Raw genomic sequence first — 50,975 nt, forward strand, 5'->3', positions numbered from 1 at the left:
CAGATAGAAAGTGAAACAGATAGAAAGAGAAACAGATAGAAAGAGAAACAGATAGAAAGAGAAACAGATAGAAAGAGAAACAGAGAGAAAGAGAAACAGAGAGAAAGAGAAACAGATAGAAATTGAAACAGATAGAATGAGAAACAGATAGAAATAGAAACAGACAGAAAGAGAAACAGATAGAAAGAGAAACATATATAAATAGAAACAGATATAAAGAGAAGCAGATAGAAAGAGAAACAGAGAGAAAGAGAAACAGAGAGAAAGAGAAACTGGAAGAAAGAGAGAAAGAAGTACGGACGGAAGGAACGAAGGAGCAACAACAAATACAAAGAGAAACAGAGAGAAAGACAAAGAAACATAGAGAGAAACAAAATAAAAATTGCAGAACTAAGTTGTAAGAAAAACAGTATGAAGAAGTATGAGCAAGTAACAGTTCAAATACATTTAGTAAGAAAAAGTGTAGAGACAGCTAGAGAAACAGATATTAAAAACCAGACAAAAGGGTAAAGTAGAAATAAATATGAAGAAACAGAGAAAAAAAGAAAAAAATAATAGAAATAAAAACAGAAGAATTTTAGCATTAAATTAAATTAGGTAGAAGAAACAGTGAGCAATAATACATTTGATACAGCATGAGAAACAGGAGATAGAAGGAGAAACAGCAGGTTGAAGGAGAAACAGCAGGTAGATGGAGAAACAGCAGGTAGAAGGAGACACAGCAGGTAGAAGAAGAAACAACAAGTAGAAGGAGAAACAGCAGGTAGAAGAAGAAACAACAGGTAGAAGGAGAAACAGCAGGTAGGTAGAAGAAGAAACAACAGTTTGAAGGAGAAACAGCAGGTAGAAGGAGAAACAGAAAGTAATAACAAGAAACAGAAGGAGAAAGAAAAACTAATAGAAAAAAACAGAAGAATAAAAAAAAACAGGGAAAAAAAGTATACAAAATTAATGGTTTGTGTGGATTGTGTTTGTACACTAGAATCATCAAGGGACCGAATAAACATTTTAGAAAAGAAAACATTTTTTCTGTTTTTATGAAAATAAGACAAATATCTTAAATTGTGTTCTGGACATTGCAGATCAGTGTCCAGCTAAAAATTTGGTTGAATATCTTGAACATTCTGTTGAAATATTTAATATGGCGAAGAAAATGATATAACTATTAAAAGTTTAAAGCTGGCTGGACCAATATGGCCGGAGATAACAAAAATTGTCAATTGAAAAGAAGAAAAAAATTTAAATAAAGGGAAATGTGCGAAATCTTGTTCTTGTTAAATTTTATGATGTATGAAGTAACTTATATGATGGCCCAAGTAGAAGGAAAAAATAAAAACCAAAACAAGCAACAATAAAGATAGGTGCGCGAAGCTCCCTAATATTTTTAATAAAATAGGAATTATTCCGAACATCATCATAACTAAAGGATTAATAGCAAAAAAGGGGAAATTGGGAGGGGGAGGGGGCGGGGGGTTATGTCACTTTTTTTCCTTAAGTTCTCTGCAACGAGCCCAATATAATCGTAAAAATGCTCATTATTAACCCTGTTTACCGTAGTGTATACTGTATAGGTACCATTACTAGTATAAAACCTGAAGTGACCTGATTCTGAAACAACTTATAAAACCTAAATTTCCAAATTCTTGATTTATTTTTCATAATTAAGATCCACGCATGATTATATAAACTGGTCAACAGCATTGTCAAAGTACGATGGATTGTAAATGAACAGGGCTTCCCAAAAAAACTTTACGTTGTAAATATTTTTCGTTTAATTCTTACAATCCATGTTATTTTGGAAAGTTTTTTATTTCAATAGTTGCAAGGTGTATTTTGTTTATTTCTGGAACTTATATTTTTTGTTACACCCACTTCTTTGATTATAAGTCAAAAATCAATTTTTCGAATTTTTCAAATGTTAGATTTATGCGTTTTTATATTTTGTATATTTTACAGTGTATCCGTTGTATATTTTACAGTGTATTCATTGTATAGTTTACAATGTATCAGTTGTATAGTTTACAGTGTCTTAGTTGTATAGTTTACAAGTGTATAGTTTACAATGTATTAGTTGTATAGTTTACAGTGTATAGTTTGTATAGTTTACAGTGCACGTGTATTGATTGTATAGTTTACAGTGTATCAGTTTTATAGTTTACAGTGTATAGATTGTATAGTTTACAGTGTATCAGTTTTATAGTTTACAGTGTATAGTTTGTATAGTTTACAGTGTATCAGTTGTATAGTTTACAGTGCACGTGTATTGATTATATAGTTTACAGTGTATCAGTTTTATAGTTTACAGTGTATCAGTTGTATAGTTTACAGTGCACGTGTATAGATTGTATAGTTTACAGTGTATCAGTTTTATAGTTTACAGTGTATAGATTGTATAGTTTAGTTTTACATTGTATCAGTTGTATAGTTTACATTGTATCAGTTGTATTGTTTGTATAGTTTGTATGTATGGTGTGTTTAAAAAACAATGATTTTATATCTGCTACCACCCACACCAGACGATTAACTGTTTCTTAACATTATTTTTAATTGTGCATAATGTTTAGAACTGCATACAATACAGCTACAAAACTAGATTAAACTCACTATCTACAGTCTTTAATTGTAAAAGTCTGTATCGAAGATGTATTCTGCTTGGAGCTTTTCTGAAAAATGTGTGAGAAAAAAATCTAGATTTTCTGTGAATTGACTTGAAATTTTAATTATTAAAAAAATGGGACAATCTTGCCCAACAATCTTTTCAAATATATAATTTGGTTAAAAACCTAGAAATTCATTAAAAAAGTCATTAGGTTCAGATAGGTTCAGAAATCATAAAGGACTGGACTTTTTTGCTGTTTTTTTTTGTTCCCTAATCAGGATTGAAAATTCCCTATAAACTAATAAGTTCACAACTTCAGAAGTTATGAAACAAATTTTATTCAAATCGGACTCTTAAATTTATGTTAAAAAACTATTTCCTAACTGAGCTGAAAACTTTAGAATTGTGGATATCGAGATCAATGCTTAATCTCCTCTTTTAGTTAATGTTCAGATTATTAATCCACAAAAGTGCCTAAAATTCTACCAACCAGAGTGTACCAAAAAGAGGATGAAGAAAACCATAAGTTTCCACGGTGGATATTTAGATTAAGCGATCGGGATTAAGTGTATTAGCTTTTCTAAAGTTTTCAGCTCTAAGCTGGGAACTGTAGAATGGGATATCTTTAATCCTGATCGGTTAATCTGGAGATTAATAACAAGAGGAGAACAAGCATTATTTAATCTAGAGATTAAGAAAAAGACAGGATCAATCATTAATCCCGACATCCACCATTCTAAAGTTTTCACCTCTGGTCTCTTTAGTTTTCTTGAGATTAAATCCGTTGTGCATATTTTGCTTGGACACCCTGTATTGAGCTGTTTTGTTTGGACACCCTGTAATGAGTTGTTTTGTTTGGACACCCTGTTTTGAAACGTTTTGCTTGGACACCCTGTATTGAATTGTTTTGTTAGGACACCCTGTATTGATTTATTCTAGCTCTAATCTTGTTCTAAACTAGAATTCATCTTTTATAATTGCACGTTATTAAAGTTTAACATGCAGCTAGGCAGTTAGGCAGGTTTTATATAAATCAAGAATTCACAATTCCCCACGCCACCCGCCTCAAGTCTATTTTAAACTATATAGTTTTAAAGTTAAACCATAATATCAGGAAGAAAAGTGAAATTTCCGTTTTTAACCAGAAAATTTAAACTCAGAACTCTCAACCATCCGGTTTCTAAAATCCGGATTTTGAAAACCTATTTCCTTTGCAATCCGGTATTTTTCAATACCGGATCATCCACCAAATACATTAGAACTCGGTAAGTCTACTACCCGGATCCTCTGCAACCTGGATACTCTCTTCTACCCGGATCCTCCTCTGCCATCCAGATACTTTATCACCCGGCTGCAACCCAAAACTATACCATCGGGAACCTCTGCAACCAAATTTTTTACTACCCTGGATACAATAAGGATACTCTCAAACCCGGCTCCCTTGCAATTCGTAACCTCTGCAATCCGAATTCTCTACAATCGTTATTCTCATCTGCCCGGATCCTCTGCAATGTATTTCAAAATACCCGGATCCTTTTCAAACCGGGTCATTTGCTACATGGATTCTCTTCAATCCGGATTGATAAAAAAGGAAGATATTTAACTGAATTTTGGAGGAAAATAAAATTTTAAGTTGATATTTTACACCGTCTGTATCCAGTCAATCCATCTGTATTCAGTGAATACATCTGCATCCATCTGTATCCAGTGTATCTATCTGTTTCCATCTGTGTCCAGTGAATCCATCTGTATCCATCTGTATCTATCTGTATCCAGTGTATCCATCTGTATCCAGTGTATCCATCTGTATCCATCTGTATCCAGTGTATCCATCTGTATCCATCTTTATCCATAGAAAATATCCACATTGGAATTTTCAATTCTGTTTTTTAAGAGTAGTAAACATGGATTCGGCCTTTCGATGCAACTTTCAGCGGTAAAATTTAGTCATTTTGATTTAAGATAACTATCAAATACTTAGTTACTTGGATATCAGACAGGCAGTGACTTAATGGGATATTAAACAGGCAGTGACTTAATGGGATATCAAGGAACATTTTTCAGACATCAACCGAAAGTCATATTTGGATATCAAGAAGTAAGTGACGGAAAAAAAGCATCCGATCCTGTGAACAAATATCCAGATTTCAGTGATTTAATTGATATATTAACTGTCCAAAATTGATCCCGCTGGATCTGCCAAAGCACATTTGATCTCCTAATGGGGTTGTATTCAATTAGTACAATACAGTACAGTACAGCAATACAGTTATTAGTTATCAGTACACCAAGGTTGGGTATATGTACAGGTAAACTATACAAAAAGCACAGCTCGCCCTAAACCTTTATCAGCCCTGACCGTGACATTATCTCCTTTATCCCGAAACTCTGAGTGATTAAATTAACGAAACGGTTGTAAAAACTTGAAAAATTTGAAATGAAAAGAAACACAGTTTGTACGATTTCTAAGCACAGTGAATGTACACAGCCACCCTCTAACTGACATTGATAACAGCTGTACAGTGTACATAAATGCTGTATAGAACAGCTGTACATTAAGGCTGTACATCTCCAGGTCCGTGTGTAAACTCTGATGTTGAGAATGAACAGCTCGATGGACGCCAGCTCTGACCCCTACCCTGAGCAGGAATGGTTGGGTAGGGAGGAGGTCATCATCTCAACTGTAGAGGTCATCTTCATCGTCTACCTCTGCATTGTTTTTATTCTAGGTAAACTTAAGGAAGCACATGAGTAGAAAATGAAAACTTTTTTAAAATTATATTTCCTTATTTTAAGATTTACCGCCTTTTGAAAAACATTACAGACCTATGATTCCCCTTAACAGAGAGAAGTTTAATTACTTTACGTCCCTTAGGACAATCAAATAAAATAAGCGAAGTTTTCACTAAAAAAATCGCGCATTTAATCTCAAAAGACGATACAATTGTGTACAACCACTTTTTCGGGAAATTAAAAGCAAAATTCCCTTAAACTAATTATAAACGGTAATGCTTAACAAGAACAAACATTATACTCTTTTTAATTCAAAATCATTTTCAGCCTGTATCTGTAATGTGAGTATTCTGCTTGCATTCTTTAGAAAATCATCTCTACGAACAACATCAAATAGGCAAGTATTATCATTATTTTTGGTATCATCAGTATTGCAATTATTTGAAAATTATTCTATTTTTGACTCACCCTGTATATATATTTAAAGAATCAGCTTAAAATTTGAACATTTTCATATGTTTTTGAGTCTCACTATACGTGGTGTTTCATGCCTTGCGGCAATGCACTTTAGATATGTATATGAATTATTATTATTATCTAGGTTTGTGATCCAGCTACTGATTGTAAACCTCCTATGTTGCTGTATGCTTCTACCATTAACTCTTCTAGAGCTCATCTTCACTATTCCGGGCCAATGCAGTCTTAGGAACCGGTTATAAATATATATATATACAAAATGTCGTCTTTACAGCCTCATTTTTATTGTTTGTTTCTGAAAGAATGTTTAATGGATGTCTTTAATTACAATGGTCAGGCAACAATATCATCCATTCCTCTTCTCTTGAATTTATAAATATTGATAGACATTTTCATATACATGTTTATATCTTTTAGATATGTATTCTGGTTGTATATATTTGATAAATATTTTGTTCATAATCAATAATGGGTCAAAGGAATTGATTCCTTGCAACAAATTCAATTTCTGATTCCTTTATCTTTACAACCTGATGGAGTAAACCTTTGATTTTTCTAGTCGTTTCGTGAGTACGATTAAACTCAAAATATTCTATTAAAGCATGGTCTGTAGATTGAGAGTGTGACGGTAGAGCACAGTGATCCTAAGGTTGCAAGGGGAATTTGGCTAATTACTTCTTAAAAACAAAAGCGTTGCGACACTTCAAGGTCGACCCAGTCTTGAAAACTGATCTGATTTTATGACAATCTGTATCTATATGTTAAAGAGATAAAGAGGGTTTGGGATTAGTTTTTCTCCTCCGGTATTTCATATCTTCTATACATAAAGTTGTAATCTCTGTTTGTCTGTCTGTTTGTTTGTCATATCATAACACAGGAACCCCTGGACTGATTTGCCTCAAATTTTGATTGGGGAACTCGGGAAACCCACGGGAATGATCCTAGCTTGGTTATGGTATTCTAATATGAGTGGTTAGACTTTACTAGCGAAAATTTAGTTTTCCGGTAAAATCGTTTGAGTGCGGGTAAACGGCGGGTGTGTTATTCTTTCATATTAGAGATTTAATTAAGCTTTACTTAAAAGATATTCTTCACTTTAACATTTATCTTGCTATGTAGGTTTATCAAGGGATTTGAATTTGAGCCGCGTCTCAAATCCACCAAAAACCAGTTTCAATTGAGCGCCGGCTACAAATTCAAGTGGAACCAATCATCTTTGAGCCGCGTCTCACAATTAATCCGCGGCTTAAATTCTTCAAATTCGGCCTCGGGGTCCTTTTTTGGGGTTGATACCAGAATCAAGATTAGGGTCAGGATCGTGATCAAGATCACTAATCACAATCAGAATTAGAATCACTGATCAGAATCAGTATCACTGACCGGGATCAGAATCATTAATTGAGAGAAACAGAATCAGTGATCGGGAGGAACAGAACCACTGATTAGGATCAGAATCACTGATTAGGATCAGAATCACTGATTAGGATCAGAATCACTGATTAGGATCAGAATCACTGATTAGGAACAGAATCACTGATTAGGATCAGAACCATTCATTGGGATAAGTATCATTGATCGGGAATAGGGTCAATGATCGGGATTAAGATCAGTGATCGTGATCAAAATCAGACTCACTAATTGGGATCAGTATCACAGTTCGGGATCAGTATTACAGATTGGGATCAGTATTACAGATCAGGAACAGGATCAATAATCGGAATCAGGATCAATGATCGGGATAAAGATCACTGATCAGAATCAGACTCATTAATTGGGATCAGCATCACTGATCGGGATTATTCAATGTTGATTAGAATCAGATTCGTGTTTTCTGACCAATAGTAAAATCCGTCCACTCTGAATATTTTAATTTAAACTTACCTCTCTCTCTCACTTGAAAATAAATATTTTATTGATATTTTGATTTTTATATTTCTATTTATATTTATTTCCGATACTCTAGTGAAACAGTGGCCTGCTGGATTTCATCTTTATCTGTTCTCTCAACTGTTCTAATAGGTAACCTTAGTAACCACACTAAACAGGATTGATAACTTATTTTAAAGGGACTGTGACGTTTTTTCAAGTGATACACAATCAAAAGATGGCAATGCCGAATAACAACGGTACCCTTGAACTTTTTCTGTTCCTTGTGGGTTCTCTGCTGAAGTGATTTGCGCATTTCTTGCTTATAAGAAAAACTGCAGAAATTGACAGAAACAAACACTTTTCGATACAGGTCTTTACATGCAAGGATTTGTATTCCTATTATTCCTATTATTCTTATATTAGTAATTAGATTTAAAAATTACAATCATAGAACCAGATTTGACATGTTTCAAGGTTTAATGATAATTCTCAGTAACACTAACCAATAACCATACAGTTAAATTCTATAGAATAAAGTTAAAATATACATTCATTACATTGTACATCATAAACAATCAAATCTAAATATTTTAAAAATTTAACTGACTAAATACGTTAAATAATGTGTTATAATATAGTATTTAATGCATACTATACATAAGGTTTTAGGTAACCAAAGTCAAGTTTTCAATCTTAGTAATAAAAAGATATGTTAATTAAAAAGTGTCCATGAGAACCTGTTTTTCTGGGTTCAAGAAACCGATAGTTTAGTTAAAAATAAGAAATATATATTGATAATGGAGGAAAAAGGGATTATAAATCTAGTTTTAGGCGACCCCTCAATAGCATGATTACTGTTACCATTTAAAAGTTTTAAAAGTGGTATGAAATAATGGAAATCTAAACCCTGAAAACTGATGTGAGTAAATCTACAGAGTATAGGAAATAATTAATTTACAAGTAAAAAATGAACAAATAAATTAATATTAATGAATCATGGAAAGCCAGATCTCTCTGACAGACTTTCATTTGCCTCGTACGACGAGTTAATCTTTCGTCTTCCGACCCTTGGTCATAACTGACTCCATGCACTTCGGTTTTAGTCCAGGCAGATCCTTTTCTCTCCTTTCAGGTCTTGACTCATGTCTATTGGCTTGAATTTAAAATAGAATTTGGGGCAATGGTGGCTTCGGTTTTCAACGCGTTCAAAGATGTGTTCAGAGCATGTTTTCTGGGTTGGCATTTTCTAACGAACAAATATTTCTCCACGCTATACATAAGGCGACTTATCATCCGCCCCAGTTTCCGTCCGACCTATAGCTATATACAAAAGAGCTAATACCTTGTCTTGTTCATAGGCCGGACTACGTGCAATCAGAGCTTAGCTCCGGGTCCGTATGAGGGCTGAAGGGGTTACATCAATAGAACTATCCAATCTGAGTTGTTCAGCTCCGGGTTGGTATAGGAACAGAACGGGTTACATCAATGGAACTATCCCTATTTCGAGCTATTGAGCTCACACTTGCTACATCTTAGCTCTGGGTCCGTATGAGGACTGAAGGGGTTACATCAATGGAACTATCCCTATTTCGAGCTATTGAGCTCACACTTGCTACATCTTAGCTGTGGGTCCGTATGAGGTCTGAAGGGGTTACATTACATTAACTGTTTAAAATGGCATGGCCATTTACCCATGAGTGCTGAGTGCTGAGTGCCATTACATTAACTGTTTAAAATGGCATGGCCATTTACCCATCTGAGTATGAATGCACAATTAGTTGCAAGCCATCACGCGAATAATTGGCAAAAACATTTTGCCAATTATCTCTTAAATATAAAGCTAAAAACAAGTGCTTTATAGTTCTAAAATGAACATGCCTAGGGCTACAAAAAAGTATATTGAGTAACTTAGGTAAAATCAAAGGTCATTGCGTTGCAACACTTTAAAGTCAACCCAGTCTTAAAAAATTATTCAACTTTTTCTTAGGACATAGGATCTATGTAAACAACACAAAACGTTCAGTTTCTTTTCAGGTTTAGACAAATTTTGACCATTTTCAGCCCTGTCTTGCCAAAAACAACGGCTTGTTTATTCATGGCTGGATAGGTGAATAAAAAACCAAAACAAGATAAAATAGAAGACATTGCATCTCGTCCTGGTTAGTCCAGGCCCAGGCTGTTGTGCGTCTCTATAATGTTGTGTATATTTATATTTCAAGTATTTTATATTTATGTAATGAAGTTTAATCTAAAATGTTGTAAACTGTTGGCAGCAGCAAACAGTTTCAAACAATACAAATTTTCCATTACATAAATTGAAAAAGTTTAACTTTAGTCATTGGATGGGGATCATAAATAATCAGGATCAGGATCAGGATCAGGATTAAGATCAGGATTTTGATCACAATTACAATCAATATCAGAATCTGGATTAAGATCAGGATCAGGATTAAGATCAGGATTAAGATCAGGATCAGCATTAAGATCAGGATTAAGATCAGGATCAGGATTAAGATCAGGATCAGGATTAGAATCAGGATTAAGATCACAATTACAATCAATATCAGAATCAGGATTAAGATCAGGATCAGGATTAGTATTAAGATCAGGATCAGTATTAAGATCAAGATCGAAAAGATCAGGAGGTTCAATTATCATGATCAAGATCAAGATCAAGATAAGAAACTAGCATCATGATAAGTTTAAGTTTCATTATCAGGATCAAGTTCAGAATTATGACAAGTTTAAGTTTCATGATCAGGATCAAGTTTAGAACTTTGATAGGTTGAAGTTTCATGATCAGTATCAAGTTTAGAACTATGATAATCAGGAAATCACGGTTCCAGTAATACTTTACTATCGATGTAAGTACAAATAGTATGATCATGATTAGGATCAAGTTTAGAATTATGGTAAGTACAAATAGAATGATCATGATTTGGATCAAGTTTAGAATTATGATAAGTACAAATAGTATGATCATGATCAGTATAAAGTTCAAAATTATGATAAGTGCAAATAGTATGATCATGATAAGGATCAAGAACCAGAATCATAGATTTCTGTATGATTCAGCAATAGAAAGATGAGTGTACAGTGTGCAGTGTACCCACCTACTAAATATATTCTAAAAACGGGGTTTAACACCTACATCTATCAATTTAATGTTTCATACAGTCCTTTAGTTTAATATCCATCAAATGTACAGGGAGCCCCATATTTATCAAGAGAAGCAGAAAAACAATTAACAAAATTAGTTTACTCTAGTTTTTAAATTAAACACAACATTCTGCATTTTTGTTTTCCCCACAATATCTGCCCTTGTTTGGTGGATGCCAATTAAAAATCAAAAAGACGTTTAAATGTCGTAACTTAAGTCCAACGTTTTTGGGACTCTCTGTAATTTTTATTATTCTTCTAGATATATATATTTTTGGTTTGTCTTTTTGTTGGTTTGTTTGTTTACTGTATAACAATAAAACTCAACAAGTCTGAACCAACCCGGACCACAGTTTTTTTGCGGGACCTGGCATGACCCCAGGGAAGGGGTCATGCCGATAAAAAGTATTCACGATAAGACATTTTAAAAACCTGTCAGTGAGAAATTGAAAATTCGCGAACATTTTTTAACGTTCGAAGCAAACTTAGAATATTTCTATAAAACCATAGTATAATTATATATAAACTGGATAGTTCTAGTTTTATACTGACTAAACTGGTTTATTTTAGTAATCTCGATAATTGAAATCCACCCGCCTAGTAAAAAAACCCAATACTTCCATCTTTTTAAATTGCTCTGTGTGGTCGTTTATAACTAACATCTTCAAATAAAAAAATCCCAAGCAAAAGAAAAATTCAATAAATTGTTCACCGCGCCTGCTCTACAGTTTTGGAGAGTAAAAAATGTGTGCATTTGAATTTCAAGACCCGCGGCGCGGGGGCGCGTGACTTAATTATCAAAACTTTACTCACGGACGCTATAGATCTACTGAGAAAAGGGAGGGGGGGGGGGGGAAAGGCTAGGAAAATGGAATCCCCCCCCCTCTTATAAAATCTTTCTCTCTAAATAACTAATAAAATTTAATCTGGTGTAAACACTTTCAGGTTTTAGTTTATATTAAACACTGTTCTAAATAAACTGTTATATTTCCATAGAGAAGAGTGGGCAGGGGGGGGCATGGTTTTAGAGTGCCCTAACCACCCCCCCCCCTTCCTGCACACCAAACCTAATGATATGCAAGTTTAAGTATAGATTAGGTGTGAAGCACGTAGGATAATAATTTAATATTGTAATGCTTTCAAGTTTTTAAATATCATTGTGTGAGTTCAACAGGAAGCTATTATTAAGTCAGAGTATCAGAGGTCATGCCAAAAAAAAAGGCAACGAATTTTCCATGGATAATACAAAAATGAACCCACAATTCTTTTTTATAAATATAAAGTCCATTGTAGTCTTTGCACTGAAAATAAACATCCAAATTAAAAAATATTTTTTAATGAACTGTCAACTAAAGCTGTCATCACCGTTGGCCTTGTTAATCTCCACTGACTTTTTGATTTTCACACTGTCAAAATAATTTAAATTCAGTAAATGTTGAGCTTTGTGCAAATCCTCGCTAAACCTCCCAATTTTTCTGAGTGCTGAGTGCTGAGTGCTGTGTGCTGTGTGCTGTGTGCTGTGTGCTGAGTGCTGAGTGCTGAGTGCTAAGTGCTAAGTGCTGAGTGCTGAGTGCTGAGTGCTGAGTGCTGAGTGCTGTGTGCTGTGTGCTGAGTGNGTGCTGAGTGCTGAGTGCAAAATACGGATTTGAGATTTAGTTACTGAACTTTCAACAAGATCGTCTTTATCATTTTTATCGATAAATATGCAAAACTTATAATAAAAAATATTTTAAAAATAATATTTTGTTTCTAAAACTTTTTTTATTTTCAGGAGGCGATCAATATTTGGCGGTAAAATTCCCTCTTCGTTACCGCCATCATGTCTCCAGGTATGCAGGGTTACCCACAAAATATGAGACTCTAAAGACGATCTGAAACTCTTAGATAAAACGATCGTAAGGTTGAGTTAAACCACCTTCCTTTAATTAGTCTTTTAATGATTTATTGATTGGGCAAAGCAAATAGATTCTAGTACAATAGATGTCAACGTAGATTGTACACTCTCAGTACAGCTGTATTCTGACGTCACACAAGTGTCAACAGTTTTGGTTTTATGTGTCCAAAAAAACATTAATAACAGTGATAATTAAGTGCTTATCATACAATGAAATAAGCGCAATTTTGAGTTCTTTATTTTCTGTTTTACACTTTTTTATTTAATCTTTGGTAACATGCGGAACCATGTCAACTAATGGGAGAAAGTTGTGTCTTCCTTGTTATATTTGACACTTGTGACGTCGATTTCTCTGTTGCCACCTATCGTACTTGATAATCTATTTTGGGCAACGCAGAAAGAAGTCTATTGCTGCAGGGAATCATAAAAATAAGGAATCAGACAGTTTCATTTTTTACAGTCGTCTCTGAAATGTCATCCTTTGTGGGTAACTCTGTATGTTATTATTAAAACTGTTCTCTGGGGGGTTTAAACGATCAATTTAATGATGAAATAATGAGAAGAAACTTTAATCCATGCTCTCAGAATTAAATTATTTTCTTGTTTTAAAAGAATTACAGTCCTCATGATAATATTTATTTATAAAGTATATATAAAGTCTAAATAAAGCTTTAGTAAGGGAATAATTGTATACATAAATATACAATGTAAGCACTGTAAGAAGTGCAGTTTAACCCTATTCCTGCTGGGGGGTGGGGGTCAATTTGACCCCCCCCTGTAGTTTTTTTTACATAACTCAAAAAGAATTGGTCTGAGGCTGTTGAAATTTTCTGACTTTTCTTACATTCCCAAAACCCTCCCTTTAGGCCTAAAATACTAACTGCCTGAGTCCTCAGGCACACTACCTGAATGACTGATTTTGCCTGTAACAAACTAAATCTTTGTTTTGACCCAATACGTAATATAGTATAAAACTCATTGAAAAATTGTCAAGACGACATTTGATAAATTCTTCCGATGTATTCGTTATTAAGGGTTTCACTGTAACTCGTGCCGGTAACATTGTAAACTCCGGTACCGGGTCGACTTTAAAACAGCTAGAGCACAGTCCGGTACACATACATGCTACATAAGGCAAAGCGGGACAGTGCAACAAATGAATCACCAACTTCTAGTGAAATTGTCACACAATGTCACACAAATAGATTATCAAGTACAATAGGTGGCAACAGAGAAATGAACCAATAATAAACGACATCATAAATGTCAAATATAACCAGAAAAATGAAATTTTCTCACGTTAGTCAACATGTTTATCAAGATTAAATAAAAAAGTTTAAAAACAGAAAATAATGAATACATTTAATTGCACTTATTTTACTGTAAGATACGCACATTATTAAAAAACTATCACTATTATTAATAATTTAGTCGGACAAAAACTGAGTTACACTTGTGACGTCAGAATACAACTGTACTGAGAGTGTACAAATTCTACGCTGCCATCTATTGTACTAGACTCTATTTGATGTCATATAACTTTAACCTTCTTCTGTTGAGTGAATTGGTAAATGTAAAACATGCCTAAAAAAGAATACTATTTTATGAAGCTACACCATTCAGATTGTCTTTTTATGCTCTTCCTAAAAATAAAATTATACAGGACCAGAGCGTACATAGCCCAGCTGTGTGTATGTACACTCAGTACATTACTTGCTATACTCTGGGCCCTCGCCCCTCCTCCAAACCCAGTCTGGAGATCGTGCCCACCAAACCAAACCAGGTAAATTATCAGCAGATTAGTCAGCTGATTTTAGTTAGCTGATTGAATTCGGCTGATTGGAGTAAGATGATTTGTGTCAACTGATTGGAGTCAGCTGATCGAAGTCAGCTGATTTAACAACTGATTGGAATTCAGCTGATAAAAGTCAACTGATTTTAGTCAGTTGATTCGAGCCAACTGATTGAAGTGAGCTGATTGAAGAAAGCTGATTTGAATCAGCTGATTTGTGTAAACTGATTGAAGTTAGGTCTGCTGATTTCTATTTCTATGGCTCCATGTATTTTGACATTAGTTGTTTAGAAGTTATTTTTAAACAATGTTGTAACTCTTGTAACTTGTAAAGTTGTACATTGATGTTGTTGATGATGAATTTTTAAAATGTAAAATGATCTTATTTTGTTTCTAGAATTGGTATTCTGACCGGCCTATGTAGCTGTCTTACTATCCTTCTATCATTCATCCTTCCTACCCTCACACTTACAGTTATATATTGCAAGATATTTACCGAGGTAAGCCTTAAAGGTAGTATTTGGAAATTATACAAACAGTTTAGAAAGGACTCACTATAAACTCCGGTTTACTTCAAGTACCTAACTGACTTTTAAGCAGTTAGAGCAAGATGTACAGTACAAATACAGACTATTTAAGGCAAAACGGGAGAGTACACCAAATGAATCAGTATCAGACTGTGCTACACACTAAACTAAGCTAGTGGGGTGGGTAAAATATGCCTTTGAAAGGCCAGGTACTGTAAAAAATCTGGCCGCCCCATCAAAGTTGAAACCCGGTCGACATTGGATAGGGGCTGGGCAGTACTTTACGCGCGTCACTAAGGCCAGTACAAGGGGTCGATCCGGTTCAAATTCAAATTGACCCTAGTCCACCGTAGCTTAGAATATGAATTAATTGGTGGTATGGGTATTTTTTAGAAATTCTTTGTCTGAGCTGCGTGATGGATGTTTTTCAAAAATAATCAGAATAAAAAATATCGATATCATCAAAAGAAACATAATTTATACCTATTTGAGGTAAAATGAAATTTTTAATTTTTCTTCCAATTCCCTTTCGGAATTGATATTCTGCATGCGTGTGAGTTGTTGAGATATATGGAGCACTTGAATTAGGAATATGCAGTATAATGCAACATCAAGCCCTGCATTTCCAGTACAAAATTTACAATTTAGAGGGTTGCAGATATACGAAATTTGCATTGTACAGTGTACAGTGTACAGTGTACCGTAAACACTTTATACATAAATATCCTATTCCTGTTTACATAAAAACGTACAACTGTCGTAAACGTCAAATTTTACTGTGCATAAATTTTGTTTATACTACAAAGATAAATGCCGCAAGTTAATTCTAAGATCAAAGACGACTTTGAAGTCATCAATCAATTTACATTATTTCGGAGTCCGAGTTTAATGAATTTGAGCCGCGTCTCCAATCTACCAAAAACCGATTTCAATTGAGCGCCGGTGTGATGCCTGGAGAGAACTCGTACACCGGCTTAAATCTTGAAACATTGAATTTAAGCCGCGGCTCAAATTCTTTAAGTTATACCTAAGATTATCACTGCAAAAGCTTTAAAACTATTCTCACATTTTCTCTACTATGAAGCAGACCATCTATCTTACCATAATTGCTAACTTGTAAAGTAGTAATTACTTTTTATCTGCTTTTTAATGGCCATGACTTATGAACCCCGAGTTGCCTCAACTTTTGATTAGGGAACTCGGTAAAACAACGGGAATGTTATTTTCTTGGTTTAAACATTATTAAGATCACTAGGCAAAAATAGGCTCCCAAGCATAGTATTATATAAATTTGATGTTGATATATCATCAGTTATCGAATGCTGCTTGTTAATTTGCCCATGTTTATTCTGCCGCTCTCTATCTAAAATCTGTTTTTTATCCAATTAATTAACAGCGAGTGAGTTCTTCAGATGGTTTATCATTCTTTTTAAAATAAAATAACAGTTTTTTAAAGTTTAGAAGTTTTGCAACCTTTCTTTAATTTTATCACATTTATATACTAATAGCTGAAGGAACCAGCGTTGCCCGTGAAATTAAAAAAATTTAAAAAAAATTTGTCAAAAAAAAGTTCGAAATTTGTTAGCCAATGAAAACCCCCGGACACCCATGAGTGTCCACAAAAAATTCAGCGTATTCGGTCCAGCCGTTTGGTCGGCCGAAAGGAACATATATATGAATGTCTTGTTTTATTATATAGAAGAAACATCTTTCTGATTGGTATTACGCCATTTTCATGTATTTTTCGTTGTATTTTATGATTCAAAATCCCAATTTTTTAAATTACTACCTTCAACCAGTTTTCTAACATTGAAAAGCTTCATGACCAAGAAAAGAAAAAATTTCGAAATTTGAAAAGGTAATATTGAGCACATTTAACTTTTTGAAAAATCACCGTCATATTTTTCTACAAATTACACACCTTCAACTTTATTTTCATTTCTACCGGTTTCGGTGGAAATTGCCATTTACTTGGAAAATATGTGTTCAATTAATGTCAAAACTAATTTCTTAAGAGAGAGGGAGGGAAGGGAAAAGAGCAATTTACTTTAGTTTGGCGTGACGGGACAACAACAATCTCTTGTGCGATTTACTTCGTCAGGCTTCGACATCCGTCTTGTGTTTACATTACCGCACAATGACAGTACACTGCAGAGCCCAAAACTTAAGACAGGGTATCGTTCTGAAAACTCGTTCTAAAACCCGAGTTTCACGAATGGGGTTAGGCAGTTTTAAGAATATTAATATTTTTGTTTTGTTCAACGATACTCTTTTAAATTTCGGGCTCAGTACTAAAGATGCGTACACTTTCCTTGCATTAAATCCTTGATCCATACAAGTTATATTCAATATTAATCATATAAAGCGAAAAAATGATTGGCTTTCTATAAACCGACAAAAGAATTAGAAAGTCTACATCTTTTGGGTATTACATATCTATTTAAAAGTTGGACTTTTGAAACTAGACAACTAAATATCACTGTCTCGGAAGAACTTTGTAATGTTTATTGTATATTGTACACTGTGCAGTACTAAATGCTCATATATCACAACTTACAATTGCTTATAGTTTTAAAACAATGAATTCTGCATTTGTTGACTTCATCTATGCAAAGGAATTGAGTTTTTGCCACAAACTCGGATTTTCTAATCCCTATATCTTTGCAACCCAAAATCGTAGATTATAGAAGTTCATTTATTGCTTCTAGATGTAAGTACATCATAAATAACGAGTATACAAAGGAGAGGAAGTAGAGTAGGTCTTCTCTGGTTCCAGGATTCGACACTACTGATTTGCGGATTTTATAATCCTCTTTCGGGGATTTATCCTCTACAATACCTTAGATATTTCAAACTATGAATTATGTTACTTCATAATTTAGGTACATAACACTTCTGTGATTAATGCGAATAATAATTCAGTTATTTTTGGACACATCAACTATGTAATTTAGGCACATAAAAACTCTATAATTTAGGCACATAAAAACTCTGTAATTTAGGCACATAACAACTCTATAATTTAGGCACATAAAAACTCTTTAATTTAGGCACATAAAAACTCTGTAATTTAGGCACATAAAAACTCTGTAATTTAGGCACATAACAACTCTGTGAGAACAAGAAGAAACAGTTTAAACCCGTCAGAAAACCTGTACAGTCTAACTTCAACCATGGTTGCCCCTTTAACCATCTCTCAATCTGACCTGAAGAAAATAAACAGGGTTCAATCCTTCTCACATTCTCCTATATCCAGGTATAGGAAAATACCATTAATTAATTCACACCAAAAAAAATATTAAAAATAATTTAGCAACATTTAACTTTTATTTCAATTGCAAAACTGGGCCCTTTAAGATTTTAATTTGAAAAATTATTTTCTGTCTATTTCATATTTTGATTCATTTTTGTATTCTGGAATAAAATTTTGACATAAAACGCTATTTTTAATATGGCGTTTTCGATGTTTTGTAACATCTCATTCAAATATTGATAAAAAAGAAAGTTTACCCATGACCATACTTTAATTTTAAATAAAAATTTTGAATTAAAAAACAGAAAAATTACGATTTTACTTTCTTAATTTGGGTGACATTTTTACTTTTAAAAAATACTCAAGTGTTGTTATTTATCTAAAAAAAACTAAATTTGATGCCTAAATACAAAATTTAATTAAATAATAAATTAAATAAAAACTAAAGTTTTGCTAATTATTTAAACAATTTCCTTTAAAATGATATATCCTGTGTGCAGGTCTGAGCCCCTTTTAGTGAGACAAGGATCTTTACATCATGTTCATCGTTCTCCGACACATCTCAAGGTACAAGCGTCGACTTAAAGGGACTGTACGCGTAATTTCAAATGACGCTACTTGTAAAGAGGGGAATGCCAGATTTACAACGACAACCTTAAAAGCTTTGACTGATAATCGACGTCAGATAACTCTGTGTGTATGTTTCTAAACTTATGTTCAAGTTGCCAAAAAATGCTTACAGTGTGTGTACAGGGTGTTAAAAAAATAACAATTCCCATTTTTTTCTCTCACAGGCTTAATTATTACCTAATTATAATGAAATTTTTATCCCAGTGTTTCCAGGATGTTTATAGGACTCCATGGTTAAAAAAATATTGGATATGGTAAACCCTGGTTTTAAATCTGACACACCAATTTATAAATGGAGGATCTGTTGAAATTTTATATCTCATCAAAATCAAAATCAAGTGTTAGCCATTAAAAATAAGTGCATTTGCATTTTTGTATGTATTTGAAAATTATACGTTGTAATTATGTCTCATCCTGGAAAGTAAAGTTCAGATTCAGGTGTCAAATTTGTTAACAAATGCTTTACATATATATTTACATGCATTATCCATCTTCCCGTAACAAGGGCAAAAGTAATTCAAAAAAGAAATTTTTAACATTTTTATTTTATAACGAGAGAAGACATTTTTTGTGACAAAATAGTGTTCTAAACATTCCTTCCCTGAGAAATGAGGTTGCGTGATTATTGGGAATTATATTAGGTTCAGGGCATACAGGGTGTCCCACCAAACATGATAGTTGATGAATAGTTTAGAATCTCATCTTCTAAATACTGAAGTAGATTTAAAGCCTTTTTGCAGTTTAGTTTAGAAAAATCTTTTACTCCAATATATCTTAATCAGCTGGATCGATTCTACTATAATAAAACTGCCATGTAATGTTTATTATTATTCTCTTTGGTATCAAACAAATCAAAAAAATTATGGTTGAATACATTTTAAAATATTCAGCAACTGTCATGTTTCCTAGGACACCCTGTACTAACTATAAAGATTTTGTTATGAAAAATTCGAATTCGAATTCTTATATCTCGGCAATCTGATGACCTTGCCCTTTAATATTTCAAGCCATAAATAATACTAGATCAAAAAGTCAAGGTTGAAAATAAGAAAGAAAGAATCTTTCGATGACGAGAATTTTTGCCATGAGAATTTTTTTTTGCTGTTTTAAAGGTTCACTTGGGGGGACACATAGACAGGATTAGATGATATAGATATGAATATGGATATGGGGAATGGGTATGAATTTGGATTAGATATATGAATTTATCTTTGGTTTAAGCCATTGTGTGTCATAATTTAATTAAAACGGTTTTTAAACTTTCATACTTTTGATGAGAACGATTTTTTTATTTTATTTTTTTCAGACAAATTTGAACCAGCTGAGGCATAGAATATCCAACGCTAGCCAGGGACACAATCTACAGATTTACATATTGTTTCCCTGCCACAATTAAACAACTTAAAAACTGTGCACAGGGTGAGTCAATACAAAAGTTTGATTTGTGCAATATCAAACCTTTCTTTTTGCACTTTACATTTTCGATAGATTGAAAATATTTTTTTGATTTTTTTCTCGAAGGTCGAGAAAAAAAAACCCTGAAAATCGTATTAAATATGAATGCAATTTATTGTACAGTCGGCCATAAAATAAGGTATTTGAAACTTAAATATTATCAAAAATCTCCTCCATTCTTTAAAGACATTTCACTGCTTTAATTCTATTAATCCATCTTCATTAATAGCCTTGCTGAAACAATAAAACCAGAACTAATCCATCTTCATTAATAGCCTTGCTGAAACAATAAAACCAATCCATCATCATTAATAGCCTTGCTGAAACAATAAAACCAATCCATCTTCATTAATAGCCTTGCTCAAACAATAAAACCAATCCATCTTCATTAATAGCCTTGCTCAAACAATAAAACCAATCCATCTTCATTAATAGCCTTGCTGAAACAATAAAACCAGAAATAAAATTTCGAATTTATAACCTTAATTTTGCGAATTTTTACATTTCTGCGCAGCCCATCTTTATGAAATAATATTTTTAATCATCCTTATTTTTCTTTACTTTTGGTTTCGAGAAGAATAAATTCTTGTAGATTATAAAATAAATATCTCTGAGTTGGTCCATCACACTTTTTTTTACTACCCCTGCTAATTAGATTTTTTTTGCGTACTGGCATTGTTGTTCTAAAAGTGAGTTTGCAAAATTATTTTTAACATTTTCTAAAGGAAGGAAATTCGTAGCGTAGCTTTTATTTTAAACTGACTTATGTTTTATCTATATCAAAAAAGCCCAGAGAGGCGACATTTTTGCACCTTCATTCAGTAGCTTTAGCGCGCTTAGGTGGTTTCGATCTCTCGGTTTAGCGCTGTCCTAAACAAAGTTTCCCACGCCCTGGTTTAGTGAAAAAGACTCAGATTTAGATCATCAAAAAATTTTCGTCTGAAATTGTCTGAAATCCAATATTTAAAAAAAAAATCCCAACCAAAATTAATTGAATTTAGTTTAAACATTCGATTTCAAAGATCTATCAAATAGTTTGATTTCATGATATTTTTCATTATTTGGCCAATATCGGTTTTTCTGTCTTTGAATAATTTAGTGTCTTTGATGGATCTTATGAGAGTTGAATCATTAATGGATTTAAACAACATATTTTGAAAAAGTTCTTGACAAAAATATTTATTCTTGCGTATTTTATGCTTCGTAAAAAAGTTCACTTTTCTGCCTTTTTTTAATTGAATTTTTTTAACTGAAAATCTTACATTAACGGTTTAAAATGAAAAGTTCAACAATATTTCTTTATTTCAATAATTAATTTTTTTAATTCTAAAAAGATAAAAGATTAATGACAACGGTTTCCAATTACTGGTAACTTTTGTTCTCATGATAATATGAATATTTCATGTTTCTCCTCCTCCCCCCCCCCGGTCTTATCAAGAATTCAAATGTCATAGTTTTTAAATTCTAATGAATACTTTATGCTATTTTCTACCAGGAGGTGATTTAAATTCAACTCCGCGCCGATCTAAAGGGAAAAAGTAATATAAAACTCAGTGCGGGCGAAGTTGCAAAAATAGCGCAAATCACAAAGAAGGTCAAAAGGATAAACATTATTTTTGGCGCTCTTCAGTTTTCTGAAGGGGACAATTATATTTGTAAGGGGAGGGAGGCACTGCCCCATGAATATTATAGTTTAACTTTAACTAGGCTATAACGGCACTCTTCGCGTCCATTCTCTATAAATTTTTTAATTTTGACTCTATCTGTGAGCATACATCGTACAATGTAAAACAAAAAATAAAAAAAGTTCGCAGATTTTCGAATATTTTTTCGCGCCTTTTTTTAATTTTACAAAAATCAAAAGCTTTTGGATATAACTTTTTGTAATTCTGAGCATCCATAAACCTTACTTGGGGTCATGCAGGTCCCACACAAAATTTGGGCCCGATCGGTTCAGCCGTTTTGACGTTTATTTGAAAGACAGACAAGCAAAGTATATATATAGAAGTGTAGATATGTCTGTAGATAATGCACAGAGAGGAGGGAAGAACTGCACGCCTCTACACCTTTACATTAGCCAGTATACTTATCTGCTGGTCTCCATACTTCATTTATTCAGCAGCCAGGTATATATTAGAAACTGCAGCTGTACTGCATACTAGTTGTTCATGTAAAGGTTAATCCCTGTAATTATGTTTATGTACAGGTTAATTCCTGTAATTATGTTTATGTACAGGTTAATTCATGTAATCATGTTTATGTATAGGTTGATTCCTGTATTCATTGTTTATGTACAGATTTATCTTTGTGTTTATTGTTAATGTACAGGTTTATGGCCATAGAGAATAGAATATATATAGAGAGGAATTTACTAGAAAAAAGTGTAAAACGGCCATTTTGTTGTACTGTTTCCATACTGCAGGTGTACTTCACATATTTGTGCTATATAACCTGTTGGGCCCTGGAATATCATTTTATTGAAAATCTAAAATTATTGTTAAAAGAAACCCAAATTATGAAATAGGCTGGTTTCATAATTGACCAATGATCATTTCACATAGACTCTATGCCTTCCACTTTACAAACGATGATTTTCCGTTATAATTATAAATCAAATGATGTTTTTATTCACCTCATTCATAATAAAGTTTATTTAACAGTTTAAAAAATTCGAAATTGAAATGAATAGTCTAGGGAACATACTGTATTAATGTACTCTACTGCATATAATTTGTGAACATTTACATGATTTGTACACTTTGAACTCCCTTTCAGGCTGAAAGGGACTGAAAAAATTCATACCAAGAGATTCTTTTAATTCCTCTCTATAAATTCTATTCTCTATGTTTATGGCGTCAAACCTTAAAGAAATCCAACGTATAGAAACTGCTACGTATAGCAACATGGCGTATTTTCCGGGAGAACATTTTTTTTATATTTTTGAGAAATTAAATAATCAGTGTAAAGTAGATTTAGTTTTGATAAAATCCTTTTATTTAAATGGTAAAACGGAATTTTATGAAATCATATTAGCACTATTAGAAAACTTTTTTATACTTTTAAGAATTTTTACCAAACCTCAAATGTACATATTAAACTATTTTGCTCCTTTAATGTCTAGGGTATGTTAAAAAAATAGAAATTATGATAATGATAATGATAAGCTACAATGTTTTACAAAAACGTTTACTTTCTCAAAAATATAAAAAATGTTCTCCCGGAAAATACCCCTTGTTGCTATACGAAGCAGTTTCTATACTTTGCATTTCTATAAGGTTTGACGCTATTGTTTATGTACAGGTTTATTTTTGTGTTCATTTTTATGTACAGGTTGATTCCTGTACTCCTTGTTTGTGAACAGGTTTATCCCTGTACTCATTGTTTATGTACAAGTTTATGTACAGGTTTATTCCTTTACTTATTGTTTATGTACAGGTTGATTCCTTTATTCATTGTTTATGTACAAGTTGATCCCTTTATTCATTGTTTATGTACAGGTTTATCCTTGAACTCATTGTTTATGTACAGGTTGATTCCTTTACTCATTGTTTATGTGCAGGTTTATCCTTAAACTCATTGTTTATGTACAGGTTTATCCTTGAATTCATTGTTTATGAATAGGTGGATTCCTTTACTCATTGTTTATGTACAGGTTTATCCTTGAACTCATTGTTTATGTACAGGTTGATTCCTTTACTCATTTTTTATGTACAGGTTTATCCTTGAACTTATTGTTTATTCACAGGTTTATCCTTGAACTCATTGTTTATGTACAGGTTGATTCTTGTACTTATTGTTTTAAACTGAATGATCTTTTTATTGTTTATACACAGAATGATTTCCGTGTGTATTGTTTACGAACAGGTTGATCCTTAAACTCATTTTTTATGTACAGGTCGATTCTTAAATCAGAAATTTAAGAGAGTATCGTTGAACGAAACTCTATACTGAATTCGTTACTATAAAATGTTGATCCGTTCTTGCCCCTTGATCCTTTTCTGTCCTTGATCATTTCCTGCCTCTTAATCCAGCTCTGCCATTGATCCGTTCCTGTCTACCTTTGATCCGTTACCCCCTATCTGTTCCTACACCTTATCTCATCTGTCCCTACACCCAATCTGTTCCTAGTCTTACACCCTATCTGTTCCTGTACCCTATCTGTTCTACACCCTATCTGTTCCTGCACATTATATGTACCTACACCTAATCTGTTCCTACACCTTATCTTATCTGTTCCTACACCCTATCTGTTCCTACACTTTATCTGTTTCTACACTTTATATGTACCTACACCCTATCTGTTCCTACACCTTATCTGTTCCTTCTACTTATCTGTTCCTACACTTTATATGTACCTCCACCCTATCTGTTCCTTCACCTTATCTGATCTGTTCCTACGCTATGTATGTTCCTACACCTTATCGGATATGTTCCTACACCCTATCTGTTCCTATACCTTATCTGTTCCTACACTTTGTATGTACCTACACCCTATCTGTTCCTACACCATATCTGTTCCTACACATTGTATGTACCTACACCTTATATGTTCCTACACTTTATATGTACGTACACCTTATCTGTTCCTACACTATGTTCCTACACCCAATCTGTTCCTACACCTTATCTGATCTGTTCCTACGCTATGTATGTTCCTACACGCTAACTGTTTCTACACCTTATCTGTTCCTACACCGAATATGTTCCTACACTTTATATGTACCTACACCCTATCTGTTATGTTCCTACACCCTATTTGTTCCTACACCCTCATGTGTTCCTACATCCTATCTGTTTCAACTCCTTATCATATGTCCCTATGCTTTATAACAAATGTGTTCCATATCACCCTAATATCAAAATCTACTTTCTAGATTGGAACTGTAGATGATGAAGCTGCAGGACTACCTCCTGCGAGGAAGAAGGTTGGAAGGAGTATATCTATGAAGGAAGGAGGTCGAGGAGGAAGGAGAGAGCTTTCAGGGGTCAGGGAGGTTCTGGAGGCAGAGATCGAGGGGGAGGAAATGCTGATGGGGGGCAGCGAGGGACTGGAGAGAAGAAGGGATCTCCGGGGTAATGGGAGAATGCTAGGAGGTGTGGGGGGTTTAAGAGGAGATCTAGGAGACGTGGGGAGTATGAGGGGTGAGCTAGGGGATGTGGGGAGTATGAGGGGTGAGCTAGGGGATGTGGGGAGTATGAGGGGTGAGCTAGGGGATGTAGGGAGTATGAGGGGAGTTCTAGGGAAAGGATGTATTGTGGGAAGAGAAGGACAAGTTCTGCTAATCACAAGATCTACAAGGTAAGCCTCTTAATTTTTGATTGTTTTATCAATTTTATCAAATCAGGGGCATTTCTATCATTTAGGAAAAGATTGCTGATGCCAACGAGGATTGCATAGTTTTTTAGTCTTTAATATTTTTGAATAATTAGACAAAAAAAAATTATTATATGTGTACTTAAAACCCATAAAATCTTTTCTTATATTGTATACAGATTTGTGAAAAAGTTATATTTTTAATTTCTGTATTTAGATCTTCTTTCTCGAGTACTACAACCAACTCATCCACTTCCACGCATGCAGGACTACCCTTAATTCTTCGATACCCTAGACTCGAAGCTACATGCTGAACTATACCCTTGACTCGAGGCTACATGCTATACTATAATCTAAACTCGAGGCTACATGCTGAAACATAGCCTATACAAACAAAGGCTACATGCTGAACTATGCCCTAGACTCGAGGATACATGCTGAATTATATTCTAGACTTGAGACTACATGTTAAACTATATCCTTGACTCGAGGCTACATGCTAAACTATATCTTTGAATCGAGGCTACGTGCTGAGCTATATTCTAAACAAGAGGCTACATGCTGAACTATATTCTAGACTAGAGGCTACATGCTGAACTATATCCTAGACTCGAGGCTACATGCTGAATTATATCCTAGACTCGAGGCTACAAGCTGAATTATATACTAGACTTGAGGCTACATGCTGAAAATTACATATTGTTTATCCTAGACTCGAGTCTAAGATCTGAACTATATTCTAGACTCGAGGCTAAATGTTGAAGTAACCAATTCCTAATCCTAGACTCAAGTTACATACTGAATTTTATCAAATCCAATTATGAAAACCAAATCCTGCAAGTTTAGATTATTTGTAAATTTGTTTACTTATTTTATACACACACATATATATATATATGCACTTTAGAACAGTTTACAATATCAATGTACAATACAAACATATACTCTAAATGTGAATTGTAAAAATATAGTTTTGACAACTAGTTAATGATTTTTAATAATGTGTACATTTATATAAGTATAGTTAATTCCGACAAATTGATGTCATTAATTAATTAAAATAACAGATATAGGACACTAGATGTCGTCTTTTCAAGATTTATAAGTATTTCATTCGCAATAACCCTAAGAAAAAAGACCAAAGGAGTTACGCGTAGTCGGCGTAGAATAGGCTCTTTCTCTGTCTTTTTAAAAATCACAATAATACAGTTACAGATAAACAATACTTGAGTAGAAAATTATAGAACATTATCAATGTGTCTCTTTAATTGATGGCTTTGTTTGTCTAAAATTTTCTCATGTTTTATTCTAACCCGACACATAGAATTCCTTCTGTTACTCCTGTTACTTTTGTCATACTGTACTGTACAGTGTACGTGCATTGTATATGTATTTATGTAAATGAGAATAGTTATATTACTCTTAGATATGATAATTTGATTTGTACATACATATATAATATATATGTGTTATCCAGGGTTACTTATAAAGAATGAGACTTAAAAGACGACTTTGCAGATTTTCTGTTAACATGGTTGAAAGCTAAGGTTTGCAGCAAAAAAGAAAAATCATATCGCGAAAATTTTCGCATTTTTTGCATATCGCTCGCGAAAAATGCGAAAATGCTCGTTTTTTTCGCAAAGTTTCGCTTCAATCTGTATGCGAAAAAATTATAAGAAATTACAAAAAAGGGGCTTCGTTTTTGCATTTTTCGCTTCATGTAATTTCGCGAAAAAATGCGAAATTTCGCGAAAAAATTTGCGAAATGCGAACGAAATTTTTTTCCATTTTTTTCCATTTTGTTCGCTGCAAACCCTACTGAAACCCCAAATAAAACTGTACACTTTTTACCCCGCATCAATTATTACAAATATTTCAGATTATGTTTAAATTAAATTAATTAATTATTTAACATTAAAGTCTCATTCTTTGTGGGTGACCCTGCAATGCAGTGTATACTCACCAAAAGAACCTTGCACTCGACAGCACTTTAGATAATTGTAAATTGTAACCATGTTTTAAATAAATGCATTTCTATTGAAATATATCAAAAATTTGATGTTTTCTATTCAGTTTTTTTCCAAAAATTTTAGAAATATTTTTCAAGTTACAATCTTGTAACTCTACGTAAAAAGAATATTTTGATAACAACATGTTTGAAAATACACAAAAAGAACAATTTTTATTGATAGTTTAGATACATACTGTAAAAATGTTTTTAAATATTTGGGACATTTTTTTCGAACATCAATTTTTACAATTTTTACAACGGAAATCATGAATAAGAAAACTGAATGAAGTATTATTTGCAAGAAAATATTAGCAAATACTTGATTGATGATCAATGGCAATAATAGTAAATATCTTATCCTGTGCAAAAGTGTCCTAAACATCAAGATTGACCAATAAACTTTGAATTATCACATAAAGAATAAATTAATAATTTCGAAACATGAATGTATAAAATAGATAAAAGAAAGAATGAATATATGACTGAAACAAACAAAGAATGAATAAAAAGATAAATAAAAAGATTAAATAGGTTGATGAAAGAATGAATGAAAGGATGAATGTAAAGATAAATAGGTTGACGAAAAGATAAATAAAAAGATTAATAGATTGATGAAAGAATGAATGAAAGGATGAATGTAAAAATGAATAGATTGATGAAAAGATAAATAAAAAGATGAATAGGTTGATGAAAGAATAAGTAAAAGGATGAATAGGTTGATGAAAGGATGAATATAAAGATGAATAAGTTGATGAAAGTATGAATGAAAGGATGAATAAAAGAATGAATGAATATACCACTATGAAACCGATTAAGCTGGACTGCAGTGGAATGATTAAGGTTATTAATATGTTAATTTCAGCACTTTACAACCTAAAGAGGGTCCATAGAGTCTATACACACAATATTCATTAATTTTATCAAACACACACACATTCATCCAAAGGTTGCAAGCCAAAGAAGGTCCATATAGTCTATAAACAGAATTATCATTCATTTTATCAAACACACACTGGTGACAAGATTGATAAAAGGGAGTGTTCGTGAAAAATGAAAGGGGGGTATAGGCTCACGTCGAAAAATTATCGATGGTGATCGCTACTAATCTTATTTCTATCTGTTGCGTCTATAAGGAGAAAATGACTCTTACCGAAGAATATAGCGTCCATACAAATTCAGATAGTTTCAACATTCGACTCAGATAAATCAATTTAATTTCAAACAGATCATCAGACCTATAATCATCGATATATCGACGCATCGTATATAGTTAATATTTCATGTTTTACTAGACTAAGTGGTAAACAAAATGGTTGGTAGACATAAAACTTAAGTAATTTTCATTAGGAAATCATTGAGACAATCTTAAAACAATCATTTATAAATTCCTTAAAAGCTCCAATAAACAACAACTTTATTTAGCATATTGAACACACATAACAAACAATAAACAACAACTATTGAACACACATCAAAAACAATAAACAACAACATTATTTAGCATATTGAACACACATAACAAACAATAAACAACAACATTATTTAGCATATTGAACACACATAACAAACAATAAACAACAACTTTATTTAGCATATTGAACACACATAACAAACAATAAACAACAACATTATTTAGCATATTGAACACACATAACAAACAATTTAAACTTTCATATTTGGCAAGCACAGACTTTTATAATATTAACTAGCTGGAGGAAAAAAAATTCCGTGTTACCCCTTTGGCTACACATGAGTGTCCACACAAAATTTCATTCTATTCGGTCCAGCCGTTTGATGACTGGCAATCTGAGAGTGTATTTTAGAATCTTAAAATGTGATTAAGTGAATGACAAAATAAATTTTTAAAATGTTTATTTGATACAGACATTTTGTTATATAACATATAAAAACAAAAGTAAAGATTTTAAAATTATGTGAAGAACCCCCCCCCCATTAGGCTAAATCAATCGTTAAGGCCCTTTACATGAGCTGATTTCTAAGGGTTTGCTGATCTAACTTCCAAACCAGTTTCTCTCTTCAAAAAAGGATTAAAAGTGGAACAAAGAGATTGAGAACATTTCTTTTCCAAGTATAGGAGGACCCTTCAGTTACCAGGGTGTCAAAAAAACGTTTACGAAAATGGATACATAGTTTTAAAGTACAGAGTACGAATCTAAAAGTTACTTATTTGAGGAGCCCTTTAAACAATAGATAAACAGTAACATACATGTGCCACATGCTTAAAGGAATTTTGTCTTTGCCTCAGACTCAAATATTCTAATCACTATATCTATTGAACCTGATGTTGTAGACTTTTAATATTTCAAACTAAGATAATTTGATGCAACAAATTCATAGTTTGAAATATCTAAGGTCTACGACATTGGGTTGCAGAGATATTTGAATTATAAAATTAGAGTTTGTGTCAAAGAATCCACTCCTTTGTCAAAGCTAAGAGTGAATGTGTTTGTTTATTTTTTGCAACATACTTTTAGAATTTTCTAGAAACCTCCATTGAAAAACTGGGTTTTGAACATGTATAGCAACTACATATTTTTACTCTATTAGCATTAAGTTGAGCTAATTTCGCATAATTGTAAAAAGAAACAGCAAATAAAACTCTAGTTCCCCTTTTTCTGAAAGATGAATACTAAACTCATTGAATTGAAAGAATTGTGCGTAAACTAGTTAAGTTAAAGGGAGTGTTCGCGAAAAATGAAAGGGGGTATAGGCTTAATGCGATAAAAAAGCGCTTTTGATCACTACTAAACAGATAGAAGTAAGATAAGTAGCGATCAAAAGCGCTTTTTTAACGCATTAAGCCTATACCCCCTTTCATTTTTCGCGAACACTCCCTCTAAGCCACTTCTCTTCAACTTAAAATGACGCACTAGAGAATGTGTTCAACTACGTCTCCGCAGCTCAACTAATTCTTGTTATTTTGTAAATAAGACCATTTGGTTTAATTTAGTAATTTTAGATGAAATGCAAAAGGATATATGTATGCATATGTATGTGCATTTTATTAATTCTTTACAACTAATTTACCTCCCCCCCCCCCCCCTGTTCTAGGGTGGCCCTGTAAAAGTTATTCAGAGGTGCACTTTTTCTTTTGAATAGATATATATGAAACTAAGAATAATATTTTTTAATTTTGGACCCTTTTTTCCGGTGCCGCCGGAAAAAAACGTGATTTTGGCCATTTTTGAACTTTATTGGTTTTATTTCTTTAAACTTTTATAGAAACCAAAGTTTTTGACTGAGAATAATGTTTTATAACGTTTTGGAAATCCCAGATAATGGTCTAAAAGATAAGACCATCTAGTTCTAGCCCTAAAATCATCGATTTTATTGATGCGTACTTGCACCTCACTAACATACCCTTAGAACTGAACAAAATTTTTTTTTTTTCATTTACTATTTTGTATACTCATTCTAAAATGTCATTACTTTTTGAAATAACTTCAAAAAATGGTCGATCAATGAACAGTTCAAAAACTCCATTTTTTTAGTTTTTGGAAGATTGTAACTATTTTATAATTTAACGACGTATTTGGACATTTTGAACATGTTCTTTTAAAATGTTCATAAAATACATAGTTTTTGACTTGGAATGTTGTTTGATATCATTTTGGATACTACTTAATCAGACAATATAAATTTTTTTTTATTGTTGAAAACTATTTTATTTTCATGTAACCTTGTTAAAACAGTGTTAGTGTGCTTTTAAACTTTACCCAAATATTTTGCTACACCCTGCATCTGCATTAGATTAGACAATGGTCACAATATCTCAAGTATACTCAAGTCTACTCTTATCCTTGCAGGATAGATTTAACCCTCTAAATCTGGAGATTCAGCAGATTAGGAGATTAGAAATTTGATTAAACATTTTGCAAAGACCACTTTCATGGTACTCCTAATCTTTGCTGGTTCGAATTAAATTATGTGCGTAATTACTTAATGTGCCTCCCCAACTTTAGCTAGCCATTTGTGACAGATAAAATTGTACCGTTTCACTATTTCGTCGGTCAGAGTACTGCAGATCACTGCAGTATGCATCAAAAGCTTCGCTTAGGGTCGTCCAGAATTGTACAGAATTGTACATGTTTGACGTAACGTACAGAACTGTGCAGAATTGTACATGTTTAATGTAACGTAAGAATTGCACAGAATTGTAGATGTTTAATTTAACGTACAGAATTGTGCATGTTTATTGTAACGTACAGAATTGTACATGTTTATAGTAACGCACAGAATTATACAGAACTGTAAATGTTTAATGTAACGTACAGAATTGTACAGAATTGTACATGTTTAATGTAACGTACAGAATTGTACAGAATTGTACAAGGTTTATATAACGTACAGAATTGTTCAGAATTGTACATGTTTAATAAAACATACAGAATTGTAAATGTTTAATGTAACGGCCATCCTTTTTTTTATCAAAGAAAAAAAGTGAGTAGAAGATTAAAGAATTTGGAATAAATGGCATTTCCCCCTTTCTTGAGGATTTTCCTTGGAGATTTTGTAATTTTGTTGCAACTGATATATTTCTAAACATGCTCAGAACTACAGTGACTCTTGCAGTGTGAATATCGAGATCAATGCTACATTTCGATCTTTTGTTAATCCGCAGATTAATTGAATCTTTATTTTGATATCCACTGAATAATTGTACCCGGTAATAAGGGATAACTGAAATAAATATATTAATAATTTGTCCTATCAACCACCCCCCCTTTACTATCCATTCCTTTGACCAGCTTTGTCGCAGATTCTTGAGGTTTTTCATCTTTCATATTTTCATCTTTAAACACAAACATTTCCTAAAATATTTTATATTAATTTAAAGGGACTGTCACTGTAATTCTATGTGAACCAAAAAGTGTTAAAAACAAATCAGATTAACGTCAGTTTTTAGAGGCAGAAAAAGTGAACTAATCTTGGAAGTCAAGAAATCGACGTGAGTTTTTGTCACAAACTCAAATTTTCTAATATTTTTTCCACGCTGAGGATGTAAACCTTTGATATTTCACACTTAGACTATTTGATATCACAGGATTTATAGTTTTAAACATCGAAGGTCTACATTGTGTTTTAAAGAAATATGGATTGGAAAAATCGGAGTTTGCGGCAAAGACTCAATTCCTTTGTTCCAAAACCCACAGAGTGTTACATATACATAACAATATTTTTCCAGTGGCAACAAATTAAATTCTAATAAATAAGATTGCTTATTGTTTAGTTAGATTTGTTGGTGCTCTCATTTTATGACAATGAATTTGCTGCTAAATACCAGCGGGTTTCGAAAGGATTACACACACATATCCCTGTACTCGACGAAGGGTACCGTTGTGAAACCGTTATTGCCATCTTTGCAAGGAGGGTCACATGAAGTTACGCTTACAGTCCCTTTAAAGAATACTGATGGAAGTCGTTTATGACACTCTTTTAAAATTTTCTTTTAATAATTTGTTTAAACATTTTAAACATGATATAATGGTGTTTGTTCAGTTTGTTTTGTTTGGTTGTTTTTCACAAAAAGATTGTAAATCTAAAACTGTCTCTGATTTATTACTCTGTATTACTAAGAATGCTGCTTTATTCTTAAATTCTTGTAATATTGAATGTTTTAAATAGAGTTTCCATTGTTTTAGAATAATTTTAACCGCGTTTTTAAATTTTTCAATCTTCATAATCAGAGCTTCAAATTAGTTTAAGTATCAAGAGCAAAGGCCTGGATAAGAGTTCAATGTAAATGTTGTTAAGTTTAATTAAAACCAAGTAAGATAATGCAGAGATTTTTGTTCAAAGTTGACATTATTCCCGGATGAATAAAGTTTAAAAAAAGAGCAACAAAGACTGAAATTACACCTTTTGTATAAGACAATCTTCTTAATATCTAGTTGGTAGATAATTCTTTAAATATCTCGTTGGTAGATAATTCTTTAAATATCTCGTTGGTATATATCTCTTTATATATCTCGTTGGTATATATTTATTTATATATCTAGTTGGTAGATATTTCTTTATATATCTAGTTGGTAGATAATTCTTTAAATATCTCGTTGGTATATATCTCTTTATATATCTCGTTGGTATACATTTATTTATATATCTAGTTGGTAGATATTTCTTTATATATCTAGTTGGTAGATAATTCTTTAAATATCTCGTTGGTATATATTTCTTTATATATCTCGTTGGTATATATTTCTTTATATATCTAGTTGGTAGATATTTCTTTATATATCTAGTTNCTAAAAGTATACTTTTACAATCTTAAAAAAACGACAATCAAAAGGGGAAAAATTAGTTCTATGAACATTTTTACAAAATACAAATATGCCTTTTAAGTGAAAAAGACCAAAGCTGATGGGAAAGGAAAACATAAAAACATTTTCACTATAGTTTTGATTGTTAACAAGCTTTTTTCGAATTACAAGTTTACAAGGAAAAGCTTTTTTTAATTGACAATTTCTCTGTAAGTGTATCCATGCTGTTTAACATTCTTGATTTAAATCAAATTCAAAAAAAGACGTCTTCATGGTATTGATATAATCGGCTACCACTGTTTATCGTTGGATAATAAAGCAAAAAAAAACCTGTAATAGTTGATATTGTTCTGCATGTCCACATTATCCGGCCTATAAAGATTAACACACTATAGTTTCAGTAGAAGTAAATATTTCCATTTAGTGTATGGCGCCGATACAAGGATTTATCTCTAATTAGATAATCAGATAGATAGAAAGATAGATGTTACTGCCATACTTTTTCTATTGGTTCAGAATTGACAACAAACACATGACTGAACCCTGATTGGATTCTTCTTCGACATTGGGTTGCAAGAATTTTGGGATTAGAAAATCATCGAGTTTGTGGCAAAGACAATTACTTTAGACTGGTTGGGTTTTCTTATTCTTATTTTCACGGGCAGCCGTAGTACATTTGAATTTCTGAGCCGGGTAAACCTTTCCGGTCCCAGTTTGTACTGTATCGCCCGGAAATCAGGTTAATCAATAGGACTAGCCGGTCACGTAAAGTGCATCCTGTAAATATTGGAATATTTATAGTCATATTTTGATCTCTATTTCACAATCCGTCAACAATAGCGTAAACAACTTTACGCACTTAAATATACAAAATATTTAGTCCAACAAAAAAGTATAAAATATCAAATACTAAATATCTTTATTCAATGTGTGAAAATGGAGTCTAAAGTTAAGACTCTCTAGATGTTTAACCGGGACCTCTAGTTGACCGTGCGGTGCAACAAGGTTGACGCGATCAGACTTTAGGTTGAATTTACTTTTACTGAAGGGTCAGGGGTGCGTGTTTTTGCCCAAATCGATATAATTTGCATATATACAATATACTATTTAAAAACTAAAAAACTGAAGATCATTCTAAAATGTTCTCCACTCTTATGAATAAAATTTAAGACAAAAATTTAATTTTTTAAGTTTATGGGTGAAAACTGGGAATACCCCCCCCCCATGTCTATGTATTCATCTAATTTGCCAGTGCTATTTAGAACGGTTTATGTCGTTGGTAAGAATTGTTATTGTTGCAGATATTGTTCTATACCAGAGAGGAAAGTATTATTTATATCAAAGTTGGAAATTGGACTCATCAAAGGGAATAAAGATGTAACTTTAAGTGGTCCTACAGTTAAACCATAAGAAAAATGGAAAGAATGGCAAATGTTGTCTTGGCAATTTTTCAATGGGTTTTATAACATTTTACGTTAATCTCAGTATTTGCGAAAATAAATAAATAGCCATGCATATGCGGGAATAGTTCTTAAGAGCTCCATATAATCATTTAATTAAAAAACTAAATATCTGCAACATTCCATTATCATAAAGTAAAGAATACGACATTTGATGAATTCTTTCGCTGTGTTTGATGGCTTATTTAGGGCTTAACTGTATTAACTGTCCAGCTGAAAATTGGTTGTTTTCAATAATGAGTCAAGAAGGGACAAGCTATCATTCTCTTTTGCAAAGAAATGTATTAAATCTTCTAAACCACGCACCTCTGCCCCTTTAGTTAAGGTAAATTCAATCTATATGAAGCCTCTGACTGCGTCAATCTTGTTGTACCGGCAAGTCCTGTCGATAGAGCAAGGTACAGTACAAACTTGGACCGGAAAGGTTGTACCGGCTCGGAAATTCAACTGTACTACGGCTGCCCGTGAAACATCGTTATCTCTTCCCTGCTGCAGTTCACCCATATGAACACCAACTACACCACCAGGAGCAATATCATGTCTATCATGCCAGGAGAGAAAAAAATATTCCACATATTCCGAGCTACTGCTGAACCAATGATTTATTTGTATTTATTTATAAATATTTTTTTATTTATTTATTTATTCATTCACTTGCATGTGCATTTAATAAATTGTAGAAAATGAACGGAATTCGACACTTTTTAGACAGATAAAAACCTGACGACATCATCCTCAGCCTCACTCATATAACTTAGATAAAGGTTTGACAGGCCCAGTTATGAATTAAACAATATTTAAATATAAACAAACCAATATATAATAAATATAGATGTGAACATTTCAACAAAACTCCATAATTCTTGTATCTTCCTTAGATCCTACAGATAAAATCTAGATTTGGGATTGACAGGAAGAAATATCAAATGTATACAAAGTTGTATCAAGTAAAAAGAACAGGAAGGATCAGGTCAATCAGGGGAACAGGTCGGAACAGGACAAATATTGGAAACAGGACGACTCGGGTCTAAAACGGGCACATGACGAAAATAGGACAAACAAGAAGAATCAGGACAAACAGGGGGAGACGGACGGATATGGTCAAAAATTGGGAACCTAGGACAAACAGGACAAACAGGGGAACAGGACGGATAAGGTCAAACAAGGGGATCAGGAGGAAACAGGACACATATTGGGAAACATGACAAACAGTGGATATGACGAAACAGGACAAACAGTGGATATGACGAAACAGGACAAACAGTGGATATGACCAAACAGGACAAACAGTGGATATGAAGAAACAGGACAAACAGTGGATATGACCAAACAGGACAAACAGCAGATATGACCAAACAGGACAAGGGGAACAGGATGGAACAGGTGAAAAAGTATGACTCAGGTGAAACAATGGGACAGGAAACTTGAGGCAAATCGGTCAAGGGGTTCATGAGTTATGATAAGACAACAAACAAATGACAAACAGAATTACTACTTAATATATTTAGATGTGCATTTAGAGATCTTTAGTTCAGAAGTAGTACTAAGCAAAATCCTGATGTACTGTATATAAATTATAATATGCATTTCTTAGTTACACACTGTGCAATATGTTTATATATAACTCCATCACTATAGTTTTTCAGTAGAAGTAAATATTTCTATTTACTGATAGCGCCGATTGAGTAATTCATAACTCTAATTGGATAATGAGATAGATAGAAAGATAGATATTACCGCCATCCACCATACAATTTCTATTGGTTCAGAATAGACAACAAACACATGACTGAACCCTGATTGGATCAGGCGCTATAGGACTCGGTATACAAGAGTGGGATTGTATATTAAAAACTCTTTGTATCAAATCAATACTTAAATATATTGTTTTGTTTTGATCACAGACAGATTGATGACAGTTTTCTGGACCCTTGACAAACAACATATAATATATACAGTACAATAAATATATATGGATAAAATATATAAATACATTATTCATGTAGATAAAATTTATATATAGATAAAACAGTCAAACAGAGATTATATATAGACTTTATATGTAATAGATAGATATATAATATTTAAAGAATCAGCTTCAAATTAAAACAATATATAATATATATATATTGTGCGACGAAAAAATTATTGCATTTGAAAAGCATACAAATATTTCAATTTATGTTTTTTCAATACAAATTGTTTCTCGTATCATGACTACTCTTCAATATAAAATAGTATCATGACTACTCTTCAATATAAAATAGTATCATGATTACTCTTCAATATAAAATAGTATCATGATTACTCTTCAATATAAAATAGTATCATGATTACTCTTCAATATAAAATAGTATCATGATTACTCTTCAATATAAAATAGTATCATGATTACTCTTCAATATAAAATAGTATCATGATTACTCTTCAATATAAAATAGTATCATGATTACTCTTCAATATAAAATAGTATCATGATTACTCTTCAATATAAAATAGTATCATGATTACTCTTCAATATAAAATAGTATCATGATTACTCTTCAATATAAAATAGTATCATGATTANGTTTCCCCCCTTAAGTAAACAAATGAACCCCCCACCCCTTATTTGTTTGTTTACCTACAGTAAACAAAAAATATCAAACATTTTTTATTATATCTATAATAAAGAAGCAATAATGAAAATAAATATGATCTTCGGAATAAATCTTGAATAAAAAATAATCTATCTTTGATAATAATAAGAAGCCTATTACTTCCGAAAAAACTTACAGTCAAGACTCGTATGAAAGTTATGAATAAAATAATGGCATTACCAATGAAAGTTGTCAGTGTTAAATAATTTTCGTAACATTTTAGATGGGGTTAAATGTCTTGTAATTACAAGTTATTTTTAAAAGATCCATAAAAAAAAAACTTTAATTCCAAATTTTACTGAGATACTATGGAAACCGAGTCCGATCAAAGGTTTCCAACCTAAAGGTTTTCCGACCTAAAAATCGGGTCGTTTTACGGATTTAAATCAACTCCCACTGTTAACTATGTATATAGAGCCCCCTCCCTATCTATCTCCAAACTTAAAAGGGAGTGACCGGCAATGTATGGTTGTTGAACTAAGATTGCAATATAATTATTGAGAATTTTTTAAGGATCCATTTGAGACCTAATCCTCATTGGTTGTCCATTTTGGAGGGACCTAATCCTCATTAATTGTCCATTTTGGAGGGACCTAATCCTCATTAATTGTCCATTTTGGAGGGACCTAATCCTCATTGGTTGTCCATTTTGGAGGGACCTAATCCTCATTAATTGTCCATTTTGGAGGGACCTAATCCTCATTAATTGTCCATTTTGGAGGGACCTAATCCTCATTAATTGTCCATTTTGAAAGGATGATTTTGAGAATCAGTTTTATAAAATTAGAAAAGAAAAATGCAACAAAATTTCCACAGTAATTAGATGTTAAGGACCAACAAACAATAAGGATTTTAAATTTTAAATTTGCGCTCTTGCTAAACAAATATGCACCGTAAAAACGTCTGATAGGTCTCAAATAAATCCTAACAAAGGAATTGAGTCTTTGTCACAAACTCAAAGTTTGTAATCCCTATATCTTTGCAACCTGATTGTGTAACCTTCTGATATTTTAAACTTAGATTATTTGATCCGACAGAATAGTTTGAAATATCTAAAGTATACGACATCGGGTTGCCGAGATATAGGGATTAGAAAATCAGAGTTTGTTGCAAAGACTTAATTCCTTTCTCAAAAATACTGCAATCTCAGCTCAACTACCATACATCTCCGGTCACTCCCTTTAACCTATCCTAATTTAACTTCATAGCAAATACAAATTTAGGTCGGAAAACTCTTAGATCAGTTTCCCCTAGGTCGGATGAGCTGGTACAACGCACTACTTGTCTGTATTGGAATATGTTTTGTCATATTTTGATCTCCAGTCAAAATACGTCAAAAATAGTAAAAAGCCTAGCCTGTGTACTTTAATATTTAAAATTTATAGATCAACAGAAAATATATAAAAATCCACATTTAATGGATGAAAACGGGTATTAAAAATAAGACTCACTTAATTGCAAACTAGTTTTTTTACCCTGCAAGTGGTTACTGGTTTTAAGTATGGTTGTAAATGAAAAAATATTAATTATTAATTATAAATCCATTTTTACCTCAACTCAAGATAGGTAACAGCACAGTCAGCAGCACTACTATAGTCTTCCACTAGAATTATGTTTTTTCCTTAGTTTCTTAAACAATTAAGATTCTATCTGGCCAATCCTTTTTATAAAGGCATGTGCCAAACTCAAAAAAGAAGAAAAAATTCCATAGTTACTTAAAACTTCATAGAATACATTTTTTTAATGTGTTGAACATCTTAGATTCGATTATAAACTTTGCTTGCCTGTTTGTTTGTTTGTAACCAAAAAACGTTAAAACGGCTGAACCGATCGGACCCAAATTTTTTGTGGAACCTCACATGACCTTAGGAAATGTTTGGTTTTCGTGAAATTTTGAAAATCCAATAAAAATTTTATTATTGTTTTATCGAAGAAAAAATGCTAAAAGATTGAGCAAACAATAAAAGGTTAGAATAGAAGATGTTCGCGCTCTGACAGCCAAACATTAATGAAAACCAAAATATTGAATGTTAAAAAGAGATATGCCCATCTCTGACAATATATAGTTTACACAGATAGGCCAAGAGTAATATTAGTTGGTATATAATCATGTTGGCAGTTACAATATCAAAAAAGTAACTAACTATATTTAGGGAGATAGAATTGACAAAAGATACTTTTCTCATCCGATCTGTGTAATCAGTAGTGTTCAAGACCAATAAAGATAAAAATATATTGAATGTAATGGTTTGTTCAAGTGACAAAACTAAAAAAAAACTTCTCTCTAAGAACAATAACTGGGAAATCATTCAGAAAAGCTCAAGGTTATAAACTTTTCTGTAAAACTATAAAAAACATAAGTTTTGCTTTAAAAATTTCCGAAAAAAGGATTTTTGATGAATTTAACCTCTATAATAAAATTAACATCTTTGAAATAGAAAAAGCTTGTAAAAAGAACAAATTATTTTTGTACAATTAAACTTTAGATGAAAGGGCCGGGAAATTAAGGAAAAACGAATTTGGGAAAAAAGGGGAAATAATAATTTGAGAAAATATTCATTTTATTTGATTTAAGATTAAGAATTTTATAAAAATATGTACCTTTGAAATATGCAAATTGTAGATAATGATAGAAAAGGGGCAACAAATCCTCTTCCTAACATAAAAACATTTATCTTTATTATGAGTTGAGTTGGGTTGGGTTGGGTTGAGTTGGGTCGGGTCGGGTTGGGTTTGGACGGGTTGAGTTGAGTTTGGTTGGGTTGGGTTGGGTTGAGTTGAGCTCAGCAGAGCTCAGTTAAGTTGAGTTGACATGAGCCGAGCTGAGTTGAGTTGAGTTAAGAAATAATCCCAATTAGTATATTTGATGGAAGAGCAAAGTACCCTATACTGGTCTGTAATGCATCGAATGTACCCAGTAAAATTATGAGGAATATTTATTATCTTCTTGTGACGAATTCTTTGATCGGTGTATTTGTATAATATTTGTATATGTATATTTATAATAATTACACCATGATTTTAATTATCTGAGGAAAAAAAGGAAAGTTTTTTCATTCTTTTATAAACTTTTCCTCAAAAAAATCATTAATTTTCAGCGAACAAAACGCTGAAGAAAACATACCATACAAAATAAGATTTACAGAAGGGGGGAGGGGCGAAATGTTTTTTTTTGAAATATACACGCTTCAAAATGGTGTTAAAAGTATGTATATTTACCATGCCCCCATTAATCCTATGAAGTTGTGTGGCACAGTTTAGTTTACACTTAGTACAGAACGTGAAATGGTTGGAAACCGAACTAACGAAATCTGGAAACCTAAGACGAGAAGAAAACAAGGAGTATGGAATAAAAGGGAGATACAACTGACGCGCCCCGCCCTACCATATGATTATACATGCTTTGCAGACTGTACTCCATTTGTATAAGAAATATCTAGAATAGGTTATTGTATACGCGGTAATTTTACATTAGACAAATATTTCTGCAAAGCATGTATAATCATATGGTAGGGCGGGCCGCGTCAGTTGTATCTCCCTTTTATTACATACTCCTTGGTATAAAACCTTTATATTTAGCAGTTTTGACAATCAGAGTTACCCACGAAGGAATGGTCTTTTGTCTTGAATATAGAAATAAAATACAATGAGCCCCATAACACTGTGAAATAGAGAGACGTCTGTTAGACTCAAATTATGATTTTACCGCCTTTTTATCAACATTCCCGACCCATGATTCCCCCAACAGAGGGACGTTACGTTACTTTCCGTCCCTTTGGACGATCAAGTAAAATAACAACCCGCTTTGCGAAGTTTTCATAAAAAATCGCGTATTTTCATCTCTAAAGACGATAGAATATGTACAACTACTTTTTCGGGGAATAAAAATGTAACTTAACCACGGGTTCCCTCGACCAACTTTGCCAAAAAAACAGCCCTCACTGCGCTCTGGATGTTTTGTAAGCAAATTGGTATTGGGAACTCTTGGTAAAGTAAAATTCCTTTAACTTCCCTGTAAAATAATTATAAATGATCATATAACTTATCAATTTTGACGTTCATCAAATGTAAACAAGATTGCTTCAATGTCGTCTTCTTCCAAATTTTTACGGTGCCCACTGTAATTGTGAAAAAAATTATCAGAATGTTGATTTTGAGTTTCTGCGTTGTTGATGCGTTTTTTCAAAGTTTAATAAATAGTTTTGCAAAGAAAATAAAAAAAGGCTCGTCTGTGGCCAACGAACAATTAATTTGAGAAAGAAAAAAACGACTGAATAAATTTCCTACGGTCGTATCGTGCAGTCTCATCCTTTGCGGTTCAAAGGCTTATAAAAGAAATTCAAATCTAAGAAAGAAATCTTTAAAAATCCGCGAAATATTTTTAAGAAAAATCACAAAGCCTGATAAATTAATATATCAAATCAGATTACAGAACAGAACAAATGTTTTTTTCCCAAAGAAAGTATTTCACCACTTGTGTTAAATTAATCATTACTTCAAATCAAGGTATTAGTACACAAATATCTTGAAAACATTTCTAAATTATAAAAAATATAAAATATAAAATGCAAACACTCACCAACCCATATTAAACGGTTTCTCACATCCCATTCTACACATTTCTTCTTCCTAATACAGGATACAAAATACAGAATACAGAATACAGAATACAGAATTCAGAATACAGAATACAGAATTTAGAATACAGAATTTAGGATACAGGATACAGGATACAAAATACAGGATACAGGATACAAAATACAGGATACAGGATTCAGGATACAGACTACAGGATACAGGATACCTAAGACACAAGATACAGTATGTATTCTGTGTTCTGTATTCTACATTCTGTGTTTTGTATTCTGTATTTTGTATTCTGTATCCTGTATCCTGTATCCTGTCTCCTATATCCTATATCCTGTATCCAATATCCTGTATCCTGTATCCTGTATCCTGTATCCTCTATCCTGTATCCTGTATCCTCTATCCTGCATCGTGCATCCTGTATCCTGTATCCTGCATATGTATCCTATATCCTGTATTCTATAAACCTGAAGGTATAGTTTGACAGCTAACTCCATGGATTCTACCAGTTTGCTCCAATTCTTCTCAGTATAGTAGGTTCTACCAGCTAGATAGGGTGCAACGAATTCCTAAAATAAAAGCAGAGATAATAAAGATCTATAATAGAGAATGGGTGCAACGAATTCTTAAAATACAAGTAGAGATAATAAAGATCTACTAGCTAGATAGGGTGCCATAAATTTCTGAAGTACAAACAGAGATAAAAAAGATCTACTTATAGTTAGATAGGGTGGCACAAATTTCTGAAATACAAGCAGAGATAATAAAGAAATATAAATTAGAAAATTAAAAGTGAGAACTTGAAAACTCTGGAATAGGAAGACAACTTTAAGACTTAAGTGTTTTTAAACAGTCGAGGGGACAAAACATATAAATTGAGCAGTCTAATAACTAAATAACTTTTTAAAAATTACTAGGTTAAACAAACTGTTTTGTAATAACATCAAATACACTTAATTATTGTTTTAATGTCGTCTTTATATTCTTGTTCTAAATGTTGTTCTCCCTGGTTTCTACCTGCTCCTCTAGGTTGACCAGGTTGGATGAATTTACTCCGGGTAGGGCCAGGTAGTAGTTCAGGTTTTCTCTCATAATCTCATGGTCTACAAACCATTTAAAACATTTATTCAATCATAAAAACTTTACGGTTTTGCCCATTTACTTTAATCAATAATACAAAACGCAACACTATAGTTTCAATGAAGTAAATATTTCCATTTACTGATAGCATCGATTTAAGGATTCATAACTCTAATTGGATAATAAGATAGATAGAAAGATAGATGTTACCGCCATACTATTTCTATTGGTTCAGAATAGACAACAAACACATGACTGAACCCTAATTGGACTCGGCATACAGGAGTGGCAACAATATGGGAAGTAATGCAAGGTGGATTTTTTGAACCGAATAAAATGTCTCCGGCATTATAAATATTAGAATACAAGAAATCAATCCAAAATATGGCGCCTATTGTAAAAATATGCATTTCTTCTGTTCAAACGCCATAAACCTTGTTTTTTTTTCAGTAAATTCAAATCTTAAATTAGAAAGTTGTTGTAATTCCTACACAGTATTAACAAGACTTTAGTCTACCACATGGATCGAAAACGATATAAAAGTCATCGCTAAATTCCCATGTTTTTTGGGACACCCTATGAAGCAGAGCGTGGATTTTGAAACATATTAGAAAAAATAATTCGCATTACTGATCAAATTTTAAAACCCTATTTCTGCAATACGCAATTAAGAAATATAAATTTCAAAACGAGTTTCCAAAAATCTTACATACTAGTTTTTAGGGCGATTGGATTAGCCGTTAAACCCAGTTTTTATCTGGATTCTGGATTCTGGTTGGTTGAAATTAAAAATTTTGCCTCAACATAATTTGGATTTTTAAAAACTCGTAAATCGTCCAATGAATTCAGGATAAACTGCAAAAAATTATTGATTATTATTTCAAAATGTACGAACGATTTGAAGAAAAATCCTGTTATGTAACATTTAAGCTTAGATCATTTATCACTGTATACACAATATAACTATTGTTGAATTGTTAGTGATGGTGAAATATGAGCCTATTAGGCTAATATTCCCCACAAGGGAAACGGATTAAATGTCTGTTTTCCCACTTTTGCAGAATAAATATAATAGACGTTGAGTATATTTATTTACACAATGTACACTACAGCTTTTAATACGTTTTTTAATAGTAAGAAGTCTCAGTTTAAAAGAACCATTATGTATCCCAACTTTCCGAATTAGAAACTGAACTTAGACTATTTACTGCTTAAAGATGTCGTGGACCGGAGAAACGTATTTTCTCGAAAATTTAATTTTAATTTTTAGTTTTATATTTTTACGAGTAGATATTTAATGAGGCTCGATATATTGTATGGGTTCAAAGCCGTAAAATTATTTTCATATTTTTCATTTATGTACAAGTCAAACAAAACATTTTTTGTTAAAGGGAGTGTTCGCTAAAGATATAGAAAATATGAATTATTAACTATAAAATAATGAGTCGAAAAATAGTCGATGACTATTGTTTGCAATTTCTAATGATTTTTTTGGAATTAAATTGATTATTTCACGCTCTGAGTTTAATGTTACATCTTTCTGAATTTTTATGGACGCTACGTTCTTCAGCATGAGTCGTTTTTAACAATTTTCTCCTTATAGACGCAACAGATAAAAGTATGATTAGTAGCGATCAAAATCGCTTATTATTCGCCGTAATCCTATACCCCCTTTCATTTTTCGTGAACACTCCCTTTAAGAAATATTGCTCAAAATAAATTTATAAAAATGGAAGTCAGAGAATTCTGATTAAATACATAATTTTTTAATGAAACTATACTCCAGTTTACATCCTCTTAATTCTTCTTAAAAATCAATACAACTTTTTATAGCAGTCTGGATCTATATGTGCTTTAGCTTTATATAATTTATGCTACATAATGTTTCTGTACTGTAATGAGAAACGATGTAGTCCAATGTAAACCCTTTAACTATGAACGTATAACCCTCAAACAGTAGAGGTATTCAAAAAAACATTTTTTACTGTTCTCATGATTCTTTTTTTTCAATATATAAAATATATTCAGTCTTTTTTCTTCCATTTTGGCATCCTTGCGCCCATAATTTTTTCCATTCAGTATTTTATTAATAATTGACTCAAGGCAAAAGACAAAATTCCAACTTCAGATTATTGTATGCATGTATCCATGGATAATGTAAATCGTTTATTGTTGGCATTAAAGTCTCATCCTTGGTGGGTAACCCTGTATATACTTACCTTGATTAAACATGAGATTTGTGTACGCTGCATTGGCGGCTGATTGGTTATTCTAGAGTACAAGAGAACCTTCATTCATTTATTCATTCATTTATTCATTTATTTAATCATTCATTATTTTACAGCATCATTAATTTATTCTTTTTTCACGGAATCATCCAGTTATTCATTCAGTATTTCAATAATTCATTTATAATTCATCCAGGCGTTTATCCTTTTATTCATCCTATAATTCAATCATTCCTTCATTTATTTACGCACCCATTCACAAATTAATTTATTGTTTCATTCATTTAAGCATTCATTTATTTATTTCATATACCTTAATTCAGCTAGACATTTTTCAATTATTATTTTAATAATTCACAGATTCATTCATTACTTCATTCAATAATTCACTAATTAATTCATTTATTCATTCAATAATTAATTCATTCATTTATATATACACCTATATATTATTAAAATCAGTTATCCAAATTCATTCACTTGTTTATTTATTTATTCATTTATTACATTATCTAGACATTAATTCACTAGTTCACGCATTCATCCATTAGTTAAGTCGTCTTTACATTAATTCTTTTATTCATTAATAAAATCATACATGCAAATTCATTCACTTATTTATTCATTTATTCAGTTATTCAATCATCTAGGCATTATTTTACAATCTCAAACATTCATCTATTAATTAAGTCGTCTTCAAATTAATTCATTTATTCATTGTTAAAATCGTCTAGACATTTATTTATCTCGAAGAATGAAGGATTATTGTTCCTTTGTCTGGTAATAACAAAGCTGAAGAAAGTCGTATGTTTTACGAGACTGAAAATCCTGAAGAAAATACAAATTATAAAACCCTAAATGTGGAATTATTAAAGGAACTGAGTCTTTGTCACAAACTCAAATTTTCTAATCCCTTTATCTTTACAACGTGATAGTGGAAATCTCGTATATTCTAAACTTAGATTATTATTTTATTCAACAGAATTGATAGTTTGAAATATCCAACGAGGTTATAGTGAATAGAGTGATAATGTACGCTAATCTTTTACTAATTGTATAGGCCATAAACTATACCGAGAGTGTACTGCATATTTGTTTATTATAAGTTGATTCTGGCCTAACCTATAGTATATCAATATTAGTAAACAGTTGTAAGTGTACAGTACAGCTAACTGAGCACACAGGTAGAGAACTATCATCCCCCTGGAAATATCTAAGGTTTACGACATTGAGTTGACACAGCTGAAGGGATTAGAAAATCAGAGTTTGCGGCAAAACTCAATTCCTTCGAACTGGGCAGGACGCATGAGGTAGAAAAAGAGTCTAAAAAGAAAATCGGATATTTTTTATTAAAAGCATTTCGGTCTTAATTAAAGTTTTTTAGTCTTAAATATCTAAAATGAAGTTTAAGCATAAAAGTAATCCTAAGAATATATTAAATGTCAGATATTTAAAAGCAAAAATGTTGGATTCTAAAAATAAATTTTAAAAACTCCTAAAAAAACAGCTTCTTAAAATCAGAAACACCAAAATAAAAAGTAAAATTTTAGAACTAAGGTCGTGAGAATATCTTAAAAATATGATCATCTTAAAAATGTGAGAAAAAAAAGTTTTTTTGTACATTTTGTAATGAAATATTACTTACGTATATTTTTGTGCAAAGGCAAGCAAAATTTTCCATACTAAATCTTCTAATATAAATGATAGTTTTAGAAATCCCTTTAACATGATATATTGGTAACAGTGGATTAATGGATTTACTCTAAGCTAGACAGGGTGAGCAATTAATACATTAAACTTAATCTAAAAATATAAAAATGCGAGAAACTTAAGTTTAGCATGAAACTGTTCAATGTGGTAGAGCTAACAAAGTATAGAAAATACCTAATTTGATAATATTATTTAAATATGTATAATAAATCCGATTATTTCCTGTAATGGCCTCTCTTAGTCCTCTCTCCTTTGCACTGTTATAAATCCCTAATCTGTTTGTCACAATAAATTAGGTTACTTCCATATTATACACCAAGTGAGCATCCATTTTGAGAATTACATGGTTTAACTACAACGATAACAACGAGATAAACTTTGTTATCTTCTACCTTGTAAAACTGTCAATTTTGTCAATTTCCTTTCTTGTCTCTGCTGTATAAATAATTGAGTACTTTTCAAAGAAAAATAGGAATATCTCAATCATTTTTGCTTAGACAAGGTTCATTGTGTCTTCCGCCACATAGCATAAAAAAGCGTCGAAAAAAATCAAACTTATTTGAAATAATTCAGTTTATTTAAAAAAAGTTCGTGTTCTGGATTTAGTTACATTGTTTAAGGGCGGATTCAGGATCCGGATCCGGATCCGCATCAAAATGAAATGGCAGTAATATGTAATTTGAAAAAGAAGATCTTATAGATATGTTAAATTACATAAATTACATAGTATATGAAGTTACATAGTTAAATTACATAGTATCCATCAGAAAAATATAAAATTCTTTTGTTACATTGCGTAATTACTTATTACTTGTCATTGAATAATATCAATTAATCATATTTTCAGATCCAGTAATACATTCAGTCTATATGTAGATATATTGCATGGAACTTATATATATGTAAATAAATAGAATAAAGTCTTAATGTAAATATATGTCGCATAATATTCTTTATATATATTATAATATCGTCATGTTTCGGTTGATATCATTTTGCGAATTTACCTAAAATTATAATTTTCATACAAACTAAAAGTTTTAGGAAGAGCCTAAAACTTAAGAGAGTTTCGATGAACGAAACCCTTTTGGGGTCTTAACATTTATGCAGATTTTGAATTAAGACTAGAAACCAAATCAGATAAAATTCTGCACAAATATTTAAAATTACTTTACCCTGTAAGAAAAAAACTGCTAACTTGGAGCAGCCATAACCAGTAAACACATTTACCGCATTGTTTAATATAATGTACCAGATTATGTACCTGTACAAGATCTGGATCTTCTATTTCTTCCTTGCGATTTGGATGAAGTTTACCACGCTTACATTTCATCAGGCATAAAGTTTCTCGTATTAAACCCTAAATATACAGATGTCAATATTTAAAAATTTCATTCAAAATCTTACAAATTTTGATTTTGCCGTTGTTTTAATGTTTTAAATTTCTTGAGATAATACCTACATAAATTTGGATAAAGTTTAGAAAAATTTTCTTTTTCCAAATAAGCCAAAATCGGTGTCATAGGATTGAAAGGTTAAAAGACGGTGCTGGGATCTGCAAAGCTAAATTATTTAATCAATTTCGGACATTTCGGAAGAAAATCTCAATTAGAGTTGGGGCAGTAACAAAGACGACCTCTTATAAAAAAGAATTGTAGAAATCTAAGGAAATTTTGGTTGAAAATCTATGCTTGTCCTAAAAGTTTTTAAAAGTTGATTTCAAAGTTCTCATTCTTCAAAATAGATATACCCTTGAAATTAGAATAGATATTAACAGATTTTTACCTCATAATGTAAATACTCTTTAATTGTTTTCACAACATATTCTGTATTCTTCTGTTTCTTGCAATCTGATTTACAGTGGTTGACCAGGCTCGTGTAATCCTTGTAATCGCTACACAAACATGTTAGAAATATTTGATCGCCATTTTGAATCTCATACAGCTTAGCTTTTTTGCTCTTGAAGGTTGCATTATTTTAGAGGCTATGTAAGAATGAGAATTTATATTTTATAAGACAGTAATAACTACACAAATAAAGATTTATAAAATTTGATCGCCTTTTTTTTGGGTTTTTTTTTTTGCGGTTAAAGGTTGTAAATTTATTTATTGTCTTATAATTTCCCCTCTATTTCTTCTATATGGAAACCATAATTGAAAATAATCAGTCTATAAAACCACGGTTATCTCATTCATGCTTAAAAAGAAAAAGCTTTAAAGGGTTACGTTTTGAATTGTCATCGAGTAGTGTTTTCATGACATATTGGATGATTTTTAATTCGATCATCAATTAACCTTCCCTCAGGTCATGCGAAGTCCCAAACAAATTTGGGCCCGATCGGTTCAGCCGTTTTGACGTTTATTGGATAAAAACAAACAAACAGACAAGCAAAGTATATTTAAATCCAGCAAAGTTTATACATACATAGATATAATTACTGATTACCAAGAAGTTAGCTCTTTCATAGTGCAATAAATCGATTCGTAAAGTTTACTTTTGCTTTTCAATGTATTCCGGCATTTTTGAGGATTTTCTATTTTTTTAAGTAAACTATTTGTCATTTTGAAAATAATTCTGAACTTAAAATCTACAGTTTATTTCTAAACAAGATTGACTAAAACATCAACGTGTCTTGCTATTCTTACATTCTTCATGCATCGGCATCGGTGCTAAAATATAAATGAAGAAAGTTTTTAAAAAAGGATTAAAAATAAAACTAAAATATCTCGGTTCTAAATGAAATGTTAAAATTACATTTTGGAATACCGATGGCTTTTTTATTGGTACACCCTGTAGGTTTAAAATTGCTCTGGTTTGATCGGATGGATTTAGTCTCTACTCTGAGTACTTCTGAGAGCACAGTGGCCCACGCGGAGTAAACTTAAACTCCTCTGGGAGTAATATAGGAAACAGGAAAAATTAATTAAAATTTGTGTTGAAATTTCCTGAGGGCAGCTTCAATATATTTCACGCAATCCTAAAATAAATATTTTTTGAAGTTCACGGGTATTGAGTCTTTGCCACAAATTCTAATTTTCTAATGCCTAGATCTGTGCAACCCAACGTCGTAGACCTTAGATATTTCAACCTTTGAGTTCTGTTGGATCAAGTAATTTAAGTTTGAATTATCAAATGTTACAAAGTTATGGATATTAGAAAATTTGAGTTTGTGGCAAAGAATCGATTCCAATACAGAATCTTTTGGTCCAGTTTATTTTGATTTAGTTTGTTTTATTTACATACAGATAGTTTCTTATTATCACACCATGGTGTTTAT

General features: G+C 32.1%; 2 protein-coding genes and 1 long non-coding RNA gene across 4 annotated transcripts in view; 2 read left to right on the top strand and 1 right to left on the bottom strand.

Moving 5' to 3' along the window:
- Positions 1-3,687: 3,687 nt before the first annotated feature.
- Positions 3,688-25,465, top strand: LOC111709863 (5-hydroxytryptamine receptor 1B). The gene is made up of 12 exons (XM_023483789.1): positions 3,688-5,328; positions 5,660-5,729; positions 5,934-6,038; positions 7,773-7,828; positions 12,609-12,666; positions 14,395-14,514; positions 14,921-15,023; positions 18,149-18,306; positions 18,804-18,870; positions 20,240-20,284; positions 22,414-22,514; positions 25,291-25,465. The coding sequence occupies exons 1-12, from the start codon at positions 5,193-5,195 to the stop codon at positions 25,463-25,465; spliced, it is 1,194 nt and encodes a 397-aa protein (XP_023339557.1). The 5' UTR covers positions 3,688-5,192.
- Positions 25,466-25,600: 135 nt separating this feature from the next.
- On the top strand, positions 25,601-27,761 carry LOC111709870 (uncharacterized). The gene is made up of 2 exons (XR_002766955.1): positions 25,601-25,687; positions 25,920-27,761. It is a non-coding gene; the product is annotated as an uncharacterized LOC111709870 (long non-coding RNA).
- A 6,504-nt stretch (positions 27,762-34,265) lies between these two features.
- The window catches only part of LOC111709873 (cartilage-associated protein), a 21,770-nt gene continuing 5,060 nt past the window's right edge, over positions 34,266-50,975 (bottom strand). The window contains exons 4-15 of one of the 2 annotated variants that reach the window (XM_023483799.1): positions 50,644-50,675; positions 49,484-49,592; positions 48,963-49,058; positions 46,760-46,816; positions 45,980-46,031; positions 43,698-43,783; positions 43,148-43,249; positions 42,673-42,722; positions 41,313-41,412; positions 40,695-40,749; positions 39,645-39,696; positions 34,266-34,366 (exon numbers count right to left, since the gene is read on the bottom strand). In XM_023483799.1, the coding sequence (XP_023339567.1) occupies positions 34,285-34,366; positions 39,645-39,696; positions 40,695-40,749; positions 41,313-41,412; positions 42,673-42,722; positions 43,148-43,249; positions 43,698-43,783; positions 45,980-46,031; positions 46,760-46,816; positions 48,963-49,058; positions 49,484-49,592; positions 50,644-50,675 (873 nt within the window). In that variant the 3' untranslated portion in view covers positions 34,266-34,284. The remainder of the gene's footprint in view (positions 34,367-39,644; positions 39,697-40,694; positions 40,750-41,312; positions 41,413-42,672; positions 42,723-43,147; positions 43,250-43,697; positions 43,784-45,979; positions 46,032-46,759; positions 46,817-48,962; positions 49,059-49,483; positions 49,593-50,643; positions 50,676-50,975) is intronic. The other variant, XM_023483800.1, reaches the window with a different exon arrangement.

The sequence above is a fragment of the Eurytemora carolleeae genome, unplaced genomic scaffold (assembly GCF_000591075.1).
Source record: "Eurytemora carolleeae unplaced genomic scaffold, Eaff_2.0 scaffold941, whole genome shotgun sequence".
Lineage (NCBI taxonomy): Eukaryota > Metazoa > Arthropoda > Copepoda > Calanoida > Temoridae > Eurytemora > Eurytemora carolleeae.

Coding starts and splice junctions, on each gene's coding strand:
- LOC111709863 (XM_023483789.1), top strand. CDS start 5,193: ATGTTGAGAATGAACAGCTCGATGGACGCCAGCTCTGACCCCTACCCT. Junction 18,307..18,803: donor TCACATTCTCCTATATCCAG/GTATAGGAAAAT, acceptor TCCTGTGTGCAG/GTCTGAGCCCCTTTTAGTGA. Junction 22,515..25,290: donor TTCATTTATTCAGCAGCCAG/GTATATATTAGA, acceptor ATGAAGCTGCAG/GACTACCTCCTGCGAGGAAG.